This window comes from Dipodomys ordii, unplaced genomic scaffold (assembly GCF_000151885.1).
Source record: "Dipodomys ordii isolate 6190 unplaced genomic scaffold, Dord_2.0 Scaffold102, whole genome shotgun sequence".
Classification (NCBI taxonomy): Eukaryota; Metazoa; Chordata; class Mammalia; order Rodentia; family Heteromyidae; genus Dipodomys; species Dipodomys ordii.
Genome location: NW_012267318.1, coordinates 1,685,582 through 1,756,034, shown reverse-complemented (window position 1 = coordinate 1,756,034; position 70,453 = coordinate 1,685,582). Strand labels below are relative to the sequence as shown.

General features: G+C 46.9%; 3 protein-coding genes across 3 annotated transcripts in view; all 3 read left to right on the top strand.

Moving 5' to 3' along the window:
• Flt3 (fms-related tyrosine kinase 3) overlaps positions 1–15,200 on the top strand; it is an 81,934-nt gene extending 66,734 nt beyond the window's left edge. The window contains exons 20-24 of the mRNA XM_013027277.1: positions 3,784–3,906; positions 7,300–7,411; positions 8,742–8,841; positions 9,394–9,499; positions 14,631–15,200. Coding sequence (XP_012882731.1) covers positions 3,784–3,906; positions 7,300–7,411; positions 8,742–8,841; positions 9,394–9,499; positions 14,631–14,753 — 564 coding nt within the window. The 3' untranslated portion in view covers positions 14,754–15,200. The remainder of the gene's footprint in view (positions 1–3,783; positions 3,907–7,299; positions 7,412–8,741; positions 8,842–9,393; positions 9,500–14,630) is intronic.
• A 10,300-nt stretch (positions 15,201–25,500) lies between these two features.
• On the top strand, positions 25,501–38,542 carry Urad (ureidoimidazoline (2-oxo-4-hydroxy-4-carboxy-5-) decarboxylase). The gene is made up of 2 exons (XM_013027292.1): positions 25,501–25,675; positions 38,196–38,542. Exons 1-2 carry the CDS (start codon positions 25,501–25,503, stop codon positions 38,540–38,542), a joined length of 522 nt encoding a protein of 173 aa, XP_012882746.1.
• Positions 38,543–47,973: 9,431 nt separating this feature from the next.
• Cdx2 (caudal type homeobox 2) lies at positions 47,974–54,010 on the top strand. Its single transcript, XM_013027290.1, has 3 exons — positions 47,974–48,892; positions 52,429–52,574; positions 53,687–54,010. The coding sequence occupies exons 1-3, from the start codon at positions 48,352–48,354 to the stop codon at positions 53,924–53,926; spliced, it is 927 nt and encodes a 308-aa protein (XP_012882744.1). The 5' UTR covers positions 47,974–48,351; the 3' UTR covers positions 53,927–54,010.
• Positions 54,011–70,453: the final 16,443 nt, after the last annotated feature.

The window sequence follows — 70,453 nt, the reverse complement described above, 5'->3', positions numbered from 1 at the left end:
AAACAGCTCAAAATTGGGGTTCAAGGGTGCTACTTCCGTCTCTCTCACAAGATATACATAATACGAACATTTGAAGAATATCCACTTTCTCCTCTGTGTGTGTGTGTGTGTGTGTATGTGTGGTGTGTGTGTGTGTGTGTGTGTGCACACTGGGGCTTAAACTCAGGGCAGAAACACTGTCCCTTAGCTTTAGCTTTTTCACTCAAGATTGGCATCTATCACTTGAGCCACACACTTCTGGCTTTTGGTGGTTAATTGGAGATAAAGAGTCTCATGGACTTTTTTACTGACCCTGGCTTCAAACTGTTATCTTCAGCTCTCAACCTCTTGAGTAACTAGGATTGCAGGAATAAGCCATCAGAGACTTGCAAGACCATCTAATTTCTTAGGCATTTTTGTCTTCACTGCAGACCTTCCCTTCTGAGTGCTATATGTCACCGTTCTTCCCTTGCTGTTTCTCAAGTGGTCCCTCTACCTAGCCTACAGACTTTGACTTCATTACACATTTGCTGAGCCTGCTGGGGTGGGAGATTCACAGCCAGCAATGTTATGACTCCTGGGCCCAAAGATCCTATGTTTGCCTGGCAATATGGCTTACTGGTAGAGTGCTTGCCTAGTATGCATGAAGTCCTGAGTTCAATTCCTCAGAAGTGGCACTGTGGCTCAAGTGATAGAGTGCTAACTTTGAGCAAAAGAAGCTCAGGGACATTGCCCAGGCCTTGAGTTCAAGCCCCAGGACTAGCAACAACAACAACAAAAAACACCAAAGATCCTATGTTCAATTGGAGAGAAAGAAGCAAGGGACATGCAAATTACATGATGGTATCATGAGGTAAATTCTGTGATCAAAGATAGTCCAGTGGCTAAGCCCTGGTGGCTCATGGCTGTAATGCTACCTATTCAATGAGGCTGAGATCTGAGGATGGAAATTCAAAGGCAGCCCAGACAGACAAGTCTGTGAAATTCTTTTCTTTTCTTTACTTAAAAAAATTTTTTTTTGATCAGTCATAGGGCTTGAACTCAGATTCTGGGTGCTGTCACTGAGCTCTTTTTGCTCAAGGCTAGTGCTATACAACTTTGAGCCACAGGGCCACTTCTGGTTTTTGAGTTGTTATTGGAGAGTTTCACAAGGACTTTTCTGCCTGGGCTGGCTTTGAACTGCATTTCTTAAATCTCAGCCTCCTAAGCAGTTAGCATTGCAGGCATGAGCCACCAGTGCCCAGCAAGTCTGTGAAATTCTTATCTTCAATTAACCACCAAAATACCAGAAGTGGATCTGGGCACTGGTGGCTCATGCCTGTAATTCTAGCTATTCAGGAGGCTGAGATCTGAGGACCTCGGTTCAAAGCCAGCCTAGGCAGGAAAGTTTATGAGACTCTTATTTCTGATTAACAACTGAAAAACCAGAAATGGGGCTGTGGCTCAAGTGGTAGAGCACTTTTTCTCTCCCAGGAACTAGTAAGAGAAACAATAAAAAAAAGCTTTCTGCAAGACTTTGTGCTTGGGCTAAAGGAGATTGTGTGTGTGTGTGTGTGTGTGTGTGTGTGTGTATACCAGTCCTGGGCTTGAACTCAGGGCTTGGGCACAGTTCCTGAGTTTGTTTTGCTCAAGGTTAGTGCTCTACCACTTGAGCCACAGCTTCTCTTTTGGCTAGAATTACAGGTGTAAGCCACAATCATCTACCTTAAAGGAGATTTTGGCAAGGGCAAAGCAAACCAGCAGGGAATGTGAGGTAAGCAGGGAACACAGCATCAGGAGCATTAAAGGCAGTTCTTCAGCTCTATTGCGTGTGGGTGATGGAATCGAGCTTAATGTAGTAGATACTTGGATGTCCAATCTGAAGTGCAGAGAAGTGGTGTTTGGGTTGGAAGTGAAGATTTGAGGTGGTACTTGCATCCTGACCTTTGGGAGAAATGGCTTGATGGAGGATGTGGAGGGAGAGAATGCAACTTTGGGGAATGAAAAACCAAAACAGGAAAGTTGAGTACAGTATGCAAAGAGGGAAGAGTCCAGAGGAGGCCTGGCCACAATCCCAGAAACTGAGATGTCATGATGGGTGCCATGCTTCTTAGCAGGAGCATGACGACAAGGGGTGGCCTGGAGGCAGCTGCAGGAAACTAGAAAGCAAAGCAAGCTACTAGATGGCTCTCACGAGCTACAATGGCTCCTGCCTGTGATTCTAGCTACTCAAGAGGCTAAGATCTGACATTCTCAGTTTGAAGCCAGCCTGGACAGATAAAATCATTGGATTCCTATCTCCAGCTGACTAGCAAAAAGCCAGAAGTGGAGGTGTGGCTCACGTAATAGAGTGAGCCAAAGAAGTTAAGCAAGACTACAGGTCCTGAGTCCAAGCCTGGAGTGTGCACAAGTGCACGCATGCACACACACACACACTCTCTCTCTCACACACACACACATACACACATATGAGTGCTTGAAGCCAGTCCAGCAGACAAATCCAAGAGGCTATTATCTCCAATTAATGGGCAAGAACATGGAAGTGGAGGTATGGCTCAAGTGTAATAGCCAAGCAAAAGTCCAAAGCCTTGAGTTCAAAACCTAGTGCCAGTATTAAAAAAAAAAAAAAAGAGGGATTGGGAATGTGGCTTAGTGGTAGAGTGCTTGCCTAGCATGTATAAAACCCTGGATTTGATTCCCCAGTACCACATAAGCAGAAAAAGCCAGAAGTGGTGGTGTGGCTTAAGTGGTAGAGTGAACAAAAGAAGCTCAGGACAGTGCCCAGGCCCTTAGTTCAAACCCCAGGACTGGCAAAGAGGTGGGAGGGAGAGAGAGAGAAAGAGATTTCATACCTAATAGCACTGGAAAACAGCTTCTTAAAAATCTCCTTGGAGCCAGGCACCGCTGGCTCACGCCTGTAATCCTAGCTACTCAGGAAGCTGAGATCTTAGGGTCACTGTTCAAAGCCAGCCTGGGCAGGAAAGTCTGTGAGACTCTTTCTTATCTCCAATTAACCACCAGAAAACAGGAAGTGGCACTGTGGCTCAAGTGGTAGAGTGCTATCCTTGAGCAAAAAGGAGTCCAAGAACATTGCCCAGGCCCAGAATTCAAGCAAGACTGGAAAAAATAAGGAAATTAAGTAGTTGTACAAAGGAGGTACCATATAATAAGCCAATTAATATATGTATGTATGCATGCATGGATGGATGCATTTGTCAGTCAGCTTGAACTTGGTGCCTGGGTATTGTCCCTGAGCTCTTTTGTTCAAGGCTAGTGCTCTGACACTTTGAGTAAGCAATATTTTGGGGGGGGTCTGGTCGTGGAGCCTGAACTCTGGACCTGGGTGCTCTCCCTCAGCTCTTCAGCTCAAGGCTAGCGCTCTACCACTTGAGCCACAGCATCACTTCTGGATTTTTTCTTTCTGCTTATGTGGTGCTGAGGAATCGAACCCAGGACCTCATGCATGCAAGGCAAGCACTCTACCACTGAGCCACCTTCCCAGCCCTACAATGAGTTCTGGACTGCATTCTCTCCCACCCATATTCCCTCGTCATTCCTCTTCTGCTCTCCCTTTGGCCCTACCCCAGCCCTAACCCTCTTTTGGAATGAACCATTCCCTCTCACCTCTGAGACCCTTCCACAGCCACAGAGGTAGAAGCATTTGGCTATGGAGTTTCCTGGGTTGGTGTTGCACGGCAGGGTGGCTGTTCAAGATTGTAGACGGGACTTTCCGCCTCTGTGATTCCTACTGAACCTGAAACTAGAATGATTGCACTCGATGCTAGTATCTGTCACAGCAAATAACACTGGTTTCATTCTTTCTAGTGTGTTCACCGGGACTTGGCAGCCAGGAATGTGCTGGTCACCCATGGGAAGGTGGTGAAGATCTGTGATTTCGGGTTGGCTCGAGATATCCTGAGTGATTCCAACTACGTTGTCAGGGGCAATGTGAGCCTGCTAGTTTTACTTTTACTTTATTTTTATTTTTACTTTTCATGTGTGTCCTGGGCTTGAACTCAGGGCCTGGGCACTATTCCCAAGCTTTTGTGCTTAAGAATAGCATGGTACCACTTGAGCCAAAGCTCCACTTCTGGCGTTTCTGGTGGTTCACTAGAGATATGAGTCTCACAGACGTTCTTGCCTGGACTGGCTCTGAACGATGATCCTCAGATCTGGCTAGCTATGATTATAGGCATGAGCCACTGGTGCCCAGCTAGTGTTATTTTTATACTTCTAGTTTGTGTTTTGTCATGACTATGGGAAATATTTTCACTTGCTCTAATATACTTTCGATTTATGGTAACATTTTTAAAAAGCCTTCACAGTAGCTTGCTTTCTTATGCTTAAAATATTTTCCTGCAGCTTCAGGGATAACTCCATCTGTGATAACAGTTGAGCAAAAAGAGCCACACATCCAGCTTGCCCCAGGTAGTTGAAGATGTCCATTAGCAGCCTTTGGGTGCATCTGACTTCACTAAAAAAAAAAAAAAGCAAACAAGCCTATTTTCTTGCATCAATTTCAGTTCCCTTAGCTGTTAAGAGGCTATTAAGTTAGGTTTCCAATAACAAGAAATGATAGTAATTACAATAGAACATTTTTCAAAATATACAACATATAAATATTCAGTACAAAATGTAACAGCCACAGTACTTAAGTATTACTTAATGAATATGTGTCATCTGTTACAATTAATGCTGAAAGACCTAAACTGAATTTGTTTTGTGGATGTGTGTGTCTGACTGTCTGTGTGTCTGTAATGGGGCTTGAACTATCCATTGGCAGTTCAATGTCCAGGGCATTGGCACTGTCCATAAGCTTTATTTTATTTATTTATTTGTTTTTGCTCAAGGCTAGTGCTCTGCCACTTGAGCCACAGCTCTACTTTCTAATTTTCGCCGGTTAATTGGAGACAAGAGTCTTACAGATATCCTGCTTGGACTGGCTTTGAACCTTGATCTTCAGATCTCAGGCTCTTGAGTAGCTAAGATTACAGGTGTGAGCCACCAACATCCTGTTTGAATTTGTTTTTTAAAAAACAACAGCTGGAGCCAGGTGCTAGTGACTCATGCCTATAACCCAGCTACTCAGGAGGCTGAGATCTGAGGATCAAGTTCAAAGCCAGCCAGGGCAGGAAAGTCCATGAGACTCTTATCTCCAATTAACCATAAGAAAACCAGAAGTGGCGCTGTGGCTCACTGTGGTGTGGTAGAGCGCTCACCTTTAGTTGAAGAGCTCAGGGACAGATTCAAGCCCTGTGACCGACAATAAAAACAAAAACAAAAATACAACATCTGGGCACTGGTGGCTCAGATCTGTAATCCTAGTTACTCAGAAGGCTGAGATCTGAGGATCATAATTCAAAACCAGTCGGGCGTGGGAGGGTGGGGGTGGGGGGCTGGGAATGTGGCTATGTGGTAGAATGTTTGCCTTGCACGCATGAAGCCCTGGGTTCTATTCCTCAGTACCACATACATAGAAAAAGCCAGAAGTAGCGCTGTGGCTCAAGTAGTATAGTCCTAGCTTTGAGCAAAAGAAGCTCAGAAACAATGCACAAGCCCACAGTTCAAGCCCCAGGACTGCCCCTTGCTCCCCCCCTCTCCCCCCCTCCCCCGCAAAAGAAAAAACTGTCTGTGCAGACAAATCCATGAGAGTCTTACCTCCAATTAATCAGTTGGTAGAGTGCCAATCTTGAGTGGAAAAAAACAAGTGACACAATGATGCCCTGAGTCCAAGCCCCAGTACTAGCACGCGTGCACGCACACACGCACACACACACACACACACACACACACACACACACACGCAAAGGAGTATGACTCAATGGCAGGGTGTTGGCCTAGCCTATGAAAGCTTTGGATTCCACCTCCAGCACTCCTCTCCCCCTAAAAGAATTATAGCACTTGGGCTTAAGCTCCTTTTCTGCTTTGACTTGGTTATTCATTTCTCTGCATCACATCTCTCTGTGTGAAATCCTATCAGCAACAGATGCAGTCTTTACTAAGTGCTAAATGCTTTGCATATATTCATTCATTCATTCATTTCTCAGGGTGTTCACCTTGTGGAGGAGGACACTGAGGCGCACGCAGACATATTTGTGGGTATGAACAGTCTCAGCCATGAGTCTATACTTCACCTTGTGGTTCTGTGTTACCTGAGCGCAGGCTTAGTACTTAGGATTGTGGGAGTAAACCAATAAAAGCCACATGAAAGCGCCTTGTTCAGGGTAAACAGCTAATGAATGTGGAAAATCAAGTCAATCTGTATTCCCACTGGAGTCAAATAATTGTTTTCGTTGATTTCAAACCTGCTTCCCAGTAATTATAGTTGGAGTCCTGTGTGCTGAGCGCTTCTGGATGGCTGCAGGCTTTGCCCTGCTGTGGATTCCATTTGGAACCACAATTAATTCTATTAATGAGTCAAATGAACCAGACAAGCCTGAGTTTGTGTGGAATTTAAAAATGGGTTTCTTTCTGGAGCTTTGATTTCACTAAGCAGATTAAACATATACTGTGAAGGCTGGGTCAACCAAAATCAGTACCAAATGCTCAGCCCAGGGGTCTAACCACCTGTGTTCCAACTCCGATCTGGCGCTGTGCCTACTCAGTCCAAACTCCCCTGTCATGCCACGGAAACTAAAAAATCCTGGCGTCATTTCTGGAAGTGATGACATTAAGTTCCCCTCACACCTTCTGAATGAGGATGGCATTTCTGCTTGGGTCTGGTAAGAAATGTTGTCATCAAGATTCAGGTCATACTGGGCACTGGTGGCTCACACCAGTAGTCCTAGCTATTCAGAAGGCTGAGGTCTGAGGATCCTGGCTCAAAGCCAGCCCAGGCAGGAAAGTCCATGAGGATTGTAGTTTGAAACCAGCCTGGGCAGGAAAGTCTGTGAGACTCTTATCTCCAACTTGGCACCAAAAAGCCAGAAGTAGAGCTGTGGGCTCAAATGGTGGAACACCTGTCTTGCACAAAAAAAAGCTAAGGGACATTGCTCAGGTCCTGAGTTCAAACCTCAGTACAAAAGACTAGTCACTGGCTTGAGCTGTGGACCAAAGCTCTTCCTTTATGGGTTAGGAGGAACAACTCTTACATTTGTCTACTGTAAACACAAGCTTGTGGTCAAGATGAGTGTTAAAGAAGTGCATTTTCATTGGCTACCATGATTTAGAATAGGAACTTGACAGTGAAACACTGCTTACTTGAGGAATGGGATTTTCTCCAAGAAGTATCATGTGTGACCTTAGGAAGTCAAAAATAGATTTAATTCTGTAACAACAGGTGAGAAGCTGAGTGTCTGTAGGTAGAAAATTCACCCCGGCTTTCCTTTTGGCTTTGCGCAGGCTCGTCTGCCTGTGAAATGGATGGCTCCTGAGAGCTTATTTGAAGGGATCTACACAATTAAGAGTGATGTCTGGTCATACGGAATATTGCTCTGGGAGATATTCTCACTTGGTATGTTTGGCCCCCTTGCTGGCCTCCTGGGCTCTGGGCTGTATGTCTCCTGCTCCCTCTGCACCCCACCCCCACCCTGCTGGCTCTCAATAGTTTCTTCCAGTAGCTTCCGCTCTTGCTTCTGCAATGGCGCATGCATGGCCTTCCTGCCATCTCTCTAGCACTTTTTTCTTTCTTGTTCTGTTCTTTTATTGGTATTGAGGTTTGAACTTAGAACGTTGCCCCTTCCTTCCTTCCTGCCTTCCTGCCTTCCTTCCTTCCTTCCTTCCTTCCTTCCTTCCTTCCTTCCTTCCTTCCTTCCTTCCTTCCTTCTTCCCTCCCTTCCTCCCTCCCTCCTTCTTTCCCTCCCTATCTCCCCCCCTCTTTTTCTCTTTCTTTCTCTCTCCCCTCTCTCTTCCTTCCTTCTTTCTTTCTTTTTTTCTTTCTTCCTTTCTTTCTTCAGTTGTCTGGGCCTGGGTGCTGTCCCTTAGCTCTTCAGCTCAAGGCAAACGCTCTACCACTTGAACCTCTGTGCTACTTCTGATTTTCTGGTGATTAATTGGAGATAAGAGTCTCATTGACTTTCTGTCCATGCTAGCTTTGAACTGCAATCCTCAGATCTTAGCCTTCTGAGTAGCTAGAATTATAGGTGTGAGTCACTGGCACCCAGCTAACTTTGTACTTTCTTAGGCAAGTGCTTTATCATTTTACCAAGACTTTTGCCCAGATCTTGATTTTTTAAATTAATTATTTATGATGCTGGCACTAGGGCTTGAACTCAGGGCCTGGGCTCTGTCCCAGAGGTTTATTTTTGCTCAAAGCTGGTGCTTCATCACTTGAACCATACCTCTACTTCTGGCTTCTTGCTGGTTAATTGAAAAAAAGAGTCTCATGAACCTTTCTGTCTGACCTGGCTTTGAACCACAACCCTCAGCTCTGAGTCTCTTGCATAGCTAGGATTACAGGCATGAGCCACTAGTAGTTGGCTTCAGATCTTGACTTTTGACCAGGGTGGCCTGGATTTTGATTCTCCTATTTATGCTTCCCACTGTAGCTGGAATGAGAAAGATATGCCACCTTTGCCTAGGGCTTTTTGTGTCGGTGTGAGTAGAGATATGGTCTTGTAAACTTTTTCCCCAACCTGGTTTGGAGCTACTGTCTTCCTGATCTCTGCCTCCTGCATACTTGGGATTACAGGCATGAACTACTGTACTTTTTAAAAATCTACTTGCAGCCTTAGCTATAGACTGTGTATGGCACACAGGAGCGGTCATTATGTGTTTGCCAATTGAATGGATAGGTCAGTTGAAGAAATGGGTGATGCAACCCTTCATTCATTTTTTTTTCTCAGGTGTGAATCCTTATCCTGGTATTCCAGTTGATGCTAACTTCTATAAACTCATTCAGAGTGGGTTTAAAATGGACCAGCCATTTTATGCTACAGAAGAAATGTAAGTCCAAATAAAATGGTAGATTTGTTGAAATTAGAAAATTATCACCTAATTCCAAATGCAGACCAAAAAAAGGTGAAAACTTAATAAAACTCCCATAATCTCTCTGCCCCCTCTTTTTTTTTTCTTTGTGCCAGTACTGGGACTAGAACTCAGTGCCTGGGAGCTATCTCTGAGCTTTTATACTCAAAGCCAGCATTCTACCAGTTGAGCCACAGCTGTCTGTACAGCTTTTGGGTAGTTAATTGGAGATAGGAGTCTGATGGACTTCCCTGCCTGGGTGGCTATGAACTGTGATCCTCAGATCTTGTCCCCACTCCTGAGATGTTAGGATAACAGGAGGGAGCCATGGACACCTGGCTGCAACATCCTCTTTCTTTATATCATCAAATTCCTTTTTTCTGGAATGAGTTAAAAATCTAGGAGAGCACTTGCCACAAAGTAAACCTATCATCAAGAAGTGGCTGTATACAGAAAATATTGCTTTTACATGGAAAATGCCCCATTTTACCTCATGTGGATTTCCTCATGCTTATTCTGTTGCCTTTTCAGATACTTCATAATGCAATCCTGCTGGGCTTTTGACTCGAGGAAAAGACCATCTTTCCCTAATCTAACTTCATTTTTAGGATGTCAGCTGGCGGATGCAGAAGAAGCGGTATGTAGCAACCAGGACTGAATCACTGCTAGAAAGGAAATTGGGCATTCACAACACTTATTGCCTTCCTCAGATCTAAATGTACCAAGTTGTCTTCCTCACCATTTATCATTGCCCTTTAAAAGTTGTATAAAGCCGGGCACCGGTGGCTCACGCCTGTAATCCTAGCTACTGAAGAGGCTGAGATCTGAGGATCACGGTTCAAAGCCAGCCCGGGCAGGAAAGTCCGTGAAACTCTTATCTCCAATAAGCCACCAGGAAACCAGAAGTGGCTCTGTGGCTCAAAATGGTAGCAATCGCCTTGAGCTGAAGAGCGCAGGGATAACGCCCAAGCCCAGAGTTCAAGCCCCACAACTGACAAAAAAAAAAAAAAAAGTTGTAGAAGATGAGAAATATTTATTGGGATGTGTTTAAAAATAAAACTACAAGCCAGGTGCCAATGGCTCACGCCTGTAATCCTAGCTACTCAGGAGGCTAGGATCTAAGGATCATGGTTTGAAGCCAGCCCAAGAAAGAAAGTCTGTGAGATTCTCATCTCCAATTAACTATCAAAACACTCAAAGTAGAGCTGTGGCTCAAATGGTAGAGTGGTAGTCTTGAGCACAAAAGCTCGTAGATAGTACCCAGGCTCTGAGTTCAAGCCCCAAAACAAAACAAAAACAAAAACCTATAGCTGGGCTCCTGCCTGTAATCCTAGCTACTTGGGAGGCTGAGGACTGAAGGTCAAGGTTCAGAGCCAGTCCAGACAGGAAGGAAATCTGAAAGCCTCTTATCACTAATTAATCAGCAAAAGGCTAGAAATATAGATGTGGTTCAAGTAGTAGAGTGCCAGTCTTGAGTGAAAAAGCCAAATGGGAAGTCCAAGACCCGGAATTCAAGCCCTAGTACCAGCACATGCACGCATGTATTCACACACACACACACACACACACACACACACACACACACAGAAAAAAATATTTGCTTGAAGTTCAAGATCAGCCTGGTCTACAATAGCAAGAGCATACATATGTGTGTGTGTATACATATATATGTAAATCTGATTATTTAAATGGATTGACCATTTTCTAAACTTTTGTTGTTGGTGGTAGTCATGGGGCTTGAACTCGGGGCCTGGGTGCTATTCTCAGCTCTTCAGCTCAAGGCAAGTGCTCTACCACTTGAACCACAGTGTCATTTCTGGTTTTCTGGTGGTTTATTGGAGATAAGAGTCTCATGGCCTTTCCTGCCCGGGCTGGCTTTGAACTGTGATCCTCAGATCTCAGCACTTGCATGGGCTACTGGGGCTTGAACTCAGAGCCTCATGCTCTGATTTGCCTTTTGGGCTCAAGGCTGTACTCTACCACTGGAGCTACACTTCCAGAGTTTTGGTGGTTAATTGGAGAATCTCACAGACTATTCTGTCCAGGCTGGTTTTGAACTACATTACTGTAACTAGGGTTACAGGAATGAGCCACCGACACTTAGTTAATTTTTTTATTTTTCAGTTTTCTAGAAAGAAAAAAATAAATTCATGTGACTAATTAATTCACACAATACTGAGTGCAAAGACAAAAGTAAGCACATATACAGTAACAACAGAATTAGTAGCAAGAGGCGAAGGTAGGGAATCCATTGTATCTGTAAAATTTAAATAACCATAATGCATGATCCCTTAACCCCAATGATTTCTCTTACTTAATTAACAAATCATATGTACTATTTTTGGGGGGGGGTCTGGTCGTGGGGCCTGCACTCTGGGCCTGGGCGCTGTCCCTCAGCTCTTCAGCTCAAGGCTAGCACTGTACCACTTGAACCACAGTGCCACTTCCGGCTTTTTTCTTTTTGCTTATGTGGTGCTGAGGGATGGAACCCAGGGCCTCAGGCGTGCAAGGCAAGCGCTTTACCGCTGAGCCACCTTCCCAGCCCCCATATGTACTATTTTATGTATAGAAAAAAGCAAAGGAAGCTGGGCTCCTGTGGCTCATGCCTGTAATTCGAGCTACTCAGGAGGCTGAGATCCGAGGACTGAGATTCAAAGCCAGCCCAGAAAGAAAGTCTTAGAGTCTTATTGCCAATTAAACAGCAAAAATCTGTAATTGGAGCTGTGACTCAGGTAGTAGAGTGCTAGCTTTGGGCACAAAAGCTGAGGGACAGTGCCTAGGGCCTGAGTTCAAACATCAGGACCAGTGCACACACACACACACACACACACACACACACATACACACACACACATGCACACACACATGCACACACATACACACACATGCACACACATGCACACACACGCACACACACACATGCACACACACATGCACACACACACAGGAAATGAGCAGACAGTTCACAAGGAAATGCAAATAGCCATCACCTCTATGAAAAGATGCTCAGCTTTGTCTATAATGACATGTATACAGACATAAACAGGTAAGGAAATAAAGCCTATTGCTGGACAAGGGCTGAGCTACAAAAGATTCTTATTATTCCCTGTTGGGAAGGCTTTGGAGAAAATAGTTCCCTGACACTTAATTAGAACAGAAGTAACTTCAGAGGTACCCAGCTTGGATGGTCAGACTTGAGGACTTTTGACTTTACATGATTGTTGTTGTTTTTTTTTAATATTCAGAACAATATACAATAAATCACATGGGATATTCACTGAATTATACAGTAGACTTTTGTTGTTGTTGTTGTTGTTGGTAGTGGGGCTTGGACTCTGGGCTCTTCAGCTCAAGGCCAACACTCTACCACTTGAGCCACAGTGCCACTTTTGGTTTTCTAGGTTAATTGGAATTAAGAGTCTCATGGACTTTCCTGCTCAGGCTGGCTTTGAACTGCAGTCCTCAGATCTCAGCCTCCTTAGTAGCTAGGATTACAGGTGTGAGTCACTGGTGCCCTGCTACAGTAGATTTTTATTAGATGATTTTTGCCCAGCTGTGAGTTATATGTTCTGAGTCCACTGAAGGCAGGCCAGGCTAAGCTGGGGTATCTGAAAGCTTAGGTGACATCAGTACACTTTCTTTTTACATGTGTGTGTGTGTGTGTGTGTGTGTGTGCATGCGTGCACACGTGCGCGCACGCCGTTCCTGGGACTTGAACTCAGAGCTTGGGTACTTCCCTTAGCTATTTTGCTCAAGGCTGGCTCTATCATTTGTACCATACCTCTACTCCTGGCATTTTGCTGGTTAATTAGAGATTTTTCTACCCCAGCTGGTTTGAACCATGATGCTCAGATCTCAGCCTCCTGAGTAGCTAGAATTACAGGCATGAGTCATTGGTGCCTGGCCTACTTATGTAGCTTCAATTCTTGATGGATTATTTGGTCGTAAGCCAAGGAGCATCTGTAGGATGTAGGACTTTTCTGCAAGGCAGCCTGGCAATACACACCACTGTTTAAATGTGACTCAGCCTGGATTCCTTCCCTCCATTTATCCTGAGGGTGGTGAAGGATGTACTTTATCAGTTTGTATTATATAACCAATCCATCGAAAGATTAATTATTATGCCCCCGTACTAAGGAACTGTGGGTTGGGAATTTAAGAGTTATGTGGTCATGGGTAGTGGATGGTAAAAAAAGTGTGATGAATAATACAATGACAATTTATGGGTGGCTCAAAAAGTAGAAACAGAACATACAGTCTAAGCCAAGTGACACCAAGTTGTGTATGCACAGTTAACTATCCATATCTCTGGTGAGTTTTAATTTTTAATTTTTTTACTTTTCTGTATTTCTGAGGGTTTTTTGGTATGAATGTGTGCTAAACTTATAGTCAGAAAAAGAAAGGCAAGAAGGCAAGGAGGAAGAGAAAAAGGATGGGAAGGAAGGAAAGAAGGAAAAAGGAAGGGAGGGAAGAGGGAACTGATGGTGGTCATCTCAACATTGTGCAGGCTGCCGCAGGAGAGTCGGGAGGTTAAGGATTACATAGTGAGACCCTGTCTCCCCCAAAAAGTAAAAGCCGTGGGGGGGGGGAAATGTTGAAGCTATTAAACTCACAGGTGAAGCATGGGCTCATGTTTAGTGAAGAAAGAATAGATTTTTGAAGCCAGGCAACAGTGGCTCACACCTGTAACTCAAGCTACTCAGGAAGCTGAAATCTGAGGATTGAGGTTCAAAGCCAGCCTGGGCAGGAAAGTCTGTGAGACTCTTATCTCCAATTAATCACCAGAAAACCAGATGTGGCGCTGTGGCTCAAGTGGTAGAGCACTCACCTTGAACTGAAGAGCTCAGGGACAGCGCCCAGGTCCAGAGTTCAAGCCCCATGACTGACCAAAAAATGAAGAATAGATTTCTGGCTGGGAATATGGCTTAGTAGTAGAATGCTTACCTAGCCCTGGGTTCCATTCCTCAGTAACACATACACAGAAAAGGCCAAGAGTGGCACTGTGGCTTAAGTGGTAGAGTGCTAGACTTGAGCAAAAGAAGCTCAGGGACAGTGCCCAGGCTTTGAGTTCAAGCCCTAAGACTGGCCAAAAAAAGAAAAAGAAAAAAAGAATAGATTTATTCTCATGATTATTCCCTTTGATGCTTTCTTTGCATCACTTTGAGATTTCTAGCATGGTTTTTTCTTTCTTTCTTTCTTCCTTCCTTCCATCATTCCTTCATGTCTTTCTTTTCTTTCTTTCCTTTCTTTCTTTCCTTCTTTCTTTCTTTCTTTCTCTCTCTTTTTTTCTTTCCTTCTTTCCTTCCTTCCTTCCCTTCTTTCTTTCTTTGCACTGGTCCTGGGACTTGAACTCAGGGCCTGGGCCCGTCTTTGAGCTTTTGTGCTCACAGCTAACATTCTACCACTTGAGCCACAGCTGCACTTCTGGTTTCTTTTGCTGATTTATTGGGGATAAGAGTCTCAGATTTTCCTGCCTGAGCTGGCTTTGAACCAGGATCCTCAGATCTCAGCCTTCTAAGTAACTAGGACTACAGGTGTGAGCCACCAGTGCCTGGCTATGCCATTTTATTTTTTTCTATGAGTAGAAATGATAATGAAAGAAAATATTCAGCTTTGATTTCATTCCTTCCCTACTATTCTCTAGGACTTAAGCCTCATAAAGGTCCAGATAGAGGTTAGAGTGCCATTTTTATTTCAGTGGCTTCCCTGTACCATGCACCTGTGAGTACTGCTTACCGGAACTCAGTGCTGTCTCTTCCCATGTTCAGATGTATGAGAATGTGGATGGCCATACCTTGGAGCGTCCCGCCATCTATCAAAACAGGCGACCTTTCAGCAGAGACATCGACCCAGAGCCACCCTCTCCACAAGCTCAGGTTGAAGACTCCTGAGAAACTGAGTTACAGGACCTCATTACCACCACCACCACCCCCACGCATACCTTAAAACCACCTTAAACAAGCTGTAGATTACCAAAACTGGATTCATTCCATCACTAAGAAGAAATATGTTATCAATTGCTGCTTCGCCGGACTTTTCTCTAGAAGCTGTCTGCCATTACTCTTATTTCCAAAGGGCCTTTTGTAATATTCAATCAAGGCAGGAAGAGCCGACAATGAACTTCCTTCATGCGCCTGCCCACATCCAAACGCTGTCTCAGGCTGGCTTGAGTGAATATCTCGGACCCAAGGAGGAGAGTATATTCCTGTAAATACATAAAACACAAGCGTTTTGCTAAGGAGAAGCTCATATGATTTTTTTTAATCTATGTTTTAAAATAATATGTAACTTTTTCAGCTATTTAGTGATATATTTTATGAATGGAAATAAACTTTCTACTATAGCAATGCTGGCTATTGCATTCTTTATGCAGGACATTTGGGGTCGAGCTTCATTAGGGTCCAGCAAAACTCACTGAGATTCCAGGCAACATTTTCTGTTTCTGTTTGTGTCTGTTCATCCATTGAAAATACCCATTTTTTTCACTGATGTCTTTACTGGTTTTTGTTGGTTTAGACAGAGTCTCCCTAGATAGTCTAGGCTGGCCTCAAACTTGCAATTTTCCCACCAATGCTTTCTGAGTGCTGGAATTGCAAGTCTGCACAATGCACTCAGACCTTTCATTAAATGTATGTATGTGTGTGTGTGTGAAAGAGAGAGAGAGACAGAGAGAGACAGAGAGAGACAGAGAGACAGGGAGAGAGAGAGAGAGAGTCATGGGGCATGAACTCAGGGCATATGCCCTGTCACTGAGTTTTTTTTACTCAAGGCTAGTGCTCTACCACTTTGAGCCCCAGTGCCACTTCTGGTTTTCTGGTGGTTAATTTGAGATAAGAATCTCACGAATTTTCCTGCCTGGACTGGCTGTGAAGCACAATCCTCAGATCTCAGCCTCCTGAGTATCAAGGATTATAGGCATGAGCCACCAACAAAATAATTAAAATCTTTTGGCGGACACTGTCCCCGAGCCTCTTTGTACTCAAGGCTAGTGCTCTACCACTTGAGCCATTATGCTACTTCCTACTTTTTTATTTCTGTCCTAGAATTTGAACTCAGGCTGGTGCTTTAGTTAGTTCTTCAAATACAGACAATTTTCCTAAGGCTAGGACCACTGATTGTGGTCCACTGATGTTTTAGGGAAGATAGGTGTGTGCCACCATGCCCATTTGTTGTTGTTGCTGCTGCTGCTGAGATGGGGTCTTGCTGACTTTTTCTCCCTGGATTGCCCTGGAATCACATCCACCCTTGCTTCCTGAGTAGCTCTGATTGCAGGTGTGAGATATCACCAATATCATCAGATAGTTTTTGTTGTTGTGCCAATACTGGGGCTTGCACTCAGGGCCTGGGTGCTGTCCCTTAGGTTTCTTGGCAAGGAAGCCTAAGGGAGCCAAAGCTTCACTTCAGGTTTTTTGGTTAATTGAAGATGAGAGTCTCACAGACTTTCCTACCTGAGCAGGCTTTGAACTTCAATCTTCAGGTGTCAGCTTCCTAACTAGCTAGGATTACAGGTGTGAACCACCATTCTCGACTAACAGTGGGTTTCTTATCAAGGCCTCCTTGCTCTCCCTTTTCTCTCTACATGGTGACTTCAGCTGTGTTATGACTCAGGAAGAAGACTGTGGTCCAGGATCTTGGACTTCACAACCTACAGAATCCTGAGCCAGATGTGGTTGATTCTTTTGGTTGCTGATTTTTTTGGTTTTCATTTTTGAGTATAATTTTATTGTTATTGAGGTGTTGTACTGAGGGGTTACCATTTCAAGGTGCAGAAATGTGTACATTTCCCTTACTGAGGGGTTACCATTTCAAGGTGCAGAAATGTGTACATTTCCCTTTTGTACAATGTCGCTCCTTCTTTTGATTACCCCCAGTTTTCCCCAATTTTTGTAATTTTTTTATTTGGTTGTTTTTGTTTTTTGTACCAATACTGGGGCTTGAACTCAGGGCCTGGGCATTGTCCCTGAGCTCTTTTGCTAAGGATCAGTGCTCTACCATCAGTGCTCCACTTCCAGCTTTTTTGTAGTTAATTGAAGATAAGAGTCTCTTGGATTTTCCTGCCCTGGCTGTCTTTGAACCATGAGCCTCAGGTCTCAACCTCCAGAATAGCTAGGATTGCAAGCATGAGCTAGTAGGACCTGGCTGATTGTTTTGTTTTCAGTGGTATTGGGGATTGAACCCAGAGCCCTCCACCACTTGAGTCATGACTCGATCCTTTTGCTTTTTCATTTATTGTTTAGATAGCATCTTGAGCTTTTTATGGCTGGTCTCAGACCTCGATCCTCCTACTGCTACCTCCTAAGTAGCTGGGATTACAGGTGTGTACCACCATACCCGGGCAAAACTAATTTCCTGTTTATTATAAACTACCCAGCCTTAGGTACTCTATTAGAGCAGCAAAGAAGGACTAAGACAGACAAGAAACAGCTTCTCTCGCCTACTTTGCTGTCTTTGAACAGATCTTCCTGGTGCCTGTTTCTAAAGCAGCTAGGTTTACAGACGTGAGCCACCACACCCATCCACTTTGCTTTTTACATATGTGTAATCACACTAGCCATATTGTTAAATGTGATTTTTGTTCTTGACGATATGTGAATATTTGCCCAAATAGGTATGTTTTTGAGGCCAATAATGGGTATTGTGCTAAAAGACTAGCTATATATCCAAATGATGTAGGGGATAAAATTATGCCCATTTTTTCTGAGGAAATAGAAACTTAGATTAATAACTTACAGTCTCTAAGCCTCCATTTTGTAAACTTGCCTTGAGTATAAACATGGGCTCTACTATTATTTTGTTGATCATCTTATTTATTCTTGTATGTAGGAAAATCATAATATCAAACATCTTAACCCTTTTTGAAAATATAGTTCAATAGCTTTAAGCATATTTACATTGTGAGACACTCTCCAGAACTGTTTTCATCTTGCAGCTCTGAAACTGTACCTATGAAGTAGTAACTCTCAGTTCCCCAACCTCCCAGGCCCCAGAAACCACTACTCTATTTTCTGTTCCTGTGTATCCAAGTATTCTCGGCACCTTTGTCTCCTCATGCCTGGCTCATTTCACGTTGTATGATGTCCTCATGCTTCATCTATGTTACAGCATATGCTAGAATGTTCTTCCCCCTTAGGATTGTATAATGTTTCATTGTACACATATGACACATTTTATTGATCCATTCACCCACCAATGGATACATAGGTTGCTCACCAATCTTGCCCATTGTAAACATAGTTGTACTAATATCTCTTCAAGACTCTGCTTTCAAGTCTTTTGGATCCATCTAGCTAGCTAGCTAGCTAATGAATCTATCTATCATCTATTTATATGCATAAGTAGGATCATATGTGGTTGTATTTTTAATTCTTATATTTATTTATTTTTATTTTTTAGTGCTAGTCCTGGGGCTTGAACTCTGGGCCTGGGCACTGTCCCTGAGCTCTTCAGCTCAAGGCTAGCGCTACCACTTGAGCCACAGTGCCATTTCTGTCATTTTGGTGATTAATCGGAGAGAAGAGTCTCATGAACTTTTCCCTGACGCTTTGAACCACAATCCTCAGATCTCAGCCTCCTGAGTAACTCTGATTACAGGTGTGAGCCATGGGTGCCTGGGTATATTTGTGATTTTAAAGACAATTGTAGTGATTCCTGTTTCCCATCTAGTATCCATTCTCATTTCATCAAAACAGTACCATATTTGGGCTGTGGTCAGTGGCTTTGCCTTTTAACCATGGAAGGTCCCTAACTCATGCTAGGCTAATAAATTTGTGTTTTTTTTCCCCTTATCCTTGATCTTTGTACCTTGGTTAGATTCAGGTGTGGATGAACACTGGAGTCATGGTTAATTAATGCACTACCAGACAAGAGTGACAAACAGGTTCCACTTCCAATATCTCTAGAGTTGCATCAGTCCTTCTACTTCTTGAGCCTTGGTCTCCAGCCAGCCCATGAGCCCCCTGGCATCCTTGTAAGCCCTCTTCAGATGTAATGAGCTGAATCTGTCTCTGTTGCTTATACTCAGGAATCTTGATGGTGACACGGTGCTGACTCTTACACTCTTCAGCAGAACTGGATGCTTCCTTCCTCTGCTCTGCTTTCTGTCTGTCTCTGCTGATTTGTTTCCATTTCATATTCTTCCATTAACTTGATAGAAGTTAAGAAAAAAGAAGTCACGGACACTTGGTAGGCCATATTGAATGGCTTGGTGGAAATGAAAAGCTTACTGTGAGCTGAGGTTTCTAGCCATGTTGTCTGCTTCCTCTGCCAAAGTTATTGAGGCCAGAAAATATGCAAACATTTGAACATGGCTTCTCTGGACATGGAGTCAAACGCATGCGTTTAATCCCGCAGTCCCAAACACTGCACCCATCTTAAGGTGTAGTGCTAAAGGACTTGGTTTCCTTGAAAAGGAATATTCTCCTGTTTTTGAACTTTATAAAAATGGTTTCATCTTCTATTGAGATTACCTGATTTTGCTTTCTTTAAAAAATATAAATCATGCTGGGAAGGTGGCTCAGTGGTAGAGCGCTTGCCTTGCATGCTCGAGACCCTGGGTTCGATTCCTCAGCACCACATAAGCAAAAAGAAAAAAAATATATATAAATCATGCCAGGTACTGGCAGCTCATGCTTAGAATCCTAGCTACTTGGGAGGCTAAAACCTGAAAGATCTCAGTTCAAAGGCAGACAAAATCCTTGAGATACCATCTCTAATTAACCAGCAAAATGCTGAACTGGAGGTGTGGCTCAAGTGTAGAGCACCAGCCCCCAAAAAAGTCAAGTGAATGTGAGGCCCTGAGTCCAAGCCCTAGTACTGGAACAAAAATAAACAAACCAGGTTAGATGCTGGTGGCTCATGCCTCTAATCCTAGCTACTCAGGAGCCTAAGATCTGGAAGATCACAGTTTGAGGCCAGTCTAGACAGAAAAGCCTGCAAGACTCCATCTTTAAAAGCAAAAATCAGGGCTGGAGACATTGCTCAAGTGATAGAGCACTAGTTGAGCAAGCAAGTCAAGCTAGATTGAGACCCTGAGTTCAAACTCCAGTACTAGGCCTTGTCCCTGAGCTATTTTGCTCAGGGTTAGTGCTCTACCACTTAAGCCATAGCTCCACGTCTGGATTTTTTTAGTGGTTAATTGGAGAAAAGAGTCTCACAGACTTTCCTGCCTGGGATGGCTTTGAACTGTGAGCCTCAGATCTCAGCTTCCTGGGTAGCTAGGATTACAGGTATGAGCCACAAGCACCTGGAAAAACAGACTTTTGAATTCCAAAATTATGTATCACAGAGGAAATTCTTACCTGAGGTGGTAGTTCAGGCAGGTTCGCTAAGCATATGTTGTATCAAATTGTGAGTAGAAAGTATGTATGAATCATAAATAAATTTTGTGAATTGTGTGTAAAATTCTCGAAGTGATTTTAAAAGAAATTCAAACCCAAATACTTCTGGTTTCCAGCATGTTTGTTTCCAGTGTGTTTGTCATGAAGCAGAAATCCCTTCACTTCAATGTGCATGTAAATGTACAGCCCACACTTTATTTTCGTTCAGTGACATTTGAATAGTTTCAGGGGCCAGGATGGGCTGTGTCCTTTATCGCTGTACTTAACAACTTACTCCTCTTTCCCTTTCTGTACCAGTATTTGGGGCTTGAACTTGGGGCTTCATGCTCTTTGCTTAGCTTTTTTGCCCAAGGCTACTGCTCTACCACTTAAGCCACAGCTCCACTTTTGGCTTGTTAGTGGTTGACTGGAGATAAGATTCTCATGAACATTTCTTCTGGGGATAGCTTCCAATTGAGATCTTCGGATCTCAGCCTCCTGAGTAACTAGGGTTAAAGGCATGAGCCACTATTTGACTTTATTGGGTTGAGTGGTCCCTGTCATCACTGACCACGTTTAACATGCCATAAGACACCATTTCCAAGCACTAATTTTAGAGAAGTTGTTTGATACAAACAGCCCTTCCCACTAGCACCATGTAAAGATCCTGCCAGCAGGTGGCGCCCTAGCACCACTGTTTCTAAACCAACTCTCAAGCATCAGAGCTGATTTGATTATTTCTTGAGCTCTGAACAGGTAAATATTAAGTAGCAAAAAGGTCAATCCACTGATTGAAAGAAAAACAACACTCAATGCAGATATTCTCATTTATCCAAGATTTGGTTGTTTCTTTTTTTTTAACTTAGGTTTTTTTTGAACTTAGGTTACATGTTCTTGGCAGGTGCTCCACTGCTTGAGTCAGTTTTCCAGCTTTTTTTGATCTGGTTATTTTTGAAATACAGCCCTTTTGGCCCAAGCCAGCTTGGATCCTCCTGTTTACATTTCCCACCACAGCTGGAGGGACTCATGCATATCATCTCACACAGCTTTTTCGGTTGATATGGGGTTTTAGGACCCTCAAGTTACCTTGAGGCCTAGAGTTCAAACCCCAGTCACACCATCACCATCACTACCAAAAGAAATAGAAGAATATATGTATAGGAAAGGAATTTATGTTTCTTGTTAAGAGGAGGGTGTCTGTAGCTTTCACCTATAATCCTAGCTACTCAGGAGACTGAGATCTGAGGATTGTGCTCCAAAACTAGCCATGGCCAGATAGTTTATGCGACTCTTATCTCCAATTAACCACCCCCAAAAGCTGGAAGTGGAGCTGCGGCACAAGTGGCAGAATGTGAGCCTTGAGTATAAAAAACTCAGGGACAGCACCCCAGTCCTGTGTTCAAGCCCCAGGACTGGGAAGAAGAGGAAGAGGAGGAGGAGGAAGAGGAGGAGGAGGAAGAAGAGGAGGAGGAAGAAAAGGAGGAGGAAGAAGAGGAGGAGGAGGAAGAAGAGGAGGAGGAGGAAGAAGAGGAGGAGGAAGAGGAAGAGCAGGAGGAGGAGGAAGAGGAGGAGGAGGAAGCTCTAAGCTAGGCACCTATAATCTTAACTACTTAGGAAGCAGAGATTGAAAGGTTTGAGGTTCCAGATCAGCCCAGGCATAAAAGATCTTGAGACTCCATCAGAAAAAGCTGAAGCTGGTGTGGTGACACATACGTGTCATACTGGCTACATCTGAAAATATAAATGAAAGGATTGAGGTCTAGGTCAGTGCAAACAAAACTCAACACCCTCTTCAAAAATAACCAGAGCTTTGCTCGGTGCTGGTGGTTCACATCTGTAATCCTAGCTACTCAGGAGGCTGATGTCTGAGGATCACAGTTCAAAGCCAGCCGGGGCAGGAAGATCTGTGAGACTCATATCTCCAATGAACCACCAGAAAACCAGAAGTGGCACTGTGTCTCAAAGTGGTAGAGTGTTAGCCTTGAGCAAAAAGAGCTCAGGGACAGTGTCCAGGCCCCAAGTTCAAGCCTGATCCACAACTGACAAAAAATAAAAATTAAAAAATAACCAAAGCTGTCAGGTGCTGGTGGCTCACACTTACAATCCTAGCTACTCAGGAGGCTGAGATTTGAGGATCATGGTTTGAAATCAGCCCAGGCAGGAAAGTCCATGATTAATCTAATCAATCACACACACATACACAAAGCCAGAAATAGACATGAAGTTCAAGTGGTAGAATGTTAGCTTTATGCACCAAAACTCAGGGACAGTGCTCAGGTCCAAAGTTCAAGCCCCAGGACCAGAAAAAAAAAAAGAAAGATAAAAAGGCTGGAGTTATGGCTCAAGTTATAGCAAGCACAAGGCCCTTAGTTTATACTCTAGTTCTGACAAAAATAAATATAAATAAAGTTAAATATTAATAATATTAAATGTATTATATACTATATAATAATATAAATATAAAAACTTAAAAAGCAGCTAACTATGGGCTGGGGATATATCTCAGTGGTAGAGCAAGTTGTCTGGCATGTCTGAGACCCTGGGGTCCGCGGGTAGCACAACAAAGCAGGAAGTTAAGCCCCAAGTGCTTTTATGGCATAGGTAGCTAACTTCTATGTCAGGAACTTGCCAATCTTGCCAATGTGACTTCTATATCTACAACAATTCCTTAAATTCCTTAGCTCTTGATGTCTTTTTTCCCCATAGGACCCAAACTTACAACCTGGGTGCTATCCCTGAGCTTTTTTGTTCAAGATTTGTGTTCTACCACTTTGAACCTTAGCTCCAGTTCCAGTTTACTGATAGTTAATTGGAGTTAAAAGTCTCATGAACGCTCCTGCCTGGGCTGGCTTTCAACCATGATCCTCAGATCTCAGCCTCTTGAGTAGCTAGGATTGTAGGTGTGAGCTACCAGCACCTGCTACCATGGATGTCTTCAAGGTTCATATATTGGGCAAGATACTGATGGCTCACACTTGTAATCCTAGCTTCTCAGGAGGCTGAGATCTGAGGATTATAGGTCAAAGCCAGCCCAGGTAAACAAATCTGAGACTCTTATCTCCAATTTAGCCAGCAAAAAATCTGGAAGGAGGTAGAATAAAAAAGCCAAGTGAGAACATAAAGCCCTAAGTTCAAGCTCCAGTACTGGCACCAAAAATAAAAAGTTCATATGTTAGCAGATTTTTTTTGGGGGGGGGTCCGGTCATGGGGCCTGAACTCTGGGCCTGGCACTGTCCCTCAGCTCTTCAGCTCAAGGCTAGCGCTCTACCACTTGAGCCACAAGGCTACTTCTGGCTTTTTTCATTTTTTTGCTTATGTAGTGCTGAGGAATCAAACCCAGGGGCTCAGGCATGCAAAGCAAGCGCTCTACCACTGAGCCACCTTCCCAGCCCTTAGCAGACTTTTTTTAGTGCCTCATTATGATGGGTAGATACAACAGTGGTGGTTAGAGCCTCGGTCTGGTGGAGGAAAGCTCATATGGGATTGTGGGATTGTGATTCTATGCACACAAAACGCAGTGCTGTCAGGAGCGCAGCCCTTCCAACCATGTAAGCAGCATTGCCCTGAGCAAAGCAGCTTCAGCTCACACTCAGACATAAGTCCTCCTGCAAAGGAGGCCTGAGAACTCCTTTGGCTTGGACCTCAGTGTGCAGAGATCCATGGAGGTAATGGCATGGGGGCCTTGCAGAACAGAGCAGGACTAGAAGCCATGAAGAATGGAGGCTCCACCTTCCCCCCCAGCTTATTACCTGCTTTCTTCTCCCACTTACTATTGCTGGTGGATAGAGGACACTCTAAGTCTGGGTAGCCTAATAGTCCAATAGTATATTGTGGGGGAGGGAAGGAGTAATGAGGGAGGTAGAGGGCCTAGAGAAACTGGTCCTCACCTATCCCAGTCTTCATCTGGCACGGTAGATGCTGCATGGGTCAGTCCTTGACTTAACTGAGGTTCACCATTTTGCTAGAGGGTGAAGGGGAAGAGCTGGAGACCATTGGGCCTGTCTGTGCAAATCCTTCATGGAGTTGGGTGCTAATGACTCACACCTGTAATACTGGCTACTCAGTAGGCTGAGATCTGAGGAAAGTTAATGAGACTTTATCTCCAATTAACCGCCAAAAAGCCAGAAGTGGAGTTGTGGCTCAAGTGGTAGAGTCCCAGCTTTGAAGAGAAAAGGCTAAGGCAGGAAGAGCCTGCAGATCTCAGCCTCCTAAGTTGCTAGGATTACAGATAGAAACTATTATTGTTTTGATTTTACAGATGTGCAAAAATGTTCAATACTTTGGCACATGTCAGGCTTGCATGTGTTGGAACTGATATTAAAACCCACTTAGAGCTGGGCATCAGTGGCCTGTGCCTATAGTCCTTGTAGCTACTTGGGAATCAAAGATAAGGAAAATTGTGGTTTGAAGCCAGCCTGGGCAGAAAAGTTCATGAGACTTCTTTTCAACTGAGAATTGGGTATGGTGCCAGGCATTGGTGGCTCACATCTTTAATCCTAGCCACTCAGTAGGCTGAGATCTGAGGATTGTGGTTCAAAGCTAGCCAGGGCAGGAAAGTTCACGAGATGAAAGTTCATCTCCAATTAACCACTCCCTGTCCCCCCCCCCAACCCAGAAATGGAGCTGTGGCTCCTAGCCTTGAGCAAAACAGTTCAGGGATAGTGCCCAGGCACTGAGTTCAAGTCCCAGGACTAAAAAAAAGAAAGGAAAAGGAAAAGAACCGGGCATAGTAGCACATGCCTGTTACCCCAGCTAAACTGGAATTGTAAATAGATTTTTTGATTTAGGCCTGTCTAGGCATAAACTGACACCATATTTGGAAAAAAACCTGAAAGCAAAAAGGACTAAAGTTGTGGTTTAAGTGATAGAAAGCCTGCCTAGAAAGCGCAAGACTGAGTTGAAACCACTGACCATCAAAATAAAATGTTAAGGATACCAAAAGTCTATCTGGCGGGAGTGGATAGGTAAAATGTGGCTCCTACTGGCTTTGATTTATAAGAACTTGGTTGGAGACCTTCTCCACACAGAGATCTCTTTGTCCTAGCTTTGACCTTGAGCCTGGGCTGGAAATGGAACTCAGTGGTAGAGCACTTGCCTATCAGGTGTAAGGCCTTGGGTTTGGTCCCCAAACAAAGCCCTATGCATGTGTTTATTCATTGCATAAGAATTCTGATTACACTCTCAGAGGCATGAAAAACATGGTAAAACTGGTATTGCATAAAACCAAGCTTGTGCATTAGGCAAATACAACCCGGTAAAGTAGGTTGGGTCACTCAGTGCGAAGGAAGCTACGCGTCTAACGGCCTCCCGTTGAATATAAGAAATGGACATGGCGAAGGTCAACTCTATGGACTTTGGGGAATTTGTAGATGTGTTTGGAAATGTCATTGAGCGATGTCCTCTGATTGCAGCCGCTGTCTGGTCCCAGCGCCCATTCTCTGACCTAGAAGAGCTAGAAAAGCATTTCTTTGCTTTTATTGACGCTCTTCCACAGTCAGGTAAGGCTTCTGGGAGGAGATGCCCTGGAAAGGCAAAAGCTTTCTAATGCTCTTATTGGAATGTTTTCAAATAGCTTAATCTTGTTGCTTATACTCATCAGGTTTCTGTAGCTATTTCAGTGGAACGTTCAGCAGATACCTTGAGATTCAGTAAACCAGGATCAAGTACATATGAGGTCTTAGACCTATGGAGAATGGAAAGAATCTGAGTGGGCCAGTCTATGGCTCACACCTATAATCCTAGCTACTCTGAAGGCTGGGATCTGAAGATCATGATTCAAAGCCAGCCCAGGCAGGAAAGTCTGTGAGATTGTTATCACCAATGAACCACCAAAATGCTGGAAGTGGAGCTGCGGCTTAAGTGGTAAAGCACCAGCCTTGAGTGAACAAGCGCAGGGATAGCACCCAGGCCCTGAATTCAAGCCCAGTACAGTACAAAATATAAGCGTAATAATAATAATAACAATAAATTAAGAGCTGGTGTGAGCTGTGCTAAAGTCCCTGGTAAATATTAGACCTGCAAGGTCACAGGGCAAGAGAGCTCTGTGTGAGCCAATGACTGACCAAAGGTCAGGCTGAGACCCACCCATTCTGACTCTTCAACAATGTCCTGCATGCAAAAGAGGAGACAACATGATATTGGGAGGTCTTAGGAGCCCAAAGGAAAGAGCAAGTGACTACCATTCTTATCCGAAAAAGCCACTTTGGACTACCAAGGGAAATGAATTCATTCAGATCAGTGACTCCCTGAGGGAGTGAAGGAGAGAGAGAGGAGAAACTGGGGAAACCCCTCTGGAGAAAATAAAACACACTGTTGATTTCTTCTGAGGAGAGAGAAGATGGTGCACTCCTGGCTGGGAGGTGAGGAGAAGAGAAGGTGGTGATTTAGGAAGATTTAGTGGCTGATAGTGGCTGAGAAACTCAGCTCCACCAAGATCTAGAGGCTCCTGGGCATGATGGTACATGCTTGTAATCCCAGCATACCAGAAGTGGAGACAGGAAGATTGGAGGATTGCAGGTTCAGGGTCAGCCTGGGCTACATAGATCCCCTTGAGAGAAAAAGAGGACAGAGAGACAGAGAGATAGAGACAGAAGAAGGGAAGGAATCTGGGTACTGGTGGCTCAGGCCTGTAATCCTAGCTACTCATGAGGCTGAGATCTGAGGACTGTGATTCAAAGCCAGCCCAGGCAGGAAAATCTGTGAGACTCTTATCTCTAATTAACCATCAGAAAACCAGAAGTGGAGCTGTGGCTCAAAGTGGTAGATCCTTGAGCAAAAAGAGCTCATGGACACTGTCCAGGTCCTGAGTTCAAGTCCAATGACTGACAAAAAAAGAAAAAAAAAAGGAGGGGGAGGGAAGGAGAGAGGCCAGAGGCCAGGGATTAGCAGTGTGTCTCTCACAGGTTGTCCTATACCCCATGGAGGGCCTACCATACCATCAAGGGACAAAGACAAGGGGCAAGGGCCACCTCACACAGTAGCTGCCCTCCACAAGACATCTGGGTGGGGCAGGCAGGGGCCTGTGGCTCTCTTGTCCCATCAAAGAACAGAGAAATGGAGGACTCACATCAGCACGGGCTGTGGTGCCTCTGATGGCCGCCTGTCACCACGTGAAGGTCTCAGAAATGAAGGAGTCACTTTCATTAAGTTTAGGCACCTCTAAGGGGTGATGGGCTAAAGTCCATGGGACAGAAACATAAGGTGCACATCCATCCTTACCCAAGCTGGCACAGGGGCATTCTGCTTTTTCACTCACTGCTGGCACTCTCCCACTTCAGCCACTCCTCCATTTCTGGGTTTTTGCTCACTAATTGGAGATAAGATTCTCTGGGGTTTGTCTGTCCCAGTTAGCTTTGAACTGCAATCCTCAGATCTCAGCTTCCTGAGTAGCTAGGATTACAGGTGTGAGCCACTGGTGTTTGGCTTCTACTAAGCTGTCTGACAGGAGCAAGGTAAAAGGGAGATGACAGACTTAGATCCTTAGACCCAAGATTTACAGCCCTACAGGCTGAGTGAGGTCACCCCAGATTTGCAGCCCAAAACCTGTGGGGTGAGCAGATGTCTGTGGGTTATGGGAATCCAAGCTTCTGATGTCTGACAGGAAAGCGAGGGAGGATAAATGAGATTCTCCTAAACCATGGCAGAAACCATCTTTAAAATGCTTGCCTGGTATTTCTCCTATCAGGATAAACAAACAAGCAACTCACCCCAATAATCCCAGCTACTCAGGAGGCTGAGATCTGAGGATTGCAGTTCAAAGACAGCCTAGTTAGGAAAGCGAGACTCTTATCTCCAATTAAAAAGAAAGGTGGGAGTGGAGGTAGAATGTGGTAGAATGCCAGCATTGAGCAAAAGAGCACAAGGCCCTGAGTTAAAGTCCCAGTGTGGGTAATACATAAATATCACTAGCATTAATAGAACTTTTCCTTCCACTGTGTTCCACGCATTTCACAGTGGGGAACTTGTTTCAGCCTTTTAGTAGCCCTTGAACATAAACAGCATTGTTATTATTCCCCCCACTTTACAGAAGTGAAAACTGAGGCACAGAGAAATTCAGTAACTTAAGGAAAGCCACGTGGCTAGAAAGTGACTGCACTAGATTGCTAGTAACTGATAGTCAACCTCAATGGTGGTGTTTTTGTTTTTGTTTCGTTGGGGCAGTACTAAAGTCTGGACTCAGTCTCAGGCTTGATAAGCAAGTGCTTTATTGCCCGGAGCCATGCCTCCAGAGCTACCCACTGGCTTTTGAAGAATTTTTCAGAGAATCCAAAACAAAAGTTTAGAATAGTTTCTAGGGGATTCATTCATTCAGTCTCTAAGTTAACATTAATGCTTGATATTATCCAAGTCCTTATACTTCATTGTTCAAAGAGTCTACTGTATGATGTGGTCACATTAGTTAATAATAATCTGTTGTTTGCTTGAAAATTTCTCAGAGCATAGGCTTTATTTATGCTATTGAAAATTCAGAGCATCGTGCATGTGATCAAGAGCTCTACTGCTAGCCTTCTTTTCCAGCTTTGAATACAGATGCTATATGTTCATATGATCAAAAAGCAGGTATGGGCCAGGTGCCAGTGGCTCACAGCTATAATCCTAGCTACTCAGGAGGCTGAAATTTGAGGATCAAGGTTTGAAGCCAGCCTGGGAAGGAAAGTTTGTTAGACTCTTATCTCCAATTAACCACCAAAAAAAAAGCCTGAAAAGGAGTTTTGGCTCAAGTGGTAGAGTACTATTTTTGAGTTAAAATAAAAGGCTCAGGGACAGTGCCCAGACCCAGAGTTCGAGCCCTAGGACACACAAAGATGTAGGTGTGGGAGTGAAGGGGTATGCTACATCACTTGATGTCATCACTTCCCATTCTACACATAGCGAAGAGACTGAGTTATACATTCTACACTCATGTGAATTCTATCAACAAGAGCGGACAAAATGGAATGGAATGCATAGACTATCTTTTGTCTTTGCAAGACAAGGAGCAAAATAGGTGTGACACAGTCTCTGAGCCCTCAAACTAAAGGTGACCTTGGAAGGTGCATAGGATTTGCTGAGTGAAGGATTTGCTCCATGACCTAAGGGAACCTTCCACCTAGGCTGCACATAGCGGTGTACATCTGTAATTCCAGCTATTCCCAAGGTAGAGGTGGGTTCTGGGCCATCGCCAGTGAAAAGTTAGCAAGACTCCTATTTCATTAAACAAACCAGGTCTGAAGGCTACTGGACAGTGGTCTGAGGATGGCCCGGGAAGAAATGGAAGACTACCTAAAAATAAAGCAAAACAAAACAAAACCTAAATAAAGGGGGGTGGATAAAGGTGTTACTCAGTAGTAGAGAATTTGCAGAGAAAACTTGAGTCCATAAATTTCATAGATGTTTAGTACTATTTTTTAAAACAGAAAAAGAAAGCTAGGTGCCAGTGGCTCACAAGAGTAATCCTAGCTACTCAGGAGGCTGAGAACTGAGGATCGTGATTCAAAGCCAACTCTGGCAGGAAAGTCCATGAATGAGACTCTTGTCTCCCATAAACTACTGAGAAAAAGCTGCAAGTGGCACTGTGGCTCAAATGGTAGAGTGTGAGCCTTGAGCAAAAGATTCTCAGGGACAATGTCCAGGCCCTGAGTTCAAGCCCCAGGACCATCACAAAAATAAGAAAGAAAGAAAGAAAGAAAGAAAGAAAGAAAGAAAGAAAGAAAGAAAGAAAGAAAGAAAGAAAGAAAGAAAGAAAAACAGAAAACTGAAATTTCTGTTTCTAGAATGGTATTTGAGACAATGTTGGGTATGCCATGGTGACAACTGGCCAGTAGATGGCAGTACAGGATTACTATTTAGCTCCAGCTCTAAGGGCAAAAGATCTCTAGCTCAATTAGTTCCCACTAACTAAAGGTGAAGCCATGAAACACACACACACACACACACACACTTCAAACAACTTCAAGGCTGATTTGTGTTAGGTTCTAACTCCAGCACAACACCTTCCTGCCTCTGTCTTTGTCTCTCTCTACTACTCTCTCTTTCTGTTTCTCTCCCACCTCCCCTCCCTAGTGCTAGGGATCAAACTGAGGGCTTTGCCTGTGTTAGGCAAGCAAGTGCTCTGTCACCCCTTGTGGCATTTCAGAATTACAGTAATGTCATTACTTAAAATTAATCAGAAAAGCCGGTGTCGGTGGCTCACGCCTGTAAGCCTAGCTGAGATCTGAGGATCGCAGTTCAAAGCTAGTCCTGGCAGGAAAGGCCATGAGACTCTTATCTCCAATAAACCACCAGAAAACTGGAAGTCTGTAGCTCAAGTGGTAGAGTGCTAACCTTGAGCTGAAGAGCTGAGGGACAGTGCCCAAGGCCCAGAGTTCAAGCCCCATGAGTGGCCAAAAGAAAGTAAGGCTCCAGAGGCTGAGATCTGAGGGCTGTCATTAAAAACCAGCCCAGGAAGGAAAGTCTGTGAGACATTTTTTTCTTTTCTTTTATTCTGGTGGGTCATTGGGCTTGAACTCAGTATCTGGGTACTTTTCTGCTCCAAGCTAGAGCTCTACCACTTTGAGCCACAACTCCAATTTTGGTTTTCTGGTGGTTAATTGGAGACCAGGGTCTCATGAACTTTCCTGCCTGGGCTGGCTTCCAGTCAGGATCCTAGATCTCAGCCTCCTGAGTAGCTAGGATTACAAGTGTGCACAACCAGCAGTTTGTATATGACACTCTTATCTCCAATTAACCACCTAAAAATGGGAAGGAAGTAAAGCTGTGACTCAAAGTGCCAGAGAGTGCTAGCCGAGAGCAGAAAAGCTCAAGGACAGCACCTAGACTCTGAATTCAAGTTCTATTACTGACAACAACAGCAACAACAACAACAACAACAACAAACCTCCAACTTATTAGAGAGCATATTTGATAAATTAATGAGGAAATTAGATGCAAGTACTTTTCTTAGACTATAGGGGGCTGGGAAGGTGGCTCAGTGGTAGAGTGCTTGCCTTGCATGCATGAGGCCCTGGATTCAATTCCTCAGCACCACATAAGCCGAAAAAGCTGGCGCTGTGGCTCAAGTGGTAGAGCGCTAGCCTTGAGCTGAAATGCTGAGGGACAGCACCCAGACCAAGTTCAAGTCCCATGACCAGCAAAAAAAAATACAGACTATAGGATGTTTAAATCATACTATTAAAATGTTAAAGCTGTAATCCTAGCTACTCAGGAGGCTGAGATCTGAGGATCACAGTTCAAAGGCAGCCCAGGCAGGCAAATCCGTGAGACTCTTATCTCCAATAAAACCACTAGAAAACTGGAAGTGGCTCTATGGCTAAGCGGTAGAGCGCTAGCTTTGAGCTGAAGAGCTGAGGGACAGCGCCCAAGCCCAGAGTTCAAGCCCCATGACTGACAAAAAAAAAGAATATGGACTGGATGTCACTCTATGGCAGACTGTATGCCTAGCATGTGTGAGGTGCTGGGACCCATCCCTGGCACTAAATAAATAAACAAATGTATGTTTATTCAACTGAAAAAAGATAACATTTTCTCAAGACTGGTATGTAGTTTGGTAAATACTTGTTTGTTTGTTTTTCCAATGCTGGGGATTGGATTCAGAGCCTCAAACTTGGTCTGCCAGCTCTCTACCAGATACATTAAAGCATCTACTACCTATGTCCAGGCATTGTTCTGTCAACAAAACAAGTCTCTACTGTCCACGATCTTCCATTCTAGCAAAGACAGGTAGGATTAACATGTCAATATGACTATTTCAGGTTCTAGAAAAGGTTAAAAGATGATGTATGTTTTGCAGGAAAATTGTGATAAAGGATTGATTTTCTTTGTGTGTGTGTGTGTGTGTGTGTGTGTGTGTGTGAACACACACGCATGCACACCAGTTCTGGGGCTTGAACTCAGGGTCTGGGCACTGTTCCTGAGCTTTTGTGTTTAAGGCTAGCACTCTACCACTTGAGCCACAGCTCCACTTCTGGGTTTTTGAGTGATTAATTGGAGATAATTAACTTTACTGTTTGAGCTAGCTTCAAACCTAGACCCTCAGATCTGTCTCCTGAGTAGGTAGGATTACAGGTAAGAGCCATTCATGCCTAGCTAAGAAGGTCTTTCTTAAGGAGTAGAATTTAAAATTAGAACTGAAGAATACAGCTAAGATTAAGGAAGAGGTCACTGTAGGAAAAGGAACTTGAGATGAAGTATGGCTTCAATAGAGCAAAGCCCTGACTTCAAATCCCAGTACCATAAAAATGAAAGAAAAGAGCTGAGCACTGGTGGCACACACCTATAATCTTAGCTACCCAGGAGGCTGAGATCTGAGGATCCAGGTTTGAAGCTAGCTCAAGCAGGAACGTCCATGAGAATCTTATCTCTAACCAGAACACAGGTGGAAGTAGAGATGTACCTCAAGTGTTAGAGCACCAGCTTTGAGCAAAAAAGCTAAAGCTGAGTGCCAGGCTCTGAGTTCAAGCCTCAGTAGTGGCATGAAAGGAAGAAAGAAAGAAGAAAGGAAGAGAGGAAGGAAGGAAAGAAGGAAGGAGAGAGGAGGGAGATCCTGAGCTAGGCATGGATTAGACAGTTTGGAGGCACAGGAAGTGCAAGGTGGTTGGAGAAACGTGTGGGAGATGGTGGAAGAAGCAGACAAGAGGTAGATCATGAACTTCATAGAAGTAACAGAGTTTGAGAGCTGGGGCTGGGGTTCAGTGGTAAGACTGCCTAGCATGTCCAAGGCCCTGAGTTCCATCCCCAGCAATACACACACACACACACACACACACACACACACACACACACAAGTTCTATTCTTTTCTATTGCAATGTGATACCCTTGGATTTACTTTTTAGAAAAGACATGAAGAGCCAGTCCAGGGCTGTCATTGTTGAGACACTGACAGAGACAAAGCTGCTTGGACTAGGATGAGCTCTGCAGAGAAATCACTGAATTCCTGGAATAGATGTTAAAGACAACAGTTTGGGTGGGAGGAAGGATGTATTTAGTGGTGGTGGGTCAAAATAAAGAAATGAAGAATTACTCTTAAGCTTTTATTCTGAACAAGTGAGTGGGAGATGGTGTCCTTTCTCAGAGGTGAAGAGGACTTAGAATTGAGAAGTTGGAATGGAAAAGAAAGCTTGAAGTCAGAGCTGCCTTATAATTATCCAAATGAAAGTGTCTGATGCCCTGGGGATCGTAACAGTGGAAAGCAAGCTAAGGGCTAAATAGATCTGGGTGTCATGTCCAGTTGAGGCATTTAAAACCATACAACTGCCACGGTGGCTCACACCCCTAAGCCCAGCTACTCAGGTGATGGAAACCCAGAAGATCACAGTTTGGGGCCAGCCAGAGGGAAGACATTAGTTAGTCTCCTTTTCAATCAATAATCTGAGTTTGAGGCAGTCCCAGAAAACCTGTGAGATCCTAGCTGAGAAATCACTAAAACAAAAAAAGGGTTGGGACCTGGCTCAAGTGATAGAGTGCTTACCTAGAAAGTAAAAGGCCCTGAGTTCAAATCCCGTTACCATCAAAGCAACTAAGTAAACAAAAGCCTATAAACAGGATGAGGACTCTTACTGAATCTGTGTGAGTGGAAACGCGAAGAGCTGTGAGTACTGCATGTTGAGCAATTAATTAATTGGGTGTATATGCAGATATTGGAGCCTGAACTCAGGGCCTGATGTTCTTGCTTGGCTTTTTCTTTCAAAGCAAGGTGCCCTACAACTTAAGCCATACCTCCCTTTCTGACTTTTGGCTGGTTAATTGGAGATGAGGGTCTCTCAGATCTGTTTGCCTTGGCTGGCTTCAAACCAGGATCCTCCAGTATCCTCCTGAGTGGCTAGGATTACAGGCATGAGCCGCCATCTCAGGCTCATTTCAATATTACTGGCAGAGCAAGCTAAAAGTAGGCAAGCAACATCTCCAAAAACAGAGCCAAGAAGGTCAACCACATGGCATGTTCCCTAGAGGTTAGAAAGGAAGAGAATGAAACAGGCATAGTGGCACATGCCTATAGCAAGACTGTGTCTCAAAATATCCACACAGGAAGAAGATGAGGATGATAGAGAAATGGTCTTTGTGTTCAGCCACAATGTCTGCCATTTAGACCTTGGGTAGTGCAGCTGGGTTGTGGGTGGGGCTGGAAGCTGGGTACAGAGCCCACTGGGAGGCGACGAGGAAGACAAGCTCAGGTCTGTGGACAGTTCCACTGAAGAGAGGTGGAGCAGAGAAATAAGGAAAGGCTCCAGGACAAGCAAAACTCCTGGGAGGTCTTTAATGTTGCTTATGGGCTGATGATTGTAAGGCGTTTATGGCTGAGGATGGAGGCCATGAAGGAAAGGGTATCTGAAATGGCAGAAGCAAAGTCTCTGAGAAGGGAAGAGGAACTGACTTCCAGCACGTGATGCAAAGACTGATGCTACCTAAAAGCAGATCAGTGATGGTGTCACTTAAAGGAGATTCACAAGTGAGTACAGACGCAGGCAAGCCCCGTTACAGGGCTCTATTGGTCAGTGGCTACTATTCCTTGCCTTTTCTATCCTAAGGGAACCTGAGGCAGGGTCCTTCATGTGCAGATTCCAGTCCCATGTTTCCAGCAAAGAACGTATTTCCATAATGACATCGCTAGATGTGACAGAGGAAATCCGGTGGTGGTGGCTCACACCTGTTATCCAAGCTACCCAGGAGGCTAAGATCTGAAGGTCATGGCTCGAAGCCATCAAATCTTTTTTTTTTTTTTTTGTCAGTCATGGGCTTGAACTCAGGTTCTGTCCCTGAGCTCTTTTTGCTCAAGGCTTAACACTTTACCACTTTGAGCCACAGCTCCACTTCCAGTTTCCTGGTACTTAATTGGAGATAGGAGTCTTGAGGGCTTTCCTGCCTAGGCTGGTTTTGAACCATGATCCTCAGATCTCAGCCTCCTGAGCAGCTAGGATTACAGGCGTGAGCCACCCCACTGCCCATAAGACTCTTAACTCCAATTAACCACCAAAAAAATCTGAAGTGGAGGTGTGGCTCCAGTGGTGGAGTACTAGTCGAGCAAAACAGTAAAAGGACAATGCCTGAGTATTGGCACACACACACACACACACACACACACACACACACAATTTCAGGGAAGACTGAAGAAGAGTCTCAGAGCAGGGACATGCTCTAAGTACTGTGGGAGAACTTGGGTATTGAGGTGAGGTGGAGAGCCCTCAGGATACAGGAAGATGGTCCACAAGCTCCAGCCTGGAGGGAGGGTGGGGGGATTATGGCGTCAGCTTAGTGGACCTGGGGGATATGCTGGTGTGAGATGGTGGGATCCTTGCTATGGGCTGGCACTACAGCACCATCCCCTGTGGTGAAGCCAGTGTCGTCTTGGGCGGGTGGGGGGTGGGGAGTTTCTGGTTCTATTTCATCTGGGTAGGAAGCTATTATCATCTACCACACCTTCGGCTTGTTCTGTGGTGTTGAAAAGTGTGTGTGTGTGTGTGTATAAATTTCAGATCCTCTTGTTTGGTCTATTTTCTTCTGCCCTTTGCTCTGCCCCTTTCGTGTCTTCCTTTCTCTTCTCCCTCCTTTCAAGAGTGGAAAACACATGTTCAGACCTAGACAAACATTAACCCAGGGCGGGTGATGCTTTAAGAGGGGAGATAAACCTTAGGGGGAGTCAGAAGTGCAGTACAAGGGCTAGAAGGGCAGGAGGCAGGCCTGGGGTGTGCACTGCGCCCCTGGGGGGAGGGGGGGAGGAACTGGCAGGGGTAGTTAGAGGTCACCCCCCACACACCCCAAATAACTCCCCAAATCTTGGGACTGGTCTAGAGAGAGCAATAAATAGGGGTTGGAGCCCCCTAACTGGGCAAGGAGGGACAGATTTGAAAGTGAGTGAAGAGGAATTTGGGGTGGTCTTTCCTAGCCGGGGCAGAAGTAGTCAGAACACATAGTTCCTTCTTCCAAGCCAGGCGCCTGCTTTAGTCCCTGGTTCATTTGGTGGACTTGCAGGAGATAGGGTGCTGAGCCTCGTGGCTTGGACAACCCTATGCCCACTTCCTGAGGTGGGAAATTTAGCACCCACATTTTACACCACCCCCAAGGAGGCTGGACACAGGGAGAGGGAATGAATTATTCCTGTCTGTTGAGGCTGGACGGTAGGACACCCAAGAGAAGGGTTCCCAAACAATGGTATTAGCCAACTGGGATTTGTGGTGACATGGGTTTTGGTTTGGTTTGTTTTTGTGCCCAGTACTGGGGCATGAATTGAGGGCCCAGGCACTGTCCCTTAGTTTTTTTCATTCTGGCTGGCACTCTACCACTTGAGCCACGGCTCTACTTCTGTCTTTTTGCTGGTCAATTGGGGTTAGGAGTCTCAAAGACTTTTTTTTTTTTTTTGCCTCGTTGTCTTTGAGCCACAATCTTTGGATTGTAGGCTCCTGAGTGGCTAGGATTCCAGATGTGAGCCAGGGCCCCTGGCTTGGGATTTGCTTTGAATACCTTTTAACCAGGGGAAGTCAGGTCACTTCTGTTTTGGAGTGGAGGGTCCCAGTGCAAGTCAGTGACTGGGTAGACCACCTAAGCTTCTCTGTGGCCTCCCTAAATCCTCCCCATGGAGATCTTACCCTCCTCTTCCCCAGCCCTCAGGACCTGTGAGGTCGAGGGCACAAGTCTTACACCCTTTTTTGATGGGGGTGGGGTGGGAGGGACCATAAGCTTTGAGAGAGAGAAGACTACACCATAATTGCAAGTTCTTTCTGTTCGATGGTCCCATGGAGTTAACATTTGTTAAAGGCTGCTTTCATTTGTTTCTCATTCCCAACAGAACTGCTCACGTATTCTTGTCTTCTTGAGTCAGAAAGAGGCAAGTCCTCCCTGTGGCCCCTCAGGTCAATTCCTGGGTTTATACACTAAGAACAACGAGTTATATCTATGGGCACTAGACACTACGCTCAAAACAAATGAAGGCCCTCGAATCCTCACAACTACGCAGCGAGTGAGGTGGTGTCCTCACGGTAAAGCTTACCCTAGTTAAGATCTTACCTCACCTGGAAAGTTCTAATTCCCTGGAGTGAAGTAAAGTGATTGAACGGGCTCAAAGAAATCCCCTGGATTAAGAATTTGAATCTCAGATGTCACACCAAAGCTTTCTGATTTTAAACCTAGGAGGAGCTTTCTTCCACGAAAACGGGCTCTTTGTGATCTATAGCCAGAGAAAAGGAACCACATATCACACACGCACACGCGCACGCACACACACACACACACACACACACACACACACGAGTCGACAGCGAGGTGTGTGGTGGATGGGCGTCCTTTTCCTAAAAAGGACGCCGCTTATATTCCAAAGGCCGTTCGATTCCGCTGGACTTGGGTTTCTTTTCACTTCATCTGTGAGACAGGTTGGATGCTGGATTCTAGGAACCCAGAACTCACACTTCGGGTCACAAAAATCTTGGGCATGTATCTGCCGAGTCCCCCACCCCAGAGGATCCCCTCCCCAACCCCACCCCCTCCCCAGCCACCCCACCCCTCCCAGTGCTTCTTTGGAGCAGAACGAAACCCATTCCTGGGCTTGGCAGGAAGTCTTCGGGCCTTCGCGTCCGGCCCCTTTCAACATCAAAGCCCCCTGAGAGCAAAGAGGACTTTGAAAAGATACGAAAAGCTCGGGCTCCCTTATCGCGCGTCCTCGCCGCTCTCCGAAGCAGGTCGTAAATTCCGAGCCTCTGCGGCCGGCCCCTTCTCCCCTCCACTCCTTTAGCCTCAAGGTCTCCAAGAACAAACCTGTCACTCCTGCCCCGCCCCTGCGTCCCGATCCCGGCCGAAAGTTAGCTGGGACAGCTGGGCGCGGGGTCCGGGAGGGCGCCACGGGGCACCTCTTCTTTGGAACCACCGCTGCTTGGTGGTGCTGGGTGTGGAGTGTAGGGGGGAGACACCAGCTTTTCTTTCTCAGACTCCTTCAGGGCTGGGCGGGGTTGCCCACCGGGGCCGGATCTGCACGCAGCATCCCCGCGGCTCTCCACCACGCTGCGCGGCGCGCTCTCCATCCCGCTCCAGCCTGGTTGTCTCTTGCTTCTCCACAGGCCAGGAGGGCATCCTGCGTTGCCACCCGGACCTGGCGGGTCGCGAGCAACAGCAGGGCACGCTCACAGCCGAGTCTCAACGAGAGCAGAGCAGCGCGGGCCTGACGAGCCTGGGCGCGGAAGATCGACAGAGGCTGGCCGAGCTCAACGCGCAGTACCGCGCGCGCTTCGGCTTCCCCTTCGTGCTGGCCGCGCGTCTCAGCGATCGCGCCGCCGTGCTGCGGGAGCTGGCGCGCCGGCTGCGCTGCCCGCCCGCGCACGAGCTGCGCACCGCCCTGGGCGAGGTGAAGAAGATCGGCCACCTGCGCCTCGCCGATCTGCTCCTCTCCGATCCCGCCAGGCTGTAGCCGGCGCCTGGGGTGGGGGAGACCCCGGTGCGTAGCGGTGGCGACCTGGCGCCGTGCGCCCTGCGCAGGAGGCTGACTTGGAACAGCATCTGCCGACTCTCACAAAGGAAGTGGCGAATTGAGGCAGCCACACACGAGTAATGAGTCCTTTTGTTCCCCCACCCACCCACCCACAAGCGCACGCGTTGGCAAAAATGTCTATATAGTGGAGGGCCCTTCCCTCGATTTATCCAGCTCACTGCTTCAATTATTCCGCACTTGCTTTGCGGCCGCAGGACAGCATGAGCCTTTTGTGGATCCCTTCCCCGCGCTCCCCCAGAGCCTACCCGGCTCTTATTCGCTCCCCTGCCCTATCCTGTCATGTCCGAGCAGCCAAACAAATCGAATGAAAAGGGAATATCTTCTTCCACAGCGGTTTGTCTGCTTGTTTGTTTTTCTTCTCCCACTTCATTTGTTGTCCCTTCTCATGTAAGTGGAAATGGCTTCCTCCTCCCCCCACCCCCTCCGGCACTTAGGATAGTCTCGGCTGGCAAAGCAGATCTCTGACTTTGGTCCAGAGCAGAGAGGAGCGGTAAAGCAGGCAGAGGCCCTGCCACTGGCCAGCGGTGGCCAGCGATGAGGAGGGGTGTCCCCCGCTCAGACGAAGGAGTAGATGCTACTTCCCAGTTACCTCCCCACCCCCAGCCTGAGAGAATTGGAAGGTCTGGGGCAGCGGGTGTCCAGTCTCTCGGGAAGCACGCTGGGGAGTGGATGAAACTTTTCTGGGAAAGCATCGGTTATCAAAATAATACTCCTTAGGCAGCGCTGGATGTTGTCCCAAAATGAAGACGGTAGCTGCCAGTTCTGACAGAAGGAAATCGGGGCCTATAGAAGTCCTCTCCTTTCAGTAGGCTGCCCGGGGAGCTGGGCCAAAGTGGAGTGGGGCCGCCCCCCACCCCACCCGCTGCAGCAAATAGCCGGGGCTGGTAAAGCAAGTCAGCTTGCAGGAGTAGCTTACCACTTTCCCATGTTCTCTGTCTCCTTCCCATTCTCTCAGCCTCCATCTCTGTCTGTCTCTCTCAGACACACAAAAGAGCCCCCCCCCCAATAAATACTACGCATGTTTCGGTTAGACAAACAACATCAACAAAAATCAAACCATCTGAGGTGGGAAGTCATGGCAGGGTTGGATCTGTTGAAGTCGAACACTCCGGTGAGTATTCCATCTTGCTCAGGTTAGTTACAAAAGCAAAACACAAAAGCCAAACAAAGCAAAACTTTTAGTTTTAGGGGGGGAAAAATCAAATCTTTCTTTTCCATAAAGAGCTTCTCCATGGCACTCTTGGTCCTGGAGATGATGGTCTATACATAGAAACAAATCCCTCCTGGGGCACCCAGAACTTTAGTAGAGGAATCTATAGCTCTCTTTCATCTCCCCCGGGGTCCTTGTAAGGGGGGGGGGAGCTGGTGACAGGGGAAAGGTGCCACGGTGGCTGTCTGCTCTCCCTCGCCGAGTCCTGGGCCTCTTCTGGGTGTAGACCTCCAGGTGCGCTAGCGACCTGTACTCTTGGCCCCGAAGGCAAAGGGGGCCGTGCCCTGGGCCTGGGGCTATGTGACCTCTCACTGATGTTAATTTGGAGGATTTCCAAACACACAGCAGAACCTGCTGTTCCCTGAAGATGGTTTAAAAAAAAAAAACACACCTAGAATCTAAATACTCCAAGCTGGGCCTCAGACTCTGAAGAACCTCGTATATTCAAAGGTACTTGACCCAGCCCTGAGGGGTGAATGCAATGCTTAGATAAATGGACTCTCAAATGCAGAGTCCACGCTCTTTATGTAAATTTGTTCAACCAAAGATGCGAAGAATCCACCGGGGCGAGATTCCCCGCGGTATTTTCAACCCCAGTGTAGATGGGATCTGGAGCTCAAAGGCACCGCACCGGCGGCGTCTCCAATTACACAATCCTGTAGCAAAGCTTCTCCGGGAAATGGTTTATTCCTGCGGGAAAGAGGAGGGAAGGGCAGCCTGCTAGATCTGTCCCTTTCTGGGGAGCTGTTGGGCCGGAGAGCTCGTTGCCCTGGGGCTCTTCCAAGGAAGCCGATCATGCGCCACCACCGGGGGCGACGCGGGACGCGGGCTCAAGCCCTGGGTGGCTTTTACTTTCCTCTTCCAGCGGAACCAAGGAACCGAGGCCATTTCTCACACGGCCCAGTCACCTGTGGCTGCCGCCGAAGTATGGCAGGGCCGTTTTCTTTGGCCACATCTTGGCTCGCACACTTCTGGAGCCCTTCGATTGACTGGCGCAAACGCATCCTCGTGTTTGCCCTGCGGCGCTCAGGCTGCCGGAGAGAAGGGGCCCTGGATTTGGACCACAGCGCTCCCACCAACCATGGCGGGGGGTTAGGAAGAGACGGCCCCCCGCACACCCCTCAGAGCACCCAGAAGGGACTGCAACAGGGTGAACAACGAGGGCTTTTCTTCCTCATTCGTTTAAATAATAATAATAATACATAATGAAGAGAAAACGAAAAGATACCCAGGGATAACGCTAGAAAGAACTGGAGGGTGGCAAGCTGATTTCAATGTCTGTCACCCCACAATCCAATAATAAACACACCTAGAGCAGGTGGGAGCGGGGACGCAGGCTAGGTGAGTGTCCAAGCCCTTACAAAGAAATATCCAACACGCAGCAGGCCAGTATAGCTTGTTAAAAAAAAAAAAAAAAGAATGGGAGATTGCAGCTCAGGCTAGGAATTCAAGAGGAATCCTGAGCTTGTCAGTCACCTATATTACTAGGAAATTGAAGGTGGATGTGTGTGTGTGTGTGTGTGTGTGTGTGTGTGTGTGTGTAAATCACAAAACCTAGGCATAGTTTTATTTATGTTAAATGGACAGGTTTCCAGGATCAGTCACTGAATATTGGTTTTTTGACTCAAAAAATATAGAAAACAACTCCTTTTCAGAGTTAGGACAAAAGTATATAGAGCCAAGTACTAGTGGTTCATGACTATAATCCTAGCTACTCAGGAGGCTGAGATTTGAGGATCACGATTTGAAGCCAGCCTGGGCAGGAAAGTTCATGAGACTTTAATTAGCCTGCCAAAGACCAGAAATAGAGGCCTGGCTCAAGTGGCAGAGCACCAACCTTGAGGGAAAAAATATAAGGGACTGTGCTCAGGCCTTGACTTCAAACTCCAGTAATGGCACAAAAAGAAAAGAAATAAAGGAAGGAGAAAGAAAAGCAGATAACTAAATGTCAGTTTGAAAAAAGTTCTGGGGTGGAATTTTTGAAAAATCAATCATTTGATAAATTGAAAAACTATAGCTAACAGGTAGCTAAAAGAAAGAACGTAGTCAGAATTGTAACAAGTGGTCGGAGTCATGAACCTTCTTTTTCCAGTATTATTGGGTGGAGGGGAAAGGGTGGAGAGTTCTGAGTCCCTGAATCATGTAGGCTGGGGTTTTGTGTTTGGGATGTGTTTCCAGGGTGGCACCCACAGCCATAGTAATTATTAACATCTGTACAGGCTCCTGTGGGTCGCTAAGAACATACACATAAGAGTTCATTTAATTGGAGACTAGAACAGCTAGCTGTTGAACCTTAGGAAAATTACCTAACCTCTCTGGGGCTCAGATTCTCCATTATTACACAGACTCTAAGACCCCAGACTCCCTTCTACGAAAAATGCCTTGTTGATGGGCTTGATGAATTGAGAGTGAAACCTTCATCCGACTTCCTTTCCTCACCAACCACAGAAAACCTACTCTACAGGGCTTCCTGAGAACAGATTTTCATATGATAAACAAAGGTCATTCCAGATAGGAGACAATGGTGAGTGAACAAATGTTCATTGAAGGCCCTCCAAGTCGAAGGGTTGTAGTCATGTTTGGCTGGTGACTACCTGGGAAGTGATCTTGAAGTGTAAGCCTTAGCTCCTGAATGGGGGGGGGGTATCCCCCAATCCATGATACCCCTCACTGCATCCCTCCTGGGATTACAACCATTGTCTCTGCTCATCCTCTCACACAGAATTAGAGTACATTATACAATGTGTAAACAGTGCCCACACACGCTAATTTCAGAACAAAGGAACAAAATGGGCAACTACTATTTGCAGAACTTTCACTCAATGAGTGAAACCAATTTCTTTTATGTGGATGTGCATATATGCCTGAGCACTGTCCCTGAGCTTTCTTGCTTTTTTGGCACTACCAGTTGAGCCCATGACTCCACTTCTGGCTTTTTGGTGGCTAAATGGAGATAAAGGCTCTCGCAAACTGTCCAGGCTGGCTTCAAACTGTGATTCTTGGATCTCAGCCTCCTGAGTAGCTAGGATGACAGGTGTGAGCACAGTGGTAGCTGGCTGCAAAAGCAGTTTCTTTTTTTTGGGGGGGGGGTCCGGTCGTGGGGCCTGAACTCTGGGCCTGGGTGCTGTCCCTCAGCTCTTCAGCTCAAGGCTAGCGCTCTACCACCTGAGCCACAGCTCCACTTCCGGCTTTTTTGTTTTTGCTTATGTGGAATCGAACCCAGGGCCTCGAGCATGCAAGGCAAGCGCTCTACCACTGAGCCACCTTCCCAGCCCTGCAAAAGCAGTTTCTATGCCTAAACCTTACTCCGCCCCCATCTCCCCTCCCCCAAAGGCCCATAATTTTCTTTGATCCTCCTGAGTGTGAGAATGTATTTTGGATACAAAAGCAGGGGAGAAAAGGCATTCCCTGCCTTGGATCAGGAAGCTGGGCAGTCCCTGGATGAGAGGGATGTGTTTCCTTCTGTGCTAGCGCATCTCAGCGTCGGCGGCAAACTCAAGGTCCACAATGGTTTCCCATGAATTCAGAAACCTTTTCCCTTTCCTTCGGTAGATCTAGAGAGTCAAACTCCCAGTGGGCTTGGGAGGAAAACATTCTTCACTGACTAGACAAGGCCACATCTGCTTCTGCCAATGAAGCCAGGGCAGCTGTGGTCAGCTGCGTGTGGCTCCTCTGAGCTGATCAGGATGGACTCCATTGTGACCTGAGGGACTGGACAGGTGGTGGACTCTTGAGAGGCCTGGCAGAAAGGACAGTGGTATTGATTTCCCTCCCCGGGATGTTAGCTGAGTGGGCTGTGGCAAGGCAGGGTTGTTGGGGTCAACTCATCCATTATTGAGTCTTTCTTTGTGTGAGTGGATTGCCGATTGAGTGGAATGGCTGAAAGATTCCCTAACCTCCCCATTAAGTAGTGATTGGACAGTTGTTTTTTTTTCCACAGCCCAATAGACTACTAATCTGAATAATTTCACCAGAAAACATGGTTTTCCTTCTCACTCTTCCTTAGTGATCCTGGGAATAGATCTCTGTCATCAGAGTGAGGATTCCAGGAGCAATAAGAGGGTTTGTGGAGGGGTTGTTTATGTGGATAAATAAACACCAGGGTGCTGATATCTCTCATGTCTATAATCCTAGCTACTGAGAAGGCTGAGATCTGAGCATCTTAGTTCAAAGCCAGTTCAGGCAAGACACTGTGTGAGACTCTTAGGTCCAATTACCACCATAAAGCCACAGTGAAACTGTGGATTAAGGTGTAGAATCCCAGCTTTGAGCAAAAAAAGCAAATATCATACCCAGGCCCTGAGTTCAAGCCTCAGGACTTGCAGTCATGAGCGCGTGCATACACACACACACACACACACACACACACACACACACACACACACACACACACACATATTGGATTTTCATGCTAAAGCGGAGGAAGGTCAGCCTTCTCTGTGTTAGATGGGTCACAGAGTCCCCAGTTTCCAAGACTCACAACTGTTGGGCAGAGCAGGGGCTCCTTAGCTGGAGCAAACACTGGGGACCTTTGAGCAGGGAGGGAGCTGTGTCAATGATCTATGGATTTAAGGAGTGTCTCATCTGCCTGCCAGAGCAGTCTGCCCCTTCCGGCAGCCTCCTTCCCCCCCTTCCCCCCCTCCCCAGTCCCAGCCCAGCCCAGCAGCCAGGACCCTGGAAGCTTGGACCCTCTTCAAGGAATGTGGGATAGCCTCTATACTGTGTGTAACAAAGATACATCATCCCTTTGATAACTGGTCAGGCAGCCACTGCAGTCTTCCTGTCACTTTATGAAATCTCTTTCTTTCCTCTCTCTCCTGTCCTTAAAAAGTTGGCTCTAGATAGTTGTAGTCCCAGCCTAATTCCAGTCTTGAGCCTACCCCAACAATATTGCCTCTCCCACAGCAGTAATACCCTGCAGGCTTCTCTGGCCCTGAATCAGAAAGGTGAGAGATCCAGAGGTATGCAGTATGGAAGGCAGCTTCCACCATTGGGATTGGAGATAGCTATCCTGGTTCTCCTGGAGCTTCTTAGTTCAGGCCAGATGCTTCTGAGAAAACTGCCATGCACCCTGGGCTCAAGGCTAGGAAAGTCCTGCCTGGGATTATAGTGCAGGTTGCTCTGGGGCCTCCATTTAGGACTTGGAAGGACTGCCTCAGTCTAGAGGTAGCTTTAAGAGAATAGGCAAGAGCCACCAATATGCCAACCTGCCAAGGCTGTCCGGGTGAAAAGACACCTAGGATCATGCCTCCTTCTATGGAGGTCAGAAGTGTCCATACACCCTTTGGAGGACCTAATTAGTGCCTTTCTCTGCTCAGAGTGGAGGGCAGATATGGAGGGACAGACTTCCTCTCTAAGGAGCTTGTCTAAAGACATCATTCTCCATCATTTACCATTTCCTTTCCCTTTACCAAACAGCATGTATGTATGGGAATGTAAAGACTACATTTCACTCTACTTCCAGGAAGATTTGTTTTTTTTCTTTTTGTTGTTGTTTATATTAAGTGCACAAAGTAATGGTTTGTTGTTTTTTTGTGTGGTTATGGGACTTGAACTCAGGACCCTGAGCTCTTTGCTCAAGGATAGTATTCTACCACTTTGAGCCACAGTACCACTTCCAGTTTTCTGGAGGTTAATAAGAGATAAGAATCTCCTACCCAGATTGGCTTTGAACCAAGATCCTCAGATCTCAGCCTCTGGAGTAGCTAGGATTACAGGCGTGGGTCACCAGTGCCCTGGCAACTAATGGGTTTTATTAAGATATACAGTCATATAATGCGCTTTGATCATATTCACCCCTTCTGTTATCCTTTCTTGCCTCTCATTCACTTCCTGGAGGCCTGTTTTTACAATGAGGAAAACCAATTGTTTTTCACCATCATTTCCTTTCTCAGGCTCAAGCACCCCAAACCAGTCTCAGTCCAGCCAGTTCTGGGGCCCCTTTTGACCAACCGGGCATGGCAACTCTGCAAGCAAGCCAATGTGCAGGCTGGAACCCTTTCTCCTGGGCAGAACACAGTGACACAGCTGGAAAATGGGGACAATTAGCCAGTGGCTGACAGCCTGGACCATAAAAACTCAGGAAGCGGCCACCACAGAGCCCAGGGAATGGCTGTCCCTAATAAAGCAATTGTTTCAAAGAATGCTAGCATTCCAAAGACCCAGACTATATAGCACAGCCTGGGCTTTCAGAGCTCAAGCCTGGGAGGGGGGCTCTAAGGAAATGGGTTGGAAAGGGGGACTGTGTCTCAGGAAGAGGAGAAAGATGTTTGCTGGATCGAAAGTTTGCCATGCCCGCCACGTGACCTCCCAGACATTGAGCACCCCCTTTTGTCTTTTCCTTATTGATTTGGGTCTCTTAATGGAGCTTGCAATTTATTTCCAATTTTATTTCCTGGGAGATGAGATGGTACTTAACTCTTCCCTCCAGGTCCTTGGGGGGCTTATAGAAAAGCAACTAGGGTGCTTCTCACCTCTTGGTAGAGACACACCCCCCCTCAATTCTTACTTACAAAACACAAAGGATCGAAGGCACCAGACAGCCCTAGGTTAGTTCTGGTAATGTTTGGTCTGTCTGCATTGGGCAGCTTAGTGGGTGTCACCTTGTAAAATGAAGACCTGATGTCCCCAATCCTGAGAGATGTGTGATGAAAGATAAAGTGATCCAGAGATGACAGGATGAAGGGGATGGTGACTGATATGGAGAGATGTGCTTGTTAATCAGAATGTACAAGTGCAAGTGTCTAGTACACTGCTAACTCCCTTGGATTGTGTCATAAGCGTGAGCAACAAAGTCAGGCTGCCCAGCTTGGGGTAAGGCATCTGGTATTCTTTGTGAACAGGGTGACTCAGACTGGGTCTCAAAGAGGAGGCAAATGGTTAGTTTAGGCTTCCTCCCAGGACTGTGGAAATGGGTTTAAACAGGAGCCTAATTTCACAGTCTGTGCTCCTGTGGGGTCGTTTCCAATCCCGGCTCCACCATTCCAATCCACACAATGGCACCACCAATCCTGGACCCCTTGGCCACAGCTCTCCAAAACCCAAAAGCATTTTTGTCTTCAGCCTGTGCCCTTGCAGAACTTTACATGAGCAACTATTAATACTAGTCCCCCCGGTTGCCTTTTCATTCCTCGAGAGATGAAAAGCAAATTCCATTGAAGAACATTCGACTCTGTAAAGGCGCAAGTGTTTTAAAGACACAGGTATGCTGGAAGACAAAAATCCCTATGAGCGCTATTAGAAATTCGACATTTTGTTTCCTTGATTTCTTTTAAGATTTACATCTAAGTATAATATGCATACAAGTGTAGGTCCCTGAATTGTCAAGCTGAACACAGCCTGTGTAGTGTAAGTAGCTCCTAGCTGACAAGACACAGTGATCCACAGTCTAAGGACCCCCCCCCCCCGCAGCCTCTTCACCAATGCCTAGACTTCTGTCACAAGCTTTTTTGGTTTTATCGTTAAGATTTTCTGTTCTTTTTTTTTCTTTTCTTTTTTCTCCTCCCCCCCCCCCATGAAATGCTTTCATTTTACTCAAATCCAGGTTGGAGGATAGATTGAGGGACGCAGCCTCAAGCTGGAGCGTCGTATATTTATTTTTTCTCTGCCAAGGGAGAGTGATTTCCTTGAGCAAGCAATGAGATGAATAGCGGGGTCAGTTGTTTGGGGGACGGCTGTCCTCCCGCCCCGAGCGCAGAGCGAGAAGCAATCGGCGCTGGTCTTAGAGCTCCGGTCGTCACCTCCTGGGTTGGTCAGAAATGTCCTCATCAAAGCAATGGCTTTCTTCTTTTTCTCCCCCCCAACCCCCCCTCCCTTAGGGACCCAAGGTTCTTGACCGCCCCCTTCCCCTCGAATGCATACACAGAACAACTCGGGTCTCTTAGCCCAGATTCCCACCAAGATAGCTTTCTCTCCTCCCGCCAGGCTTTTGCAAGTCTCTTGATTTCATTCTTTGAACCTGTGATTGGAGGTTAAAGTGCACCCAGGTTGGTAGGAGGAAGCTCCTAACAATAAAGGTTTGAATATTTAGCTGAGATCAAGTCACTGCCTCCTCGCGAGCTCCCCTCCCCACCCCCTTATCTTTTAAAATGCAAATCGTGTTTCCAGAGGTTGTGCGCCGGTGCGCGCTGCGCCTCGACGGCTCCAGCTATTGGTGTCTGTGTCATTACTAATAGAGACTTGTAAACACTCGTTAATCACGTAAGGCCGCCAGCTCGGGGCTCCGCGCGGCAGCCTGTGGCGGGTCTTCCCCGCCTCTGCCGCGGAGTGGGAAGGAGGTGGGAGGAAAGAAGGAAGAAAGAGAGGGAGGGAGGAGGCAGGCCAGAGGGAGGGACCGCCTCGCAGGCAGAAGCGCAGCCAAGGAGCCAGCGGAGCACCGGCGGGCTGGGGTGCAGCCACCCTCCGCTTCTTGATTCCACCCCCCCATTACATTCCTTCGCGTCCCCCCCCACCCCGCCCCGATCTTCAGCGTGCGTCCCCAGGCAGCAATGGTGAAGTGTGTTGTCGGTCCCTCGCCACCATGTACGTGAGCTACCTCCTGGACAAGGACGTGAGCATGTACCCCAGCTCCGTGCGCCACTCTGGCGGCCTCAACCTGGCACCGCAGAACTTCGTCAGCCCCCCGCAGTACCCGGACTACGGTGGTTACCACGTGGCGGCCGCGGCCGCGGCGGCGGCCAACTTGGACAGCGCGCAGTCCCCAGGGCCATCCTGGCCGGCTGCGTACGGCGCCCCGCTCCGCGAGGACTGGAACGGCTACGCGCCGGGGGGCGCCGCGGCTGCAGCCAACGCGGTGGCCCACGGCCTCAATGGGGGCTCCCCGGCCGCAGCCATGGGCTACAGCAGCCCTGCCGATTACCATCCTCACCACCACCCGCACCATCACCCGCACCATCCGGCCGCCGCGCCCTCCTGCGCCTCGGGATTGCTGCAGTCGCTCAATCCCGGCCCTCCCGGGCCCGCCGCCCCAGCCGCCGCGGAACAACTGTCCCCCAGCGGCCAGCGGCGGAACCTTTGCGAGTGGATGCGGAAGCCAGCGCAACCGTCCCTCGGGAGCCAAGGTAAAAGCGGCGGCCGCGCCCCGCGGGAGGCCCCTGGGAAGTCTCCGAGCGGCCGCCCGCTGCCCGCAGCCACCGCTCACCGGGGCATCCCGGGCCGTCGGCGACCTCGGAGGCAGGAGGGGCGGGGCGCGCGCAGGGAGAGATTCAGGGGGCTCTGCTCATCCCCCCCGGGGGGGCTTCACTGGTGATCGCTCCCATGAATGAACATATGTGTGTGTGTGGGGGGGGGTGTCTCACGCCCAGGCTCATGAGGTTTAACGCCGAGGAAGGGCTTTCTCTTTCGCCACCTCCGGAACGCGTTGGGAAGTTCTCGGCTACGTCGGCGTAAGCGCTGCGGGCCTGGAGCGCATCACGTCCTCCCTCCGCCCGCACCCGTTGCGCAGCTTCGGGCGGCGGAGGAGAAGCAAGCGCCCCCCCCGCCCGCCCCCTGTCCCGAGGTCGTGTCTACACTGTCTTCCGAGCTCTCCCTCCCCATCTGAGCCGCCCCCCCCCCAACGGCGGCGACCTGAAGGATGGGGTAGGGGGTGGGGTGAGGCTGTGCTGGAGGCCAGTGAGGCCGTCGGAGCTTCTGGAAGGAAGGGATCGCGGCGGAAGGCAGCAGAGGAGCAGAGACACTGGGGAAAGCAGAGAGCCCGCTGGCGCGGAAGAGAAGGAGCTAAGGGAGGAGGGACTCCTGGAGGGTCCCAGCAGGTTTTGGTTTGTCAAGGAGGATGTTTTGTTTTTTCCTTGGCAAGCAAAAGCTAGAAGGCTGCGGGGTCCAGAAGCCGCGGGAGAAGCTGCCGAGAGGGCAAGGGCAGGGAGAAGAAACTGCGAGTTCAGCTGCTTCTCCAGAGAGGGGTCATTTCTCTTGAACCTTCCTTTCAAAGATCCTCTGTGTGTGTGTGTCTGTCTGTCTGTGTCTCTGTGTGTTTGCAAGACTCTAGATGTTTCAGTGAAGACCCTAGGTTTGCCAGCCGCGGGCTCCAGCGCCCCTGGCATGGGATGTGTGTGGAGGTTGGAGGAACTGGGGTACAGGTGCCCTAGGAGCGCCCTGTTGGGGTTCCCTTTTTATTTTTATTCCATGAGGACGACTCCAGCCCTTAGTGCTTCCGCTTCGCTTGCTTTCCCCCTTGCTGGCCCACTCGGGCGGCGTGCAAGTTATGACCACTCTGCCGAGGTTTATAGCCAATTACAACCGTATAAATCAGAGCGCCGGTTGGGAGCTGTCTCTGGCCATGGGCATCTGCGTCACTGCGCACATGCCGGGAGCAGGCCCGGTGGGACCCGAAGGCCTCGGCTGGGTCTCCGAGCTCGGGTTGGGTCGTTTCCATTTCCAGGACAGCATCGCTGTCCCAGCCGGACGCGCTCCCAGCCCAAAGCGCCCCGAAACCTTCTCTCCATGCTGCCTGCCTGGGGCGCCCTTGGCAGGGGTTGGCCGGTGGCCTGGAGAAGACCTTTTGCGTGTCAGGGGAAAGTGGTGGCGGGGCCGGGGTCAGGTTGGGGGGGGAGGGGCTCGGAGCTGCCAGAGCCCCGGCCGCGGGGTCAGCAGATGAGAGGATGCTGTGAAGTCCCGCGCCGCCGGGGTGGCAGGGCCGCCGTCGGAGCCCGGCGCCCTTGTGATGTTAATGTGCGGAGGCTGCCGGAGCCCGGCTCCTCTGCGGAGCGTCATCTGTCAGGGGGCGGGAGGAGGGTCCGCGGCCTGGCCCGCTTTGATATACACCTTCCCCAGCCCAGCCATTGTCTCTTTTTAGGGCCCCGGAAAGAGGGTGGTGACTTTCGCAGTCAATAATGAATTCTGACAAGTCCCTCTCATCCCTCCTTTCAGCCTCCCTCTTTGGTTCCCAGAGGGTGCGGGGCGCCTCCAAACTCCTAAGGAGGGAGGGTTTTAAGGCACCCCTAGGTCCCCCCCTCCCCGCCCCAGTACGTCTAGGATACTGAAAGGGCAGCACCCAAGTAAAGGCCGATCCAAAGCACCCCGAGGCGAGCACCTCTCTGGGGACGATCTGTCCTGCGCCTGCTTCTCAGGGTGCCTTCCACGAGTTCCACACACTCCAGTGGCCAGCTCTGGGCTCCGTCCTAGGCTGTCGGCAGGACCCAGGAACAGTGCCAGGGGCAGCAGCAAGTGGATTTCATGGGGAAAGGTGTGGGTGATCTCGCTCACGGAGTAGAGAGCTCGGGGCGCGTTAGCTCTCCTCACTCTCTCGGCCAACCCGAGGTCGGAGCCCCAGCTCCATTCAAATGCGCCTGCCTGGCTGTGTTTATGTTAATGCGCCTGGTGGGGTGGGGGATGAAAGCCCTGGCCGCCATTTGCTCAGTAGTGGTAATTCAAACAGAATGCGGTTGTTATTAAGGCATTGAAAAGGCTTTTCTTTGATAAGATCGCCTTGTCCGGCATTGTTTGTGGCTGTGTTCCCCTTTCAGAGGCTGGCGGGGAGCGCCCTGTGATCCTGCCTGTGTCTTCCCAGGACGCTTTTGTTGTGATTTGCAAAGGGTTTTTACCTGAACAAAGTCGGCCTGCCAGGCATTAAACACCTCCAGGCGACTCCCAACTTCCTCAGATCTTCCTGTGGGGGTGAGGGTACTGGGGGGCTCTGGGCTACTCAACCTGTTCATCTATCTGCTGGACCACTCAAGACGTGGGACAGAGTCCCAGGAGAAAACACCTGCGGACACGGGCCTCAGCCAAGGGCTGACCTAGGACAGATCCCACAAGACCCAGGCTTGGCCTGCTCCAACAGCAGCGATGCTATTTATTTGTCAAGGTCCTTCAATAAAACAATTAATCCAAGATTTAATAGTGTTCTTAATCACACGATCATAGGTCACTAGTCTGGATAGGTGTTTTTTGGTGCGTGTTTGTTTTAAGCCCAATTAAATGAAAAAAAATGAAAAGATGCCCCAGGCCAAAACTGATTCCCCAGGTTTTGGTTTTGGTTTTTGAATCCTCAAGCAGGAGGGATTTTGCACCTGTCAGCATAGAAAACACTGGAGGAATGTGGTGTGGAAGGAGGGGTAATTCTGGTGACTTGAGGGAACCCACACCCCTCTTGCCATTTGTAGTAAAACGCATAAAGTAGCCCCCGCACCCACACAACACACCCAACTCCAGCTGTTCTTGTTAGGGTGGGCTGCCCTTCTAGGTATTCCTAGGTCTCTAGTTACTATCCTTGTCCCCTGCCCCTGCTCTTAGTGCTAAATACATTCCGGTACTATATTTGGTTCACAGAAGAGGCCTATCTTCTCTATTTAAGAGGTTTTTTTTTTTCTGAGTTCTTAAAAAAAACACTTAGGTTAATTTAGTGGCCTCTATTTTAGCTTTCCTCCTTCTGTCTCCCTAGGTTCCTTGTGTGTGTGTGTGTGTGTGTGTGTGTGTGTGTGTGTGTGTGTTTGGGGTCTTGTCAGACTTAGCAGGAACCAGCCAAACCCTGGCCCCCCAGGGTGGTAGAGGAAGAGAAATGGCCTGTGGGTTAGGGAAGTTTGTCATTACCTATGACTGATGGGTTACTTTGTAGGTTGTTTTTTTTTTTTTTTCTCAGCCCAAACTTCTTCCTCCACAGTGAAAACCAGGACGAAAGACAAATACCGAGTAGTGTACACAGACCACCAGCGGCTTGAACTGGAGAAGGAGTTTCACTACAGTCGCTACATTACCATCCGGAGGAAGGCTGAGCTGGCGGCCACACTGGGACTCTCTGAGAGGCAGGTGGGAATTGCCTTGCTCACCCCCCCTGGCTATGGCCTGGGGGAGGTCTAGAGGGAAGAATTAGGAAGTCAAGGGCAGGGTCCGCTTAATTCTGCGGACAAATGAACAGGAGAAGATTTGCCCCTTGAATATAACTTTCCTTTCCTTTCCTTCCTTTCTCTTCCCTTCCCTTCCCTCCCCCCATTCTGTGAGGAGAGGGAGCTGTTGGTACTGGGGCTTAAACTCCCAGATTCAGGCTCTCACTTGGCTTTTTCTGCTGAAGGCTGGAGCTCTACCACCTGAACCATAGCTCCACTCCTCTGGCTTTTTGCTGGTGAATTGGAAATAAGAGTCTGATACACTTTCCTCCCTAGATTGGCTTTGAACTGTGACCCTTAGATCTCAGTCTCCTGAGTAGCTGGGATCACAGGGGGTAAACTACCATTGCCTGGATAGTATGGTGCTTTCTTCTTCTTCTTCTTCTTATGTTCCTTTTACCTCTGATTGTCTTTACTGTTGTTACTGACTCTTTTTTTTTTCTATTTTGAAAGAATTGGGGAGGTGCTAGAAAAAGCTGAAAGTGTTGCTTTAATCCAGAATTCCAAGGAAGCCCTGTTAAAATAGATGCATTCTCTTAGTGCTCAGCAGGAAAAATAAGAGTGATAAAGGTCCAATCTTAACTCATTAAAAACAGAAGGCTACAACTTGGCTCATGAACACTCTATAGTGTAGGACAAAACAAGAGTAAATTCACTGGCTTGAAGCTCCACATTAAACCTGGTTTCCAGCTCCAAGGTGAGCAATATTGCTTTTCAGCGTAGCTGTGAGGGGCCAAAGGTTGTCAAAAGGAAGTGAAGCCAGCACTGAGCTCCTTCTGCTGCGGAGGGAGGAACTGGAGGACCTGGGACTCTTCTACACTTCCAGTAAAGGTTCCTTGGAAAGAACCTTCTGGAACAAGGAAGGAGTAAGATGATTCTCAGCTTGGAGATGCCCTAGAATTAGCTGTTAGGGAGATACCATTGAATACTTCTAGAAGAGTTGGGGGGGAGTGTCTTTCATTGGAAAGGAAGATGTGGGTACAACTGTCTTTTTATCTTTCATACTATTACCACCTTCTGTGTTGCCACTTCTAGGTAAAAATTTGGTTTCAGAACCGCAGAGCAAAAGAAAGGAAAATCAATAAGAAGAAATTACAGCAGCAGCAGCAGCCCCCACCACCTCCGCCACAGCCTCCCCAGCCGCAGCCCGGGCCCCTGAGAAGCATCCAGGAGCCACTGAGTCCAGTGTCTTCTCTACAAGGCTCAGTGTCTGGCCCTGTCCCTGGGGTTTTGGGGCCAACTGGGGGTGTGTTAAACCCCACTGTCACCCAGTGACTCCCAGTGATCTGCTGGGCAGAAGAGCAATTCCAGGCTGAGCCATGAAGTGCATGGACTTTGCTAGAATCTTCAGAAGAGACCCGTCCTCTCCCACCCACAAATGTACACCAATAAGCCTAGCTTGAAAACTGGACTAGGAGTAAAGACAAATGGGACTGGGGCCTCATGGGAAAGATATCCTCCAGAGTTTGTACTTTTTTTTTTTTTTCCAGTCTGACTCTTGCTGCCAGGAGGGTACAGGAAGTGACCAGTGGAACTTGATTTGGTACTGGCAGAAGTGTTACCTAGGCTGCCTATAGGGACCAGGCTTTTAGTCTCCTCTTCTTCCCAGCTCTTCTCCAAAATCCACAGGTAGCACGTCTGATTGGATCTGAGGAGATGGACTCCGGAACAGCAATACTTGGATCAAGATGGCTGTTTCCTGTTCACTGCCTTCCAGAGAGAACCAGCTGGCTCTCCTACCTCTGGGGCAGGCAGGATTTAAAAGGCAGAAGCCAGAGGCAGCTAGGCTAGGAAAGCTGTCCAAAGACTGAAGAACCCCTCAGGTGGTCTGTGTCTTTCTTCTCTTTTCCCAGACCAGGAAAGGCTTGGCCTGTGTGTGTGTGTGTGTGTGTGTGTGTGTGTGTGTGTGTGTGTGTGTGTGTGTGTGTGTGTGTGGTGTGAGGGGAAGTTTGTGGACTCCAGGCCTGACATGGAAGCCACCCTCCTAGGGGCTTGTTTAGAAAGCCTGTCACCAGAGCTCCTCTGGGCTGAATCTATGTCAGTGCTATAAATGCCAGAGCCAACCTGGACTTCCTGTCATTTTCACAATCTTGGGACTGACGGAGAAGGAGGTGGTGGGGAGTGTTGTTGCTGCTGCTGTTCGCCCTCGATCTGTGTAACATCCAAACTGGTCTTTTAATAGCCTTCTGTCTGGATCCATGAGGGAAAGAAGGATATGGTGAAGGGAAAGGGGGTGGGTGGGTGGGTGGGGAATTTGAACACAGTTGACTTTTTTTTTTCTAAAGAAGAAGAAAAATGAACGTTCCAGATTCTGTCATTTATCTTCAGATTTTTTTTTTACTGGAATTATTCCCCCCCCCATCTAAGAAATGGAAGTATCTTCTTTGCTTGTAAGCTAGTAGTAGAAAAAACCGAGAGAGGAGACTAGAGAAGGTTATGTGGGCAGCCTCATTTTACACCCCCCTCTCCCTCCCCCTAGCCTCTGGAGCCTGAAGGAGCAGATTCTGAGACCTTCCCTTCCCCCTAGCCCGAGTCCCAGCCTGGAATTGTGGAATGTGTGGTTTTCCTAGAGGTGCCTCTGGGCGAAATACACAACTGAGGGACTCAGCTGCCAAGAAATTGTAGGAGGTGGGGGGGGGGGTCAATGAGCCTCAGTACGGAGGCCCAGCAAAGGAGGCCTAGCAAAGAGCCTCATTAAGGAGGCCCATCAAACCCACCTGAGCAAAGCAAACTCCATCCCTGACCCCCTCCTTCCCACGTATGCCCCACAACTCAGTGAGTTCAACACAGCTATGAGGTAAAGTTCCTGTTTCTGCTTCCCGGAGACATTTCCCATACACGCAGTCCTCTGAATCACTGGGCATTTCCCCTAAAGCCCTGGCTTTCTGCCTGCACGCCTTTCCCTGTCTCGCGGGGACTCATCCCAACCCCCTCCCCACCACCCACTCCCCAGGCCCGAATTCAAGAATCGGTGTAGTAAGATCCAAAGAGTGGGGTGGCTGGTTATTATCTGATTGCTAGGGACTGGGCTAGCAGAGCCCTAGCCCCTACTGAGCACCTCCACCGTGGAAGGAGGCGCCCGGAGGGCTGCCGAGGACCCTGATCCGGCTGGGAGATTGCAGGAGGCGTCCGGGTGCCCCGAGCCTCCTGCAGCACCCCCCCGATTCCGCCACGGCCCTTCCGGGTGGCGTCTGACGCCCGAGGATTGGGAAAGGCGCGCGGCTTCCGGGCCGCGCCCGCGGGCGCCTGGCTTCGGAGCGGGAGGGAAGGTCGACGGCTGCCCGTCGAAGAGGGAAGCGGCGTGGGCGTCCGCTGGGCGGGGACTCCCGGTTCAGGGCCAGGTGATCCCCGCGGCCCCCGCGGCCCCCGGGCGCCGCCAGAGGGAGCGAGGCCCCGCTCCCGGGCCGCGCCCACACGCCCGCCCCTAGCCACGGTTGCGGTTGCTATGCGTTGCTGTGAAACGCCTGTCAATAAACCCTGTTTGGACAGTGGAGCAAGAGCACAAGGGTTGTTTGCTTAGTGGTTAGAGGTTCAAAAGTCGGCATTGTCCCGCTGCAAGTGATTACAAGTTCTTCCCCTTCCCGGGGCTCGGGCCCCCACTGTGCGCGGGATCTGGGGGCCGGGGCGGGGGGCGCTCGCTGCTTTCTGAAATGCAAGCACCCGGCGCGCAGGCCCCGGGCCTCGGGGCGGGGAAGAAAAGGCGCAGAAACCTGGTGTTCCGGCTTTCACCACATAGGCCACGGCGCCTCCGACGCCTAGCCAGATCTGTGCGCCCAGAGCGATCCGGAGGAAACTCGCGACGGCGCGAGGGTGGCCGCGTAGCCTGTGCGCCCGGAAGCCTAGAAGGGCGCCCGAGGTTACCTTCCAGGGGGTGACGTGGTGGTTCCCAGGTCCCTCGTCCCTCCCTCCCCGAGTCTCCCATCCCGGGCTCACACACCTGAAAGCGCCCGGTGATCAGCTTTGGACGCCAGGGGGCGCGCAAGCTCCGGGCCGAGTTGGCACTTCACACTCTTCCACCCAATACAATTACCCGGGTGGGCGGAAAGCAAAGGAGTCAGGTGCCTGCCTTCGTCCCCGAGCTTTTGATGCTCAAAGCGAGCGCTTTGCTACTTGAGCCACAGCTCCACTTCTGGCTTTTTTTTCCCCTGGTTAATTGGAGATAAGAGTTTCACAGACTTTACTGCCTGGGCTGATTTCAAACCCATGGCCTGCAGATCTCAGCCCTCCTGAGTCGCTAGGATTATAGGCGTGAGTTGCTAGGTCCTGGCAAGAGAATGAATGAATTTGAAACAGCAACTCTCTCTCTCTTTCTCTCTCAGTCTTGTAGTTAATTGTGGCCACTCAGGAAAAAAGTGAGGACAGCAAGCAGAAATGAAAGAAATCTCGTCTACAGAATGTCAGGAAAGGGATATTAGGGCCATCATATATACATTTAAAATTAGAACTAGACGGCTGTTTTCAATCTGGACTGACCCTGGAGAACTTGGAGTCACCACTTTCCTATCTGTAATATGGGAGTCAGGTGAGGTAATCTTTGTCTAGGCATCTTGACAGCATACACAGAAGTTTAGATTCCAATAATGATTTAACTGCTGGCTTTTATCACAGCCCATCAAAACAAAGTGCTTCAGGGTCCTCATAAAACATCTTTGGACAAAACAAGTCCTCAAATCTTAGTAAGATAACCCTGTCCCAGAACTTTGGTTTTTGAACATGTGTAGCGCTCTGCTTAGTTTGTCAAAATAACCTCAAGTCTGTGGTCTATTATTTCTACCCTTAGGTGTGTGCATGTGATTTTGAATGGCAAAGCACTCATTAACATTCCAGATGTGAAGACAAGTTTCTGACCTGAGTGCTTCCTTTCATCTGCCAGGGAAAAAAAGTTTCCAAATACATTTAGTTTCTAGGAGAATCAAGCCTAGTTAAGAGTTTCTTTTTAGCCCCATAGAGCAGAAAGGCAGACATTCTAATGTGATAATATTAAAATCAAAACACTTGGCATCTCCTTATCTACATATTCTCTTTGTACACATCCCAAGAGACTTTCTTGCTTTTCATTCTCTAAAGCTGATTCTTCCCTACAAGCCATTGTAAGGTAAGCATTTTATTATAATGCTCAAGCTACAGCAGCAGATCTGGTGTTGTTAGTTTTACCTTAGAAACAAATTATCTAGATTATGTGGATGACCTTGTAAATTTTTGGGGGAAGGGTCCGGTCGTGGAGCCTGAACTCTGGGCCTGGACGCTGCCCCTCAGCTCTTCAGCTCAAGGCTAGCACTCTACCATTTGAGGCACAGCGCCACTTCCGGCTTTTTTTTCTGCTTATGTGGTGCTGAGGAATCGAACCCAGGGCCTCATGCACGCAAGGCAAGCACTCTACCACTGAGCCACCTTCCCAGCCCAACCTTGTAAATATTTAAAATATTTATTTTTATAAATCATACCTAGCTTATATGAACTTCTAACCACCACAACTCATCTATTCATTTTTCCTTTCTCTTTTCTTCCTGCTCTTTTCTTTAACTAGGGCACCATGATTATAGAAAGCCAAGAAGGCTATAGTGACTGCTGGGGGCTAGCTGAATGATGCTGGACCACAATAATCGCTCAGTATATTCTTTCCTTAGCTAGGTGCCAATGGCTCATACCTGTAATCCTAGCTACTCAAAGGACGAGATCTGAAGATTGCAGTTCAAAGCCAGCCTGAGACTATTGTCTCCAATTAGCCACTAAAAACCAGCTGGAGTAAAGCTGTGGCTTAAGTGGAAGAGAACTAACGAGTAAAAAACAGCTCAGGGTCAGCACCCAGACCCTGAGTTCAAGCTCCCGTATTGGGAACAACAACAAAAGAAACCGTATTTCCCCTACTTCACATTGGAGAGGTGTGTGTGTGGGGGGGGGGTTCTATAGTGCCATTGTGAAGGTTATACAATCAGACTTAGAAAAAGGCTCTCAAAGTCTAAATCAAGTAGAATCTGGCAGTTCCAGTGTTTATACCAGCATTTACCTTGACATTCTTCTTGGAGGTGAGGTCTAGAGGAGGAAGGGGCAAACTCATAGGTGACCTTTTGACTCCTGTGTTTCTAGTACCCAAACATTATGTTTGTTTTAACAACAGCATTGCCAAATAGGAATTTGTCTGTAACCACAGTAAGTAGAGATGCTATCAACTAAGTTACCAAGCCCTAGAGTTAAACAAGTTTGTTCTTTCTAAAGATCTGGAAATTTTGTGCTAGAGATCTAATCCATAAGTCAAAGCACAACTGGGCTTTTTTTTTGTTCTTTTTTGAGTGTGTGTGTGTGTGTGTGTGTACGTGTGTTTTTGTATATGCCCAGACATGTGTATATATGCACATGTGCTGGGAATTGAACCTAGTACTTCCCAGAATGCTAGGTAAATGTTCTAACATTGAGGTACATCCCCAGAATATAAGCCATTTTGAGACCCTTCCCTGAAAGGAAATGATTATGAATAACATTACAAATTATATTTACATAAAATATAATATTCAGCACATGTATTGGAGAGTGGAATATATACATATATATACACACATAGATACGTATGTACACATACATATCTATCTATATACATACATATATATATACATATGCATAGATATATATTGCTGGGTGCTGGTGGCTCATGTCTGTAATCCTAGCTACTCAGGAGGCTGAGATCTGAAGTTCGAAGTTCAAAGGCAGCCTCGGCAAGTAAAGTCCATGAGACTCTTATCTCCAATTAACCACCAGAAAACCAGAAGTGGTACTGTGGCTCAAGTGGTAGAGTGCTCACCTTAAGCTGAACAGTTGAAGGACAGTGCCCAGGCCCAGAGTTCAAGCCCTACAACTCACACACACACACCAACACACACACACTGACACACACACACACACACACACACACACACACGACAGTATTGTGGCTTGAACTCCAGTTTTGGATGTTGTTGCTGAGCTTTTTTATTCAAGGCTGGCACTCTACCACTTTAGCCACAGCTCTACTTTCCACTTTTTAAAAATGATTAATTAGAGATGAATCTCATGGACTTTCCTGCCAGGCCTGGCTTTTAACAATGATCCTTAGCTCTCAGCCACCTGAGGAGCTAGAATTACAGGGGTGAGCCACTACCAGCAGGCTATGTACAATGTTATTTTTCATTATTTAGACAATATTAGTTTCTGTAGTCAAACCCACGTAGATAAGACCTTACATATTTAAGGTGTTTACCCCTGTACAAATGGAAAAAATAAGTTTAATGTTTCTAGACTAATATGGCTATTAATTTCTGTACAAAGCCAGCTCAACACAGTAAACTGGGATACTTTTTCCAAAGTTGACAGCACAGCTAAAGTTTCCAAAAATTCAAACTGTGTGCAATATTTTATTGTAAGTGGGAACTCCAAACTTCAGGCAGTTCATGCTGCGTGTGTGTGTGTGTGTGTGTGTGTGTGTGTGTGTGTGTGTGTGTGTATGTATGTATGTACTGGGGCTTGAACTCAGGGTCTGGGCTCTCTCCCTTAGCTTTTTGCTCAAGAGTAATGCTCTGTCACTTGAGCCATACCTCTACTTCTGGCCCAGGTTGGCTTTGAACCATGGTCATCAGCCTTCAGAATAGCTAAAATTACAGGCATGAGCTACCTTGTGCCTATCTAGTTCATGTGCTTTTAATACTGGACTATTTACTTTTAGGAAAGGAATTCTTTTCTAATGGTTCATGTGCTATCACAGACCTTTCAGGTTTGTCAGTCTGCTCTCACAACACTTTGTACTTGCAAGGTGACAATAGAACAGGTTTTATACAATTGGTAGTTGATAAATTCCTGTCTAACCTCAGGAAAGCAAACAATAAGAAATAATGCAGGAGCTAGTCATGTGGTATAAACACACAATGGCTTGTTGTCTGGTGCTTACATTATTTTCCCTTGATGATGATTAGTAGAATCAGCAACAAGAGCTAAGTACCTAGACCACAGATTAGAAGTTGTTAAAAATGAGCCAGGCACTGGTGGCTTATGCCTGTAATCCTAAACTAAGAAGGCTGTAATCTGAGGATTGTGATTCGAAGCCAGTCTGTGCAGGAAAGTCTGTAAGACACTTGTCTTCAATAAACTACTCAGAAGAAAGCCAAAAGTGGTGTTGTGGCTCAAGTGGAAGAGCACTGCATTGAGCAAAAAGAAGCTCAGAGACTGCACTTAGGCCCGGAGTTCGAGCCCCAGGACCAGTTGGGGGGAAAATGTTGTTACAAATGACCTGGGTAGGTCTGTCTTGTACTTCTGAAAAATGTGCAATATAATGTTCTTTGACTTCATTTTCTAGATAGAATTATATTAGGGTGTGTATGCATTGCTAAAAATGAATAGAAAACTATTCAGCAAGACAAGAGGCAATTGTCCAATAAGTGACAATACAGAAATATTCAAGAAGAATAAAAACACATTAAAGTATTTTTTACTCCAAAGTGTTTTATTAAAAAAATATGTAAATGGAACTGTGGCCCAACTGGTAGAGCACCAGAGTTGGGCAAACCAACAGCTAAATGACAGTGCAAAGCACTGAGTTCAAGACTTAGTACCACCACACCAAAAATAAAATATAAAAATTGCATATTTCAGAAATACGAATCCCTTTAATCATTCACATTTGTTCCTATTGCTGTTTTCACTATTACTGTGATCAATTTCATTTTGCCATATTTATATGTTTGGTACTGACATATTGCTATACACTTAGTACATGGGACATTGATTCAGATTCTGGTAATTGGAGAATGACAGTCCCTGGATATAATTGTAAGACTCCAAAATAGCATCAATCAACACTTATTTCTCAATATTTAAGGGTTTGTCTTAAAATGCACACACACACACACACACACACACACACGCAAAAAAAAAACAACAAATGATCCCCCTCTCGTATAGTGGAAGGGTTAAATCTGTAGATGTTGCTATGCTTGCAAATCGAAAGCCAGAAAAGACAGACAAAAGAAAAGTTCTTTCCTTAGCCAGAACCTTAAGTTTATTCTTTTCTTACCCCACTGCAGATAAACTATTGTTTACATTGGAATCTGAACGTCTCCAACAGAGAAAAAAAGAAAGTGTATTTTTGCTCATGTTCAAATAGTACATTCGTCCAAAATACGCCTGGGGTCTACAGGCTGGGGGTGAATATCCCTGTTGGGGAGTGGGGGGCGGGGCGTGGGGTAGGCAGTATGTGGGGGGTGCGGATGGGAGACCAGACATGCCAGGTTTTACAGTTTGGGGATCACCGTCCTCTCCCCCTCCCCTGGGGCGGGCGTGGATGATTCACACTCATTCCTACACCTGGATCGGGCTCCCTGACTCACCACAAGGCCACCCAGGCCGCTCACCCGAGCGTCCCGGGCCATCTACCCCCTTGGGGACGCCCGCACAGGTGTCCTAAAGTCACGCGCCTGCCTTGGGCGCAGCCGCGCGCACGCAAGCCGCAGCAGGGGTGACTCGCAGGGGTGACTCACACGAGGGGTTGGGAAACGGGCCAGGGACACTGGGGACACTGAGGGACGGCCCCCCAAGAAGGCGTCCGGGCCGGGACTGCCTCCCGTCCCCGCCTGGCCACCCAGAAGCCATTCCTTGAGTTTGGACACTACGATCTCCCTCCCCCCTCTTTTGGAACAGTTTGGTTTTCACACTGGCCTTTTTCTCACTATAATTAAACACACTATAATCGTGTGTGTGTGTGTGTGTGTGTGTGTTGGTTCTCAGACCTCAGACCTCCTGAGTAGCTAGGATTACAGCCGCCAGCTACTGACCTCCTGGCTCACATCATGATTTTTAAAAGGCGCGCACCGCCAAGTATGGGGGTTCAGGAAACTTTGGCACACACATGTAGCCTTATCTAGAAGCGTCTGTAGTAGCTTCGACAGATCGGGACTGAGCGCTCCCGGCCGGCGGTGGCGGCCCAGCGGAGAGACTTTAATTTGCAGGCGGAGGCCGCGGTGGGGGCGCGCGCAGCCCGCTCTCGGCCGGCCCCAGGGCGCGCCGCCTCCCGCAGCGGTCAGGACGCAGCGGTGCTGCCGCTGTAGCAGCTCCCGGATCCCGGCAGGGGGCGCTGCTGCCATGGCGGAGAGCGCGGAGCCGCCGGGGCCCCGAGGACTCCGTCCCCATCCCTGCCTTGGACCAGGGCGGTCCCAGGAGCGAAGGACCCGGAGGCAGCAGCTGCTGGCTGGGTCCCAACCTGACCGAGCTGCTGCAAGAGTCAGGCATGGCCCAAGTCCACGTCCCCCTCCCTTGGCTGCTTCCCAGCCTCCAAAGCCCGGAATACCCGGCTGGGGGTGCTTTTCCTCTACGAAGTCACTTGGGCCCAACTTCTTCAGCTGCCAGAAGGCGCGGCCCGAGCGACCTAATTACAGCCGGGTGTCCCCAAACCCAGTGTCCCAGAGCTGGGTGTTCCAGAGCCCGCTTCAGTCTGTCTCCTTGGAAAGAACCTGGCTACCCCTTTGGGGATCCTAGCGCGTGGCACTGGTGCGCACATGGAGATCTTTTGCTCTGGAGATCCATTGAGTCCAAGAGTTCAAAACCAGCCTCAGGAAACCAAACCAAACGAAGCCTCCAGATCAGATGTGTGTGTGTGTGTGTGTGTGTGTGTGTGTGTGTGTGGACACTGGCTCTTAAACTCAAGGCCTAGGCACTGTTCCTTAGTTTTTTTCTCTCTCAATGCTGGAACTTTACCACTTGATCCATAGCTCCACCATGGGCTTTTTGGTCTATAAACTGTAGATGAGAGTCTCACGGACTTGCCCGCCAGAGCTGACTTCGAACCTTGGTCCTCAGAGCTCAACCTTCTGAGTAGCTAGGATTATAGACACGAGGAGCCACCGGCGCAGTTTCGCAACTTGTTGAGTTCTAGGAACTTGGATTTCTCTTCCACTTAAATGATGATTGGATTGGAGGTGGTTGGAGTCCCTCACCATCTCGCCTCACAACGAAATGATTTATGTACTCGAGGACTTCTCTTCTTGCCATTTGTCTTTCCTGCCCTGCTGCCCTGGACTTCTTGCCTTGGGTAGACAAAGGACAAATGTTAATAAAAGTTAATGTGCACGGTGGTGGAGAAGCCTCGAATTGGCTTCTCCAGCATCTTATCTCCCAATCTCTCTCTGGCAAGTAAGCTCTCCTCCTCCCGTAGTCCTTTCAGAAATGGAGATAGGGTGAGCACTATGGGGTTCGTTCTGGAAACAAAGCCGCTAGAATGAGTTCATTGAAAACCACATCCTTCCCAGTTCCCAGCAGCCCTGGAGATGGTGAAGATGGAACGCTGAGGTAGCAGCGATGCCCATCCTGATGCCCATCCCGACACAGGCCTCCACTCAGGAGGGCAAAGCAGGGAGATGAGCCGCAGGTGGGGTGGGGTGAGGCCTCTGTGGGTGAGGCCGGACGGCCGCGGACAAAAAAGCCTAACAAACCAAGTGATTGACAAGCAAGGTTTGCCAGTGTTTCAACACTTAAAGAGGGGGGCGCGGAAGCCAGAGCTAGCACCTGTAATCTTAGCTACTCAGAAACTCAGGACCTTTTTCTCTCACTTGGATTTTTCTCTCAAGACTGGCACATTTTACCACTTGAGCCACCCTTCTGCTTCTAGTATTTTTCTGGTTACTGCAAGCCAAGCCTAGACAAATTCCAACAATGGTTCCACATAGGGAAAGTTAATAGCTTCTTCTCCAGCCTTAAAATTCCATCTCTTGCTGGGCATCAGTGGCTCATGCCTATTATCCTAGCTGCTCAGGAGGCTGAGGTCTGAGGATTGAGGTTCAAAGCCAGGCCAGGCAGGAAAGGCCAGAGAGGCCCTTATCTCCAATTAATCACCAAAAAAGCTGGAAGAGGAGGTGTTGCTCAAGAAGTAGAGTATTAGCCTCAAACTGAAAAAGCTCAAAGACAGTGCCTGGGATAGTTAAAAAAAAAAATCAGCTCACTGAAAAATCAGTGCCACTCAGATTAAGACATGCCAAGAATTTTTTCTCTTTCTTTCTTTCACTCTTTCTTCCCCTCCCCTCCCCCCCTCCCCCCTCCCCCATCCTGCTCCTCCTCCTCCTCCTCCTCCTCCTTCTTCTTCTTCGCCTTCTTCATAACAATATACAATCTTGCCAGGCGCGGGAGGCTCAGGCCTGTAATCCTAACTATTCAGGAGGCTGAGATCTGAGGATTACAGTTCAAAGCCAGCTGGGCAGGAAAGTCTGTGAGACTCTTGTATCCAATTAACCACCAGAAAACCAGAAGTGGTGCTGGGGCTCAAGTGGTAAGCACTCCCCTTGAGCTGAAGAACGGAGGGACAGCGAGTAGGCTGAGTTTTAAGCCCCATGACTGACAAATATACATACATACATACATATATACATACATACATACACACACAATCTGTTCTTCTTCTGGGCGCTGTCCCTCAGCTCTTCAGCTCAAGGCTAGCACTCTACCACTTGTGCCTCAGCACCACTTCCATTTTTTTCTGCTTATGTGTTGCTGAGGAATCGAACCCAGGACCTCATGCATGCAGGGCAAGCGCTCTACCAATGAGCCACCTTCCCAGCCCCTATTACTTGCTTCTATAACTTCATGATATATTGATGTATCATTGGTGTTTCCTCGTGTCATTACACATAAATCCACTGGATTCTTCTGCATGTCTACTTATTGTAAGAATATGGGCATATTTTGCTCATTCTTTTATTCAATAATTTCTTTTGAACCTTGGCTATGTGCCTGGAGATGGGGAAAAAAGAACCATAAAAAACACAGAAAAATCTGTTCTTGAAGGACTTTTTTCTACTGAGAAGAGTCTTAATTATAGTGGACAGTCAAGTTGTTGGTGTTTTACTATACCAACTACACAAAGCTAGCCCTTTACAAAAATCATCGTTTTGTAGTTTTGTATTTTTAATTTTTAATTGATAGCTCACTTAAACTGGAAATGCTAGGTCAAAGAATAATCATAGTTATTTTCCCTGAAGAAAATTTTTTTTGGTAGGTTATGGGACTTGAACTCTGGGCCTGGGCTCTGTCCCTGAGCCCTACCACTTGAGCCACAACACCACTTCTGGCTTTTTCTGTTTATGTGGTGCTGAGGAATTGAACCCAGGATCTCATGCATGTGAGGCAAGCACTCTACCACTGAGCCACATTCCCAGCCCCTCAAGAAGTTTAATAAGTCAGTTCCAAGTGCCTTTGAGTGAGCTCTTTTTTTCCGAAATCATCTTTGACACTTAATCATTTATTTATTCTATTTACTTATTTATGTAAATATTTATTTAGATCAGTACTGGGCCTGAACTCAGTACTTTTTGCTCTTGTTTGGCCTTTTCTCTCAAGACTGGTACTCTACCACCTGAGCCACATCTCAACTTCTGGCATTTTACTGGTTAATTGGATATAAGAGTCCTTAGATTTGTTTGCCTAGGCTGGCTTTGAACCATGATCCTCAGATCTCAGCCTCCTGAGTAGTTAGAATTACAGGTGTGAGCCACCAGCACCAGGCAGGACTTGACTTTCAGACTGTGGAAGTGATGGTATAGTTTGGGGGATGGAAAAAAATGGTAATATTTACATCTTAAAAACCTCCTTGTGGCCTAAATGAGTAAGACTTGGGAAGATGGTGCTAGAAAGAGACCAGCTAGGTCTCACCTGGTGAGGAGGGGAGAGAGCATAAGGAAAATCCATGGGAGGAGAAAGAGAGGAAACAGATTTGAGAGGATTCCTGGAAGAAGAACAAAAACTTCTGAAATTTGTAATATGATTAATAAGATTTGTCTGGGTGCTAGTGACTAATGCTTCTAATCCTAGCTACTCAGGAGGCTGTGATCTGAGGATCATGGTTCAAAGCCAGCCTGGGCAGGAAAGTCTGTAAGACTTCTAATTAGAAATTAACTACCAGAAACTGGAAGTGGCACTGTGGCTCAAAGTGGTAGAGCACTAACTTTGAGCAAAAAGGTTCAGGGACAGCACAACAAAAGAAAGAAAGAAAGAAGAAAGAGAGAAAGAAAAAAGAAGGAAAGAGAAAGAGAGAAAGAAAGGGAGGGAGGGAGGGAAGAAGGAAGGAAGGAAAGCAGAAAGGAAGGAAGAAAGGAATACAAGATTTGAATGTTTTGGGGTTTTGTTTTGTTTTGTTTTGGTTGAATGTGGGGCTTGAACTCAGGCCCTGGGCACTGTCCCTGAACTCTTTTTGCTCAAGGCTAGTGCTCTGGCACTTTGAGCCACAGCACAACTTCAGGCTTTGTGGTGGTTAATTGGAGATAAGAGTCTCATGGGGAGTTTTATGCCTGGGCTAGCTTCAAACCATGATCCTCAGATCGCAGCCTCCTGAGTAGCTAGGATTACAGATATGAACCATCGGTCCCCAACTTCTACTTCATCTTTTTTCTACTTCATTTTTGTTGTAACTGACATATAACAAATTATATGAAGCATATGTAGATGTATGTGTACACACACATACACATTGTAGACTGTGTTGTGGTGGCTGGGGGATGTAGCTCAGTGGTAGAATGCTTATCTTGCATACATGAGTCTCTGAGTTTGATCCCCAGCACTACTCCCCCACCCCACAGAAATAGTAAATTCTGCTGGGTGCCAGTGGCCTGTGCTCATAATTCTAGCTACTCAGGAAGCTGAGATCTGAGGATCATGATTCAAAGACAGCTTGGACAGCAAAGTCCATGAGACTCTTCAACTAATGGACCAAAAAACCAGAAGTGGAACTGTGGTTCAAGTGCTAGCACATTAGCCTTGAGCAAAGATGCTCAGACAGTGCAATGGCACTTACTTTAGGCCCCAGGACTGGTAAAAGAAAGAAAGAAGCCTGGCGCTAGTGGCTCACACCTGTAATCCTAGCTACGCAGGAGGCTGAGATCTGAGGATCAGGGTTCAAAGACAGCGTGGGGCAGGAAAGTCCGTGAGACTTTTTTTTTTTTTGCAGATCTGAGCTTTATTGTCAGAAGGATGAGAGGTTCTCAATGTGGTTCAACATGGCACAACACTCTCGGTCCTCATGCCGCAGCTACTCACCTGTCACAATGTATCTGGAAAGGAAATACAGAGAGGGGTCACAGAATAAGCTTGGGGTTGTCTGAGAACCAAGCCGAAGTTCTCACATTAGATTCACCTGAACCCTAGAAAGCACTTTAATACTCTCTCCTCCAAATGCGCAAGATCAATGAATCGGCAAGTCCTGCATTTACAAAGCCAGTACAAATCACACTAGAATCACAGTACAAATCACCACTAGAAAACTGGAAGTGGTGCTGTGGCTCAAACGGTAGAGTGCTTGCCTTGAGCTGAAGAGTGCAGGGACAGTGCCCAAGCCCAGAGTTCAAGCCCCATGAACAACCAAAAAGAAAGAAAGAAAGAAAGAGAGAGAGAGAAAGGAGGGAAGGAAGGAAGAAAGAAAGAGAGGAAGGAAGGAAGGAAGAAAGAGGAAGGAAGGAAAGATAGAGAGGAAGGAAGGAAATAGTGAATTCCCAATGTGAACTTCGTGTAATATATTTAAATTGATAGAGAATTCTTTCATATCATTCCATGATAGCATATCTTATGAAAACAGACAGGAGATACCTGTGTTGATAGTGGTCTCATTTCACAAAGAAATTAAAAGTTGTTTCTTTTATAGTAATTCAACTTCTCAGCTGAGTCCCTGATAAATAAACTGAGTTCTTAGGTCTTTTTATCTTTGTTTCCTCCTTGTGTCTCTCTTTTTCTTTCTCTCTTTTTTTCTTCCTCTCTTTCTCCTTCATCTATCTATCTATCTATCTATCTATCTATCTATCTATCTATCTATCTATCTATCTATCTATCTTGTAGTTGAGTTTGAAATCAGGGCTTTGTGCTTTTGAGGTAATTGCTTTACTGCTTGTGTCACACCTATCAGTAGTTAAGTGTTTTCACCAAGATAAATTGAGTATCATATCTTGGCTAGTTCCCTAAGGAATCATGAAGAAGGTTAAAAGAAAGATAGATACCCATCATTTCCCCTTTAATGATCCACCTCATCCTCCATCATATTCCATTGCCTCCCTGGGCCGAGGTCTAATTAGGAGACAGAAACATCACAAGTTGCTTGAGAGAGAATCGGATACAGTGGTTTTCCCTACTCTGAAGTTTTGGTTTCACTTGCACACAGTTAAATGGCGGCTCGCAATAGTAAATGGAAAATTGCAGAAACAATTAATAAGTTTTAATTTGCTGATATTCTCATAGTATGATGGAGTCTTGTGACGTCTCCTTTAATTTTCCCGGGATGTGAACTATAGCTTTGTCTAGCTTATATGTGCTGCATACCCACACTTCTCTCTTGATCTCAGAGGCCTCATGCTCTCTTGGCTTGCTTGCTCACATTTAGTGCTCTTCTACTTGAGCCATGCCTCCATCTTGGCATTTTGCTGGCAAATAGATGGAGTCTCATAGACTTTTTCTGCCAAGGCTGGCTTTGAACCTGATCCTCCAGCTCTCAGCTTTCTGAGCATCTAAGATTACAGGCATGAGCCACCAACACCCAGCTACCTTTAGTTACTTAATGGCCCTCTTAGTTACCAAGCCCATTATCAAAGTACTGCAGTGCTAATGTCTAAGTAACCATTATTTTACTTAATGGCTCCACATTTCAATGCCAGGGATTTTACACAGCCTCAGTGGTGTGCCTGTAGCCCCACCTACCAGAAATAATAAGGCAGAAGGATTACTTGAGTCTATAACTTCTTATCCAGCCTGGCCAACACAGGGAGACACATATAAAAATATTATAACAGTAATCTTGGTGAATTTATTACAACACCTGTTATAACTGTTCTATCTTATTATTAGATGTTGTTGATGTGTAATTGTAATCAATTTACAAATTAAACTTTTGTGGATATGCATGCCAGAGGGCAAACAGTATATACAGTTGGGTTCTGTCTGTGGTTTTAGCATGCACATGTTAAATGGCTCATGGAAGATGAGGGGACAACTGTATTTTGAAACTATCAAAGTCCTGTAGTTTACTATTTTCCAATTGTCTAATGAGAAAACAGCTGAGAGAGAGAGAGAGAGAGAGAGAGGGAGGGAGGGAGGGAGGGAGAGAGAGAGATGTAGTGTGAGCTCCTCAGAAGAGCTCAGGTGAATGGTAAATGCAGAATTAGTAGCCAATGTTTCTGATTGAAAATCTCAGCCCCAATCCTGTTCAGAGCAGTATACAGATCCAATGCTAACTGAATACTGGTTTTAGTTCTGAGATGTCTGATAGCCAAGGCAAACAGTGGGCTGTATAGTGTTCATTGTTTGATGAAAGCCTGTATACAAGTTTGTCTGAATAAACTTCCTTCTAGCATTAAACTCCAGAATCTGGGGTCCCTATGTGGTCTACTATATAATGAGTATTATTTTCATTTGTTATTTCATCTGTTAATAAGACAAATTTTTCTGTGTGTGCTGATACTTGGGTTTGAACTCAGAGCCTCATGCTCTCACTTGTTCATTTTTTCTCTTCCAACTTTTGATTAGGTTGGCTAAGATAGCCTTTAAAATAAGGACATAGCCAGGTACTGGTGGCTCATACCTGTAATCGTACTTTCTCAGAAGGCTGGGATCTGGTTTGAAGCCAGGCTAGGCAGAAAAGTCCTTATCTCCAATTAACTACCAAAAAGCTGGTGGTAGAGTTATGGCTCAAGTGGTAGAACACTAACATCAAGGGAAAAAAAACTCAGGTACAGTGTCCAGACCCTGAGTTCAAGCCCCAAGACCCACACAAAAGAGAAAGCAATCAAAAAAGAACCTTTGGTTATAGTTGTAGAGATTACT

Coding starts and splice junctions, on each gene's coding strand:
- Urad (XM_013027292.1), top strand. CDS start 25,501: ATGGACATGGCGAAGGTCAACTCTATGGACTTTGGGGAATTTGTAGAT. Junction 25,676..38,195: donor TGACGCTCTTCCACAGTCAG/GTAAGGCTTCTG, acceptor GCTTCTCCACAG/GCCAGGAGGGCATCCTGCGT.
- Cdx2 (XM_013027290.1), top strand. CDS start 48,352: ATGTACGTGAGCTACCTCCTGGACAAGGACGTGAGCATGTACCCCAGC. Junction 48,893..52,428: donor ACCGTCCCTCGGGAGCCAAG/GTAAAAGCGGCG, acceptor CTTCCTCCACAG/TGAAAACCAGGACGAAAGAC. Junction 52,575..53,686: donor TGGGACTCTCTGAGAGGCAG/GTGGGAATTGCC, acceptor TGCCACTTCTAG/GTAAAAATTTGGTTTCAGAA.